The following is a 72,089-nucleotide window of genomic DNA, read 5'->3' on the forward strand; positions in this document are numbered from 1 at the left end:
CTAGAGCCATCAGTCTCTCTGTGGATGTGCACATGAGCAGTGCCAGCGCTCCTTTTACGTATTTTCTCATTAGAGAATCAATCCTTTCTCTTTCCAACACTTTCATATCGAGATATGGCATTGCATAGCTCGCCCGGCTGAATATGTACGCCTGTATTAGTTTAATCAAATTTTTCTCCTTTAACCCTCCGTCTTTGCTGGCTACCCGCCTAATTAGGCTCAGGGTTTGTATTGCGCGATTCTTCAGCCTCTTGACGGTCTCGCCATTGTGGCCGTGTGACTGAAGAGTCAGGGCCAAGATTCTAATTTGCTCGACTATTGGTACCTCCTTACCCGACACTTTAATTGGGATCTCCGACGGGGCCTTGCACATTAAGTGTTTCGGATTGTATATAAATAATTCTGATTTCTGCGACGAGCATGCTAGGCCTCTCTCGGCCGCGTAGTCGACTATGATGTCGGTGGCGGCCTGGAGCAGGCTTTTGACAACTGAATCACTTCCCCGGTTGACCCAGAGGGTGATATCATCCGTATATATACTAAATTGTAATCGCTCGAGCTTTGCCAATAGCTCAGGGAGTTCCCTCATAGCCACGATGAAGAGTAGCGGAGACAGTACTGATCCTTGGGGCGTACCCTTATTCCCTAGCTCAATTGTGGGGCATTCCAGCGTTTGAAACCTCATGCAGGCAGTTCTTCCCGTCAGAAAATCCCTGATGTCTCGATATGTCCTGGTACCTACATTAATCTTGTTCATCCCTTACAGGATCGCCTCCTGTTTTACGTTGTCAAAAGCCTTCTAGAGGTCCAGGCCCAGAATTGCTTTTGCAACTTTAGACCTTGAATCTATTATATCATGTTTGATTTTGAGCAAGACGTCCTGTGTACACAAGTGAGGTCGGAACCCGACCATCTCATGTAGCCACAGAGCGCCCTCCTCCCTGAAGCCCATCAGTATGGTCTGGACGACGTGCTCCATCAATTTCCCCACGTATGAAGTTAAGAAAATTGGCCGTAAGTTTTCCAATTGCGGAGGCTTCCCGGGCTTCGCCATTAAAATAATGCTTGCCGTCTTCCAGTGTTGTGGGAGCTCGCCTTTATCCCAACATTCCTACATGTACTTCGTTAGATAACTCATGGAATCATCGTCTAAGTTCCTGAGCATCTTGTTCTTTACCCCTTCAGGGCCCAGAGCCGACTTCGTTCTGAGTCTTACAATCTCTGCCCTGACTTCGGCTTCTGTGATGAAGGCGTTCAGCGCCTCGTTAGGCGCTCCACCATAGTCGGAAAGTGGAGTTCGCAATGTTTGCCCCACGAACGTCTCAATTAATTTCTTCATGAAATAATCCTCGTTCCCTACGAACGCCTGCCTAGCTTTCGCCAATCTTATACCGGATTGAGTCTTCGAGCTCGCGGGTTCCAACAAGGGGACGTGTGGGCCCTCACAATAGATGACCACCGCCGTGGACTGTCCAAGCATGCGGGCGTTGAGGACTGTATAGCGTGCTGGCACTCGAATTCCATCCATTACTTCCACACTGCAAGTCCTAGGCGTGATACCGTAGATAACACCTTCGCTTACATCTAGGGGTACACGCGAGTTGGCTTTTACGTTGTAAATGTTGCCTCCAAGCTGTATGTTAGTGACCTTGGCTAAGTTTTGTTAGCTGTATTTGTAATGATGAGGTTTTCTTTTTGCATTTGTACTCGCACGTTGTCGCGGAATTCTTTTTGCAATATTCCGCTGGATTTTCCGACTGCGTGAGTGACTGCGACGAGTGACCATTTGGCGAGTTCAAGGCCAGCTTGTGGGCCTCCTTGGTGGGCTTTCATTCACGAGTAATTTCCACAGATGTAAGCTCAAAATTTAATGGTCTAAATAGACCTTAGCTCCTGGCAAACCATCAGCTGGTGTTTTTTTCAATACAGATGCCTACACATTATACATTATATATGTTGGCAGCAGCGCTGGTGAACTGCATTATACTTGTTGCCACAACCAAAGTAAAGCTTGGTAAGAGTGAGTGAAATAAACAAACAGCATTCCACAATACTGATTCAAGTGATACGGAAAAATTGCTGAAGTTAATGTACAACCCCACCCACTATACACACAGTTATACAGCACACTGACCCTAATTGTGTAATCATGCTATTATAACACCAAGTATCAATTGAGGAGAATTAGGGGATAAGATGGCACAACTATTTTTTGTTAGAACATCATATGTGCTTTACAATAATGCTGCATTCCAACTAACACAGGAACAGCCGATTTGTGAGATAGTGGCCAATGCTTACGAAGGCTCATGAAATTGCCGATGCCGATGAGGCGTTATGTGCACAAGTGCACTCTTTCACACAAAACTACATCGTGCAGTCAAACCTTGTGCAACATTAGAGCTTTAAAAACACCCCGGGTGAAGGCAAAGAGTGCTAAATTTCTTGAAAATTACTAAAAGGCATTCGATTATTCATTATGCTTCTGTTCGTTAAAGATTCACAGACAGTTCTCTACGGGGGCTGTGAACAGGCACCCTCCTTTAGAACGATCGGTGGCACAGACAAGGAAAAATGCTTATAAAGTTTATGCGAGGGTATAGCCTACAAATTACACCCCATTTCACATTCAAATCTGGTAGAAGATGAAGAGAAAGAAAAAAACTATTTTCTGGTAGAGGATGTATACTCCAAAGTAGAAGAGACTAGTGTACCCTAACAATTGGTGTTGCCAATGCCTGTGCACTAGCAGTTACATATAATGTGGCAGTTACAATTGTTTTTCCACAAGCACTGCAAGCTGCTGCCTGTTTACCAGTACACAGCTGTAATATATTTAGGGCAAGTTAAAGCTCTCTAATGAATTTATCTCATATGACAGAATTGGAATGCAATATTCTAAAAGTTAAGGGCTATGTGCCATTCCATACAATTAAACAACCTTGAAGAAACTGAATCGCCTGTGCCGTGACGAGGTAAAAGAGAGTGTTCTGTGTAAAATAGTTCACCTGTATAGCCTAAAGCTGTGGAGAATGCATTTAGTATCAGTTGCGAAGGTTTCTACTTTAAATTGCACACAGTAAAAACCACCATGCAGTTTTGCAAAATGCCAACCCCCTACCTTTTTGTTGTTTAGAGGTAATGGCACTTAGGGACATAACATGTACCCAATGGGCTTCATTCCCAAACAATCAAAGTGAATAGCATTAGCCTAAGTGTTATCTGTCTTCTATCTCACATTTGCTGTCAAAAATTGTTAGTGTCGGATGCTGCGATCGGCAGAGAAACTGACTTCTGGAGCAATATAAAGTATTAGGTACTGTAATCTCAGTTCTCCCACTGCTGTCTAGGCATTATTAGGTCTTAGGTAAAAAAATGAGGAACAAGTACAACGGGTATATTTAACGTCGCAACCCTCATGAAGTATTTCGTAGTCTCAATTATAAACGATTCCAGATTTACAATGTAAGACAGATTTTATTCCACTGAAAGAATGGCATCATGCCATTGGTTCTTGCATTTGGTGCTAATTTATTTGTAGTTATTTCAGTAGGAATGTGTGTGCATTGTCAGTAATATCGCTTGACATGTTTTACACTGACTGTTTTCCACATTTAGGAAAATTGGTATTCACAAACAACCTTGTATATGACACGAAAAACTTGCTTAGAAGGAGTATTTCAGCATTTGCAAGACACGATGCTCCTGAATGCATATCTAAGCCTGGGGTGCATGTCACCCTCTAATCTCATAAGCAAGTTTCTGGAAATCATCTACAAGGTTTCTTATGATAAATGTAAGTGTACTTGTGCAGGAGAAACAGGGAATTTAAACAGGTGAATTATGCAGCATAAGAATGAGGTCAGCAAGAAGCAAACATCAAGCAGCACTGTCGCTCGATGCGCATAGACTATAACGCACAAGAATTATTTGGGTTGATTTAAAATTCTGGCAGTGGAATGAAATAAGTATTTTAATCTATATATACACTCTTTAATTCTTCAATCTACTACCACCACCTTCACCAGAAATGATCATAATCATTATCATATCTATGCCAAATTATCGTGGCCAATATTCAAGCCTTCATAAGCTCCTTTTTTGACTGCTAATGCTCTGCGGGAAAGAGGTATCTTATCTGTATGAAGACCATACCATGTACTTATTTCCAGTTTTTCGATAAATGCTAAAGGAAATATTTCGCACCCAAAATGCATTGAGCTTAATTAAGTTCTATGTTTGAAGCTGTTGATTCTTTCTCCCTTTGCCATCTTTGACCAACCTGGTTAGCTAAGCTGACAGAAAATCTGAACCCGTATACGATAGTGCTTTCCTACATCAAGTGTTTTCTCATTTACCAGTGTTTCCATTGCGCGCCACCTTCTGTTAGCGACACTGTGGACACTCCAATGGAAATATTCTGGACACCTCGAAACTTTCCTCTGGCATGCTTGGGTAGTTCATGGCACATGAGGCAGGCATTTTAGGGTAAGAAATGTCACAAACTCTCGCAGACGAAGTGCTGCTGCAAAGTTGTGAATCACCGACTTCCGGGACAAGGTTGGCTTCAGTCGAGGGCGCTCGATGTGCTGTCCATCGCCTGTAGTAGGGATCAGAGGTGTGCACCCTTTTATACTGGCTGTCCATTCTGGTCGGAACCTTGGCAACAGCTTATACCTTACTTTTTTGAACCTGCAAGATATGCAGAGAAAGTCACATCATTGTGCGTTGATTCGATGGCTTTTTTTCTGCACATTCTATCAAATCATTTAAAAAATACAATTCGCACATTTTACCACTGTAAAGGCAGGCTAGTTACTAGACATATGAAACGTCACAATCCCTCTGACAGAATGGAATAGAAGCATACACTGGAAAGCTACACTACAATTTAAATTTACGTGAGACCGTATGAGCACACGGTATGCTTAGTCTGTGCTCTAGCCCTGTGTCGAATAAAAGTTGATTGTCAATCGTTAATGGTGTATTTCTACTTATTCTGAGTCGTCAAATTGTACAACCAATGTTCCAAGTTAACACATTGTTGGCTTTTGATTGCCTATGTGATCCGTTTTCTGTTTACATATGCAGTAATACCACTGCAATAAGGAAAGAAAGAAAAAAATGCCGTGATAATCTTCCACATTTGCTGAGGGCAGGAGCAATGGCCAATAGCATGTGGCTGAAGTTACACACCTATTCAGATTTCGCACAGCTTAATTGTTCAGCAAGTGATAAAGAGGTACGCTGTGCACCTCTGTATGACCAATAAAATATGTTTACTTGAGACTGCACTAAGGCTGCTGCTTGGTACTGTTCAGCACTTCGGCTTTGGTTTTCTACTAGACAGAACTGTTTAGGTATCAGTAGTTTACATTGCGATAAAATGGAACTCGGAGCACTGGTAATTTGCACATAAATAATGCGAGAGCAAATATCACACAAGGATAAGAATACGGGTCTCTTAAAAAAAAGAACATATACATTACGATTATAACATGATGTGATGCCACAATGAAACAAAAAGTAACTCACAGAAGTGGATGGCGCTTCCATGCCACCAAGGTTATTGGACAGACTTCAGAAGTGCCCACAACCGAGTAAAACAAGGCAAAGCCGCGTTTCCTTGTGTTTGTTTGAAGACAGCTCTGCACGCGGTAGCGATTCCAGTATTGCTGCCCAGTGGTTTAGCTCGTCGCAGTTTGAATTGCCACAATAATATAACAATATCATCGAGCGATGCTCAAGAAACGAGCCGCCGCGAGAACGACGACGAAGTGTCTGTGCCCTTGGCGTGAGCGAGTGTCGGCCTGGCCGTCTGTCTCCAGTGTAAATAGCCTGTATATAGCCTCGTTCATCTGTGTCTTTCCACACGTAACATTCTGGTGGAGGTCAGCAATCCCCATCCTCACCATTGAACTCCGGAGTAGTCGATACATCGAGCTTGTCACCATGCCTCCCGGTGGCGATACCGCCTCTGTAACGGCTTCAGCTTGTCCGACTGCTCCAATCATCACGGTTGCCCAACATCGCGACCCTGGTATGTTCTCTGGCCTGGAGGGAGAGGACGTTGACCAATGGATCAAGCTCTATGAACACGCCAGTGCTAATAACAGGTGGGACCCAACGATCATGCTCGCCAATGTCATGATTTATGTCATGTCATCACCAAACGCATGACGACGAGATCACCAGTTGCGACAGTTTCAAAGAAAAGCTCAGGTAACTGTTCGGCGACCCCATTGGGTGCAAGGCTGCCGCGAGAAAGGCTCTTGCGTCTCGTGTTAGACATCTACAGAGCCGTACGTTTCATACATCATCGACGTCTTGGCTGTATGCCGCAAAGCTGACGATACTGTGGCTGAAGCAGCTAAAGTGTCGCATGTGCTAAAAGGCATCGCCGACGAGGCTTTCAGTTTGCTTTTTTTTGGCCACGTCTCGACTATCGACGCCATCTTCAAAGAATGCCGTCACCTCGAACAGGTTAAGAGCCGCCGTATCACACATCACATCACGCGGCTACCCAACACTGGTGCTACGTCGACATTTGAGGGTCGACCGCGTCAGACCACCCCCTTAGACGAAGTAACCCGTACTGTTCGCAGCGAGTTCGAGGCCGCCTGTTCGCCAGCTTTCACCGCGATGCCTCCCGATCCACCTGGAACCCCGATTGCGATGATTCAGGCCATCGTCAGACAGGAATTTGAGAACATTGGTCTCAACTCCGTGTGTTCATCGTCTCCACCCACGGTTCCCCAGTTCTCTAGCAGCACTCCTCGTTCCCGGCAGTCCTTTTCTGCCACATCTCGCCGCAACCCATCCGAATGGCGTACCCCAGATGACAGGGCGATCTGCTTCCACTGCTGTCGCATCGGCCACGTCGCTCGTCACTGCCGTAACCGATGGCCACCACCTCCTCAGACATACACTGCCGCTGATTCCCACCCCTTTGGACCTTCTGTTCGCTATGGCACCATCCATGAACCCACTGCCGCTGATCCTCCTGCCCCGAACCTTCGCTACAGCCACACGCCCCCATCTCGACGCCATCAGTCTCGTTCGCCCCAAGGCCGTCGCTTCTCTGCGTCGCCTATCGCCTCCAGGATCCAGCCGGAAAACTAGGCACTGCAGCTTCCGGAGGTGAAGATGCGTCGTCCACCCTGCCCTCAAATCCTCTGCTCACGTTACATACGAACCAAAACCTTCTTGACGTGGACGTTGATGCCTATCCTGTCCCGGCACTCATCGATACAGGGGCACATCTTTCTATTATGAGTGCTGCCTCCCGACGACGACTGAACAAGCTCCTCACCCCAGCGTCGGCATGCGTCGTCCGCGTTGCGGATGGCGGTACTGTGCCTATCATCGGCATGTGTACGGCACGTGTTAGCATCGTTGGCCGCCACACTCCTGTCCTCTTCACCGTGAGTGCTCATTGCCTCCACGGCCTCATTCTCGGCCTCGATTGTCTATCTGTGCATTCTGCTCTTATTGACTGCTCTGCCAGTACCCTTCGCCTTGAGTTGCCGATTCTCGCAGAACCTTCTGACGCACCCCAGTGCCGCCTACGCCCCACCGGCTTTATTCGCCTGCCGCCAAAATCAATAGCCTGTATTGAACTCTTGTCTTGCCCACCAGTCTCTGATGGTGAGTACCTCGTCACTCCTCTGCCCGACATTCCACTACAGTATGACGTTACCGTGCCTCACAGTACACTTACTATTACTTCGAACCGCACTTTCATGCCTATCTTTAACTTTGGAATGGCAAAAAAATTTCTACCGCAAGGTATTTGCCTTGCGAACGTTAATTGTCTTGGCGACCATCACGTTGCAACTTTATCGACCCATGCTTCTTGCGAGCTTAACAGGCCCATCGTGCCAGCCTCGGCCACAGATACCAAGATACAGCAAATGGTTGCGACGGACCTGTCTTCTGCACAGGCTGAAGACCTTTGCCTAGTATTATCGTCGTACAGAGATATTTTCGACTTCCACGATCGTCCTTTAGGCCATACGCTCGCGGTCAAGCATCAGATTCTTACTGGCAATGCCACTCCTATTCACCGACGACCGTATCGAGTTTCTGCGTCGGACCGCCGAGTAATTCAACGTGAAGTAAACAAAATGCTAGATAAGAACATCATTGAGCCTTCTTGAAGCCCCTGGGCGCCACATGTAGTGTTGGTTAAGAAGAAGGATGGCACGTGGCGTTTCTGTGTATAATACCGTCATCTGAACAACATTACTAAGAAAGACGTCTACCCGCTCCCAGGTATAGACGTCGCCCTTGACTGCCTCCACGGTTCTAGCTATTTCTCGCATATTGATCTTCGTTCTGGATACTAGCAGATTGCTGTTGACGACATAGAGAAAAAACCGCGTTGATCACACCTGATGGCCTATACGAATTTAAAGTAATGCCGTTTGGATTATGCAACGTCCCTGCCACCTTCGAGCGTATGATGGACTCCTTGCTCCGAGTTTTCAAATGGTCCACATGTCTCTCCTACCTCGACGACGTCATGGTCTTTTCGCCAACGTTCAACACTCACCTTGAGCATCTAACAGCTTTACTTGATGTATTTCTATTTCCTATTTCTAACTCGTCCAAATGTCGTTTCGACCGCCGCCAAATTACTGTTCTGGGCGACCTCGTTGATGCTTCCGGAGTACAGCCTTATCGCGACAAAACTTGCGCTGTCCGAGACCTTCCGCTTCCGAAGATAGTCGCAGACGTTCGAAATTTTATAGGGCTATGCTCGTACTTTTGTTGTTTTGTTCAAGATTTTGCGTCAATTGCTAGACCCCCCACTAATCTTTTGAAGAAAGGCGTACAATTCTCGTGGGGTACTGCAGAAGCCGCCGCCTTCTCTCTTCTCGTCACTCTTCTCACCTCACCACCCATTCTCACCCACTTTAACCCTGATGCCCCTACAGAATCGCGGACAGATGCCAGCGGTTATGGCGTAGGTGCCGTCTTAGCCCAGCGTCAGCGTGGCCAGGATCGCGTGATTGCTTTTGCGAGCCGCCTCTCACCATCGGAGCGCAACTATTCCATTACGGAACGAGAATGCCTTGCTGTAGTCTGGGCGGTTGCGAAGTTCCGTCCTTACCTTTACGGTCACCCTTTTTCCGTAGTCACTGACCATCATGCTCTCTGCTGGCTCTCATCGCTAAAGGATCCTACAGGTCGGCTTGGTCGATGGGCTTTGAGGCTACAAGAATTTTCATATTCCGTGGTCTACAAGTCTGGCCGCCTGCACCAAGACGCTGACACCTTGTCGCGTCAACCTTTTGACGACCCTGACTCCTCCAATATTACCAGTGCTGCTTGCCCTTTCTATGTATCGCAGCTGCTTCATTTCGCCGACGAGCAACGTCGTGACGCCTACATCAGAGCACTCATCCACCGTTTTGAACACTCTCCGGCCGATGCCACTCTACGCCTCTTCGTCCTCCGCGACGGTACTCTGTACCGTCACAATCATCATCCGGACGGCTCTGAGTTCCTACTTGTCATACATAAACACCTCCGCACAACCGTTCTAGTAGAGCTTCACGACGCACGAACGGCAGGACACCTCGGCGTACCTCGAACCTATGGCCGTGTACGTCGCCGTTTTTTCTGGCCGGGCCTTGCCCATTCCGTACGACGTTACGTCGCCGCTTGTGAACTTTGCCAATGACGCAAAAAGCCTTCCCAGCTCTCCGCTGGTTACCTGCAGCCGCTCGACATCCCCGCCGAGCCCTTCCATCGTGCCGGCTTATACCTTCTCGGCTCATTTCCGGAATCTACATGAGGAAACAAGTGGGTTGCAGTCATGGCAGACTACGCGACCTGCTACGCCACAACCTGCGCTCTTCCGACCAGTTGCGCAACTGATGTTTCTGACTTCTTCCTGCATGATATCATTTTGATTCATGGTGCTTCGCGTCAATTGCTAATAGACCTTGGCCATACGTTCCTACCCAAGTCATTGACGATATCATGCGTGCCTGTTCAATACAGCCTAAAGTTACCACCTCTTACCACCCTCAAACGAACGGCCTCACTGAGCGTTTGAACGGCACCCTTACAGACATGTTATCCAAATACGTTTCAGACGATTACTGTGACTGCGACAAGGCTCGACCTTACATTACCTTTGCGCAAAACTCTTCCCGTCTCGAAACTGCTGGCTTTTCGCCTTCTTGCCTTTTGTATGGCCATGAACCGACGCCACCACTGGACACTGTGCTCCCGTCCACCACAGCTTCAAGTAGCGCTTATGCCCGTGATGCTATCGCCCATGCTGACCATGCTCGCCAGCTCTCGCGCGCTCGTCTACAAGTCTCTCAAGGCAAACAAAAGCAACGGTACAACCTCCATCACCGTGATGTCAATTTTGTGCCCGGCACCCTCATGTTGCTTTGGTCACCATCGGGTAAAGTTGGCCTTTGTGAAAAACTGCTTTCCTGCTACACAGGCCCATATCGCGTGATCCGCAAGTGACTGATGTCACCTATGAAATCGTTCTAGCCACGCCCACTACGTCCTCCGCTGTGACAACCAGTGACATTGTCCTCGTCGCCCGACTCAAACCCTACAACTCTCCACGCGCCCTGGATATTTAACAGTACCGTGACGGCTTATTGCGATATCATCGAGCAATGCTCAAGGGAGAAGCCACCGCGACAACGACGACGAATTGGGTCTATGCCCTTGGCGCGAGCGAGTGTTGGCCTGGCGGTCTGGCTCTAGTGTAAATAGCCTGTATATAGGCTCTTTCATCTGTGTCTTTCCACACGTAACAGCACACATAGAGACAAAACTGCAATACAGTCTCGTTACAAACAGTTATATAATGTAAAGTGCGTTCCGTGGCCAGAAACTATCAAAAAGAAATATTGCATTATATTGTCACGTGGCGGTGACGTTAAGAACACAGTAGCAATACTGTGAAAGGCAAAACTCGATTTTATTGGGCGAACCTGTGCCCACAAAACAGGCTACACTTATAGCACAACGAAAGCGGCGAACACAGTCGGCGATCGTCGAGAATCTGATCAGCGGGTCAAGCGCGTCGGCTTTTATACAGCAGTCATCGAATGTTCCAGACTAATCGTTGGGACCCGCATGCCTTCTACAAAGTTCTACACCATTCGTGTCAAGCGATGAAATCAGATAACACAAGGTTCGGCGACAACAGACAGTGGATAGAAGCATCGATAACTTTCCAGAAACTTCGGATACAGGCAGGCGCGTCCCGCGCTGTGCGATAACATTTGTTAGGCGGCCAAACGTGGTCGCCCGATAAAGATAAGTACACGTGTCATTACCCCCCTCTTAAAAAGCATCGACCCGATGCTGCAAACAAACGAAAGTAAAAAAAAAAAAAAAAAAAAAAAGAAGCACTCGTAGCAAAAAAACAACAAAGTAAGGAAGTTCGTCAGCGTCCATAAAAGGGTTTGAGGCGCACCACGTGGACGACTTCAGATCGTGCGCGGCGCCGCTGTGAATGCGAAATGCCGTCTGGCACGACCTCATAGTCCAGTGCGCCAATACGTCGGATGACCTTGTAGGGTCCGAAATAGCGTCGCAGTAGTTTCTCACTGAGTCCTCGCCGGCGTATCGGGGTCCATACCCAAACACGGTCGCCGGGCTGGTACTCGACGAAGCGTCGTCGGAGGTTGTAGTGTCGGCTGTCGGTACGCTGCTGGGTCTTGATCCGTAGGCGGGCGAGCTGTCGGGCTTCTTCGGCGCGCTGGAGATAGGTAGCGACGTCAAGATTCTCCTCGTCAGTGACGTGCGGCAGCATGGCGTCGAGCGTCGTCGTCGGGGTCCTGCCGTAAACCAACTTGAATGGCGTGATCTGTGTTGTTTCTTGCACCGCCGTGTTGTAGGCGAAGGTGACATACGGCAGGACGGCATCCCAGGTCTTGTGTTCGACGTCGACGTACATCGCTAGCATGTCGGCGAGGGTCTTATTCAGGCGCTCCGTAAGACCATTCGTCTGTGGGTGGTAGGCCGTTGTCCTCCTGTGCCTTGTCTGACTGTATTTCAGAATGGCTTGTGTGAGCTCCGCTGTAAAGGCTGTTCCTCTGTCAGTGATAAGGACTTCTGGGGCGCCATGTCGCAGCAGGATGTTTTCGACAAAGAATTTCGCAACTTCGGCTGCGCTACCTTTCGGCAATGCTTTAGTTTCAGCGAAGCGGGTGAGGTAGTCCGTAGCCACGACGATCCATTTATTTCCAGTTGTTGACGTCGGAAAGGGTCCCAGCAAGTCCATCCCGATCTGCTGGAATGGTCGGCAAGGAGGCTCGATTGGCTGTAGTAATCCGGCTGGCCTTGTCGGCGGTGTCTTGCGTCGCTGACAATCTCGACATGTTCTGACATAACGGGCGACGTCGCCGGTCAGGTGCGGCCAATAATACTTTTCTTGTATCCTCGATAGTGTCCGGGAAAATCCGAGGTGTCCAGCGGTCGGATCGTCATGTAGGGCGTGCAATACTTCTGGACGAAGTCCTGACGGGACAACAAGAAGGTAGTTGGCGCGGACTGGTGAGAAGTTCTTCTTCACGAGTAGATTGTTTTGAAGCGTGAAGGAAGATAATCCGCGCCTAAATGCCCTGGGGACAACGTCGGTGTGCCCTTCCAAATATTCGACGAGGCCTTTTAGCTCCGGGTCTGCCCGTTGCTGTTCAGCGAAGTCTTCCGCGCTTATCATCCCAAGGAAGGCGTCGTCATTGTCGTCGTCTTGCGGCGGCGGGTCAATGGGGGCGCGTGATAGGCAATCGGCATCGGAGTGTTTTCGCCCGGACTTGTAGGTTACAGTGATGTCGTATTCTTGTAGTCTGAGGCTCCATCGCGCCAGTCGTCCTGAAGGATCCTTTATATTCGCTAGCCAACACAACGCGTGATGGTCACTGACGACTTTGAATGGCCTGCCATAAAGGTAAGGGCGAAATTTAGCTGTAGCCCAAACGATGGCGAGGCATTCCTTTTCGGTCGTAGAATAGTTGCCTTCCGCTTTTGACAGCGACCGGCTAGCGTAAGCTATCACCTGTTCGACTCCGTTTCTCCTCTGGACTAGAACGGCACCGAGGCCTAGGCTACTGGCGTCAGTATGGATTTCTGTATCGGCGTACTCGTCGAAGTGCGCAAGTACCGGCGGTGACTGCATGCGTCGTTTGAGTTCTTCAAATGCATCGGCCTGCGGCGTTTCCCACTTGAACTCAACATCACATTTAGTTAGACGGGTCAACGGCTCGGCGATGCGTGAAAAGTCCTTGACAAAGCGCCTGTAGTACGCACACATGCCAAGGAATCTACGCACTGCCTTCTTGTTGATGGGTTGCGGGAACTGTGCGATTGCAGCTGTCTTTTGCGGGTCTGGACGGACACCAGATTTGCTGATTACGTGGCCTAGGAAGAGAAGCTCGTCGTAAGCGAAGCGGCATTTTTCCGGCTTCAGAGTAAGCCCTGACGACTTGATGGCCTCTAGTACTGTCGCAAGCCGCTTGAGGTGATCGTCGAAATTTCCGGCGAAGACGACGACGTCATCCAAGTAAACGAGACAGGTCTGCCACTTCAATCCTGCTAATACCGTGTCCATGACGCGCTGGAACGTTGCAGGCGCCGAGCACAGTCCGAATGGCATAACCTTGAACTCGTAGAGGCCGTCTGGGGTGATGAAGGCGGTCTTTTCGCGATCCCTTTCGTCGACTTCTATTTGCCAGTAGCCAGACTTGAGGTCCATCGATGAGAAGTACTTAGCATTGCAGAGCCGATCCAATGCGTCGTCTATCCGTGGGAGGGGGTATACGTCTTTCTTCGTGATTTTGTTCAATCGACGATAATCGACGCAGAAACGTAGCGTTCCGTCCTTTTTCTTCACTAAAACAACTGGAGACGCCCACGGGCTTTTCGACGGCTGGATGATGTCGTCGCGCAGCATTTCGTCGACTTGGTGTCTTATAGCTTCGCGTTCTCGCGTCGAAACTCTGTAAGGGCTCTGGCGGAGTGGTCGAGCGCACTCGTCGGTTATTATGCGATGCTTTGCGACTGGTGTTTGTCGAATCCTCGATGACGTCGAAAAGCAGTCTTTGTATCGTCGAAGCAGACTTCTGAGCTGTTGCTGCTTAATCGCGGGGAGACTTGGATTTATGTCGAAGTCTGGCTCGGGAACGACGGTCATCGGGGTAGATGCGACAGAATCCGAGAGGACAAACGCATCGCTGGTTTCCTGAATTTCCTCGATGTATGCGATCGTCGTGCCCTTGCTGATGTGCTTGAACTCCTGGCTGAAGTTTGTCAGCAACACCTTTGTGTTTCCTCCGTTCAGTCGAGCGATCCCTCTTGCGACGCAAATTTCACGGTCGAGCAGTAGACGTCTGTCGCCTTCGATGACGCCTTCTACGTCAGCGGGTGTTTCGGTGCCGACCAAAATGACAATGCTGGAGCGAGGCGGGATGCTCACATGATCTTCGAGCACACTCAAGGCGTGGTGACTACGAGGGCCAGGTCCTGGCGGCGTCTTCCAGTGCGAAATAGACATGCCGCAGCTTGTCGTCACTGTCCCAACTGTTAAACGTAGCGACCCTCTCATACGTCTCGAGCCAGGTTTCCGGGTCCTCGAATGTTGATCCGCGGAAGGTCGGAGGTTCCCTGGGCTGCTGCAGCACGATGGGGGACGCTGGGGCTGCCATTGGGGTTGCCTTGTCCACAATCTTCTTGGTCTTCTCAGGTAGAAGTCCGTGCTCCGGGGGCAGCTGTTGAAGACGGCGGCTTGCTCGAGGCTCCGGGACTACGTTTGTGTTCACTTTGCGGTCCGGGCTTGGATCACGGCTTGTCGGGGGCGTCCGGTACATGAACGAAAGCACCTCCACCAGATGTCACGTGGCGGTGACGTTAAGAACACAGTAGCAATACTGTGAAAGGCAAAACTCGATTTTATTGGGCGAACCTGTGCCCACAAAACAGGCTACACTTATAGCACAACGAAAGCGGCGAACACAGTCGGCGATCGTCGAGAATCTGATCAGCGGGTCAAGCGCGTCGGCTTTTATACAGCAGTCATCGAATGTTCCAGACTAATCGTTGGGACCCGCATGCCTTCTACAAAGTTCTACACCATTCGTGTCAAGCGATGAAATCAGATAACACAAGGTTCGGCGACAACAGACAGTGGATAGAAGCATCGATAACTTTCCAGAAACTTCGGATACAGGCAGGCGCGTCCCGCGCTGTGCGATAACATTTGTTAGGCGGCCAAACGTGGTCGCCCGATAAAGATAAGTACACGTGTCAATATTGATGCAAATTGGTAAGCTGCATGACAAGTCTAACAGGATAAATTTCCATGATTCACCAGTGTGCAGAGTTTTATAGGCAAAGTCAAATACATTTAGTGCAAATATCACACTATGGTAGTGCACAATGGTGGTAATCTCTAATAATATAAAAAGAGTTGCCTTAATGTTACAACAAAAGTTTTCATTGCTTAAAATTAGCCCTGTCAATTTTAGCATGCAGGGACACCACAAGTTTAAACAACAGTGATGTAATGTGTTTGTGTACAAGTATTACACATGCATTTCTGCCATTGTACAAATGGCAGAAATGAATGTGTAATACTTGTATACATGGACATTACATCACTATTGCTTAACCAAGTCATTAAACTATGCCTGCATTATACAAGATTAGAACTAAAGCATAAAAATTTTTATAGTCACCCTAAAAGTAACACCTTATTTGAACTTCACAGTAAGTAGACGTCTGTTGATGCCAGCCTCCGACAATAATAAACCGTGCTGCATGCTTTACAGAGAGATCATAGTGGTGTCACTTTGGCGCTATTCAGGAGCGCAGCATTGAAGAAGACATCTACAAATGTCCCATTTCATGCGTAACAGGCTGACTTGCTTGCACATCTGGCCAAGTGAAAAATAAAATTCTCCATGTTTAGCATTTTTCTCTGCCAGACCACAATGAATGACATCTATATATTGACATATTAACTCAGAGAAGCCAATTTGGCTTATATGTTGACACCTTCGCATACTGACACAGCGGCACTCTCTCATAAGTTTTGCAATAATGAAGGAGTGCTTGTCCACCCGCACTCCAATGTCACTAACAGTGCTCACCTACACAGCTAAGTATATGATCATAATTCAGGTAGGAAATAACTAGGCGAAAAAAAATCCACTCACTTTGAGAGCTACATTACTGCGATAACTTGAGAGAGATGAGCCCATGGCAGGCAGCAGACCTCTTCTCAGCTCCAGCAGAACAACAGCAACTTGCATTTCAGTAAAAGAAAAGGATTAACTAGTAATGATAAGTTACCTTGTTCCTGCTAAGTATCAACACAATCTGATTTTCATGCATATCCACTCTCCGCTTTAGTAATACAACTGAATTATTCGTAAAACAGAGTCTATGATGATGCTGATGATGCCTTGACTGCCCAGTCTTCATTCAAAGCAACACGTCTCGCTGCACCTCAAGCAATTGCGCCAAGGAAACACACAGCAGAGCAGTCAGAGCGACGAACTTTTTCGGTCGCTACCATTAAAACGTGCATCCAAACAAGAAAGTAACGATCACACCTAGTGAGCCAGTGCTATTACTTCGAACGTTTATTTCCGTATTCTAACAGTTGTTGCATCGGATAGAGTATGCTGTCAAGGCGATACAAGCGTCAATACAAGTGCGCAACGGAATGTAGTTTTATTCTACGCTTTTAACGCAAGTGAGCAAGTGGTAAGAAGTGTCATACGGAAATTGCGATCGATCCGATCGCGCTACCACTGAATCCGATCTGAAAAGATAGGGTGATCCTTTTTCCCATTCATTTATGACGGAAATCCTCCGTATAATGAGATAAATTTTTTACAGTGTAGTATGGCCAGAAGTCTGGACGATTTCAGCAAATGCAGGAGTGAGCATGGTACTGCAGTGCATCTATTCAACTGTTTCGGATGCGCTCTAGAACTACCTTTACCGGCTGCACCAACTGTGAGCGCTCTACTGGGGTGTGTGGTGCTTGGTGAATAAGTGCTTACTTGCCCGTGGCTTTGCATTGAAGGGACCGCTGCTTCCAGTGTTGTCTCTTTGCCGTAAGAACAACGTTATCTACAGTAGAGTTACCATAATACCCTGAAACATCCTTTGTTGAGATCCCGTGATAGCGCAGCACGTCATGCCACATACCTACCTTGCTGACTACCTGCGCATGATCCATGTGACGACACACACACAGGTATATATATATATATATATATATATATATATATATATGCGTGTGTGTGTGTGTGTGTGTGTACACGGGCACTGAATAAACGGATTTCTATTCCCGGTTCGGCTGACTGAGTAGATTATAACTGGTGACGGGGGTCTTACGTGCTGGCCTAAGCGGCAGCCTTGGTGGTGGGCGGGTGGACAGGCACGAACGGAAGCAAGCGAGCCGAGCTTTTATCCAGCTTCAAGACGCTATACGTGCTCAATGAGTACAGCCCCTCCCACCGAAAACACCCTTGCTCAGGCGCTCGGCCCCGAAGAGCGACAGCGGGACGCAACAGCCATTGCATACCGAGCACTCCCGGCGATCTGGATCTGGCAGCATGTCCAAGAAAGTAAGCACATAACGAATGAGTAGCGAATGTTTGTACTCCTGTCGAGATGCCGCCAATTGAAAAGATATGAGTTCGGCCCAAAATCGCAAAACTCCGAGTTGTGTTTAGAGCGCATTGAACATTTCTTGACAGCTAATGACATCGCCGATCTAAAACGCCCTGCCGTCTTTTTGACAATAACAGGCCGAAAGGATTACAAAGTACTGAGAAGATCCCCGGGAGGAAAGTCGTACTAACAAGTTTAACGCCTCCTGAAAGAGCACTACAGCCCGAGGAGTTCCTTCATGGCGGAACAATGGAAGTTCAACGGGCACGCACAGCAGTAGGGCGAAAGCGGGTAAGGGTTCATCGTAGAATGAACAATTACCCCCATTTTTAAAAGCGCACCTCGACTCGACCCTCCACTCGAAGTGCTCCTCGAGTGAGGTATTTCGTTTCACAAGTCGCGCTCCACTCGAAACGTGCCTTTAGTGAAAGAAAGCGGGAGTGTTTTACTCGATAATGTCAAGGTAGCCTCGCCGCTACTTTTATTCGCTCCTCAAGTGAAGTTAAGGCGTAAGCATGGCGGCCTTGTTATCTGTTGCTTGCCTCGTCAGCTTTTTAGGATGGATGCCAGTTGCCTCCGTAGCTTTTCTTTAGGTAACGATGCTCCGCACTTTCAAAGGCTTTGTTTTTGGGAATGGTGCAATCCTATGGAGCGCTTCAGCAACAGAACGATTCCACTGCGGCACCGTGACAGATCGGCCGTCCTGTCAAAAAGACTGCGAGCTAGTGCAGTGACTGTCGTATTACTCCTGGCATGAGCCAGTTGTTTACCTGCGTACAGGTATTCTTCGCGCGAGTGCTTCAAAATTACTATTGGCGCCAGATCATTTACGTGTTTCTCGCGGCTGATCGTAGAAGGCCGCATCAGTTCAAGCACGGCGCGATACATAACAGCGGCGTACTTCGAACCTATGAAAACAACCACGAAGATTCCTGCAATTAGTGCGTGAATTGCTTATGCAAGCGCCGGCAGTCACCACGTTCGCGCGGCTTGCACTAGGGTAGATCGCCACTGGCTACTCTAATACAAGGACGGTGAAACACACCGCAGCAAGGCGATCATCTCTATAAACTAGCTGGTACGTTAACTTTAATTTTTTCAATTTTCTTTAATTCCATGCAGTTAGTTGCGCTAGGGAAAACGAAATAACGTACTCTAATTTTGCGTAGACCTTGTGCAGTTGGTGGAGTTTAAAGTCGTAACCAATAATTACGTGAGTCTTGCTTCAAAATATTCGGTTATCTTATCATGCCTATGAACAACCGAGCCCAATGAGGAAGTGGGCAGTTATGAAACGGCATCCACAATTATACCAGCTTGCATACACAGGTGAATTCAAAGTTTTATTTGAGTAAAAAACACAAGAACAATACAACAGAGTATACTTTTGCACATCACATCATTTCGGATTGTAATAAAAGAAGCTGTAGCAGTGAAATGACAGGTCCTAGTACAGACATTGGTAGCAAGGGGTAGCAGATATATTTCGCATATCTTTGTTGCGAACATTCCAGCTAGGACCAGCTGAATATGTTTCATTGCAAATATAAATAAAAGAGTATGAGCTTACTATAGCAAAAAAAATCGCGTCTTAGAACATAAAAGACTTAAACGGATTTAATTAGTACGAAAATTAAACTAAAGAAAACGAGTACACTACCTAAGCTTCTTTTCATGCGCCGTAACATCGATGTGCATTTATCACCAACCCCTTGTCTTGTGCAGGTACGAGGCTGCCAACACAAGCACGCAGACCTACTGCCTTTCCAAGTGTGCTGTGTGAGATGCGCTTGGATTGTTGCGCAAGGGACCCGCCGTGGTTGCTTAGTAGCTATGGTGTTGGGCTGCTGAGCACGAGGTCGCGGGATCGAATCCCGGCCACAGCGGCCGCTTTTCGATGGGGCGAAATGCGAAAACACCCGTGTACTTAGATTTAGGTGCACGTTAAAAAACCTCAGGTGTTCGAAATTTCCGGAGTCCTCCACTACGGCGCGCCTCATAATCAGAAAGTGGTTTTGGCACGTAAAAGACTATAATTTATTTTAATTTGACTCCAATCCTATCATCTCAAACATCACCACTAAAAGCAGTTTGACTGCATGCATTTGCCTTTATAGACACGTTGTAGCTGAAGTGGTTGTATATTTAGCCAGCTTTTTTTTCAGCCATATTCAATAATATAGTCTGTACCCCTTAAGATCTGGTCGATCCAAGTGGCATTCTGTTTTCTAAAAAAAACTCGACATTATGCTCGTCTTTTTGTACTTTGGTAGTATGCAAATAAAGCGTGAACTCTGACTTTGCAAACAGAAACAGTAATATTGCTTACAAATATATTCTATAAGAAAACTGCACCTGTATTCCGCCTGTCGGGTGTAGGCACCCGACGGCGCGCAATGGTAAACCCCCGCAGAAGGTATATTCGGTTTCGGCTCTGGGTCTAGCTTCAGCGTACGATGAATTATGATGGTCGCAACAATTAATTTTTTCCATTGCCTAGGGATGACAGCTGGCGTCCATGGGGCTTGTAGAACTTCACCAATAGACCGAGCAACAAAATGCAGGGTAACAGCACTTCTTCTGGGATCCCAAATCAGGCCAAGTGATGATGCAGACTGTCACAATGACGATCCCGAAAAATACAGTACAGAGTGCATCACTACCGTTACTTCAGACAAGTTGTGATTAACCATAAAATTATGGAATATTTCTTAATCTACACTAGCTCGTGCTAAAGTAGCTTCAGCATACTAAAGTGCTGGCTATAAGTGCTACGAAACTGCTGCATCCCAAATTGTGGGCAGTAAAAACTTCACATCGTAATCGTAACGCATCATGGGTAACTGCTGACTTCGTACATCATAATGACGAATGTATGGTACCCAAAACAAGTTTGTATGACAGTTGAACATGAATAAATTATGTACTCCATTTCATTATGGTATAGCTGTTTCATGTTTGTGGTTCGAAATACCACAGTGTCCATTTCGTCATTTCGTCAATGTAGGGAGACGTAACATTAATATTATTACAATGTTGGTGAAAATTAGCGCAGAATAATTACCGGGTAGGTTAGTCAACTACTTGAGCACCTAGATTCTTTCAGGGAAGTGGACTGGTGCTATTCCAACAGGGCAGGCACCGTATCTATTGATGCTTCAAGGGGCGCTATAACGTAAAACTATTCCAAACTTTTCTATTCCAATTCTGCTATCAGCCCTCTACGATTGGTCAAAAACCTTTTTCGACCACCCCTACTTCACCTGTCTGTCACGCGACGTCACGAAAACCGCGATACCTCCCCATCTGATATGATGTGTACACACTGATTATGCATGATTTGAGAAAAAAAGCAAAACAGTTATTTCTGATTCGACCCCTTTTCGCCATTAGCCCTCGACTATTGGTAAAAAATTTTCGGGCTGCACCCACTTCACCTGCCTGTCACGCGACGTCACAAAACCGCAAGAACTCACCGCGTCAAAGTGACGTGTACGCGATAAAGATGCATTAATATGCCGAAAAAACCTGAAGTTTCTTTGGAATAGCCGCAGGCTGCCCCGTTCCGAAAGGAATAAAAGATGGCTGCCGCCAATCCCTCAGACGCTGGTTACTTGCACCTGCCGGAGAGCATGGGTGTATTTGCGTATAATAAGACTTCTTGCGTGGCCGTGTAACGTTTTCGAGCACTTTCGTCACGCTTACGCCCTCATTCTTCCAACTCTTCTTTGCTGAGGGTCCGTTTTAGCATCATTCTTGAGCTTCCGTTGCATGCCGCCGCGATTTTCGACCAGCCACCGCAAGCTAAGTAAGGGAAAGCCGACCAATCGTAGACGCCTGCACCACCCTCTTCATCCGGTTATCGACTTTCAGTGCAGTGGCTTGGCCCAATCGAATCCCTCTCCACTTGGGCGTTCTCCTCGCCTCTTGTCAGCCAATTAGACACGACAAGCCGCTAAGCGTAGGCAATGTTATTCGTTTTTCAAGCAACGAAAGGTGACCTCCTATGATCGAGGAGAGCGTTTGATTGGTCTGTTCAGACAACCCTGCGGGTGACCGCCCGATGCTTGCGTTGGTGGTTACGCAAATTTGACGTCAGGAGATTGGAATAGAAACATATTGGAATAGTTTTACGTTATTGGGCCCAATGTCTTCCACAAGCCTTGCTGCGCAGCACAGACATTGATTGTTTGATCAACTGGTCCTTCCAAAGCCCAATTTTTTTTTTCAAATTTTATGTACACTGGGCGTCCTAGAGCTAAGTATAATCAGTGTACCTAAGCAACGGAAATGAAAGACATAGCACAACTAAAAAAGTGTGGCCACAGCATGAACTTAGAGTGCAGTTTATGGGACATGCATTAGATGCTACCACATAGCACATTGAAAAAGGTAAGGAGAAAAAACAATAATACTGGTGATGAACTACTGACAAGTGAATTTTCAGAAGATTAAAACATTGCGTAGCGTGTGCGTGAGGTGAGGAAGCACTGGAAATTCAGGCACCAGTGCTGGTTCATTGATTAGGTGTGCTACAATTTGAACAAACCGACTAACCACCCCGGTTTCTAAAACAAAGTACAGGACTAAAAAACGCTTTTCTTCTGTCTGCCGCTGTTACGCACACAACCATATGCATTCTGCCACGTGTATACTATAACGGCCTCTCCACAATACTGAAACATTTCATACGCGATACTGGAATGATGGTTGGACATAGGCCCCGATAGATACATTCTGCATTTTTGTTTATAAAAGCGGAACCAATAACACGGTATTGCTGAATCTCTCACAAGCTCCAATTAGTAAAAAAAAAAAAAAACAATTGCGCAAGCTTATGTTGCCTCAAATATTTTACAGGTGCTAATGTCCGTAACATGAACAACAGCCATGCTTGAAGACATTGGAACCGTTTTATAGACAGCGCCGCAGCACCCTGGTGAAAACTGCATCAACATAATGAGATGATATGCAAAAATGGTTCACTAATCCATATGCTCTGTCCTCTTGTTGCTTTCAGCAAACTTTCGGCACCAATCGGTCTTGAATGTTGAAGGTAAACAAAGCTGCACGTCGGCCGTTCTATCTGTGGCCTCCTACAAAGACCATCCGGCTCGGTCAACATACACACACGGATAAAATCGCAAATAAAAACAGCGATGAACAACCGCAACGTGAACCACCAATGAAGCACTAGGAAACAAAGAGGAGCAGACAAATGCCGGCGCAAATTTTCTTAGCTTTCAGCTATGCCCATGCTCTCAGTTGTTGGGGTGCGATTGTTGCAAGACCTCAAACACAGCTCCCAATTGATCCATCAATCGAAACTCACTGTGACAGCGTCACCGAGCTAAAGTTGTGCATTGCGCCATGTAGTCTTTTGATTTGGAAGACGAATTAACGCAAACACATATTTGTCTGAAATATTTGTAGTTTTGATAAGCACGTTTAGGAATAGCCACGATATCAGACGCTTTTTTCAATCGGTGCACTTCGGTCAAGTTGAGGGCGCATTTGCAAGGCGTTTCTTGGCGGAGAAACGGCGGAGTAGTGTTCATGAAACGCAACGGCGCCTTGACTGAAAGAAGCCCCGTCGCATCGAGTTGGCGCAGTCGAGAAGAAGCGTTGAATGAAGGCGTGTTTCAGAAAACGGGGGTTAGTCAGAAAGTGTAAATACGGTGACTTTCTGCAAGACGCTATCCGTGATAGGCTGGTTGCTGGCATACGGAACGAAGTGGCCAGCGTGCTATTTGTTGAAAGTTGACGTTTGATAGCGCTTGCAATATTTCCTTGGGCAGAGAACCAGCGGCGCAAGGCACTGGAGAAATGTTATCATGAGGACGACGCACTTGTACTTGTAGTGGACAGCCGACCGCGCCAATACCAGAGGCTAGCTAGTCTCGGGCATGTGCGTGCCCACAAGAGTCAAAGATGCAGTAGATGCGCCAGGGGGCGCTCGTCGGAAGACTTGCTAAAAACCTTATCTCGCACGGGTTCGGCTCTAGGCATCCACCTAGTTGCTCAAAAGCATGGACCCAGTTGCTAGAACGCGACCAAAAAGAACCCATGCGCTTGAGTGTTCTGCTAAAGACTTGGAGCAGGGACTCTACCATATCATTACCACAAACCAATTATGTTGTGAAGGGAGTGTAGAAATTGAAGGGCGTACACTGAATATATCAAGTGACACGGGAGCGGCTGCCGCAAGTGTCCTTTTTGTATCTTTTTGTCTCTGCCGCAAGTGTATCTTTTTGAATTTTCACACCTAAATTCTGAACCACGCAAAATGTCGCTTCACACTCATCATCATCAGCAGCAGCAGCCGCAGTTGCAGCAGCAGCAGAAGAAGAACGAGAAGAAGAAGCAGCAGAAGCAGTAGCCTGGTTACACCCACTGCCGGGCAAAGGCCTCTCCCATATTTCTCCAACTACCCCGGTCATGTACTAATTGTAGCCATGTTGTCCCTGCAAACTTCTTAATGTCACCCGCCGACCTAACTTTCTGCCGCCCCCTGCTAGACTTCCCCAGACTTGGCATCAAGACCGTAACCCTTAATGACCATCGATTATCTTCCCTCCTCATTAAATGTCCTGCCCATGCCCTTTTATTTTTCTTGATTTCAACGAAGATGTCATTAACTCGCGTTTGTTCCCTCACCCAATCGGCCTTTTTCTTCGCCCTTAACGTTACACCTATCATTCTTTATTCCATAGCTCGTTGCGTCGTCCTCAATTTAAGTAGAACCCTTTTCGTAAGCCTCCACGTTTCTGCCGCGTACGTGAGTACTGGTAAGACAGAGCTGTTCTAAACTTTTCTTTTGAGGGATAATGGCCACCTGCTGTTCATGATCTGAGAATGCCTGTCAAACCCACCCCTGCCCATTCTTATTCTTCTGATTATTTTAGTCTCATGATTTGGATCCGCAGTCACTACCTGTCCTAAGTAGATGTATTCCCTTCCCACTTCCAGTGCATCGCTACCTATAGTAAACTGCTGTTCACTTCCGAGACTGTTAAATATTATTTGTTTTACTGCAGATTAATTTTTAAAGCCACCCTTCTGCTTTGCCGCCCCATGTCAGTTAGCATGCATTGCAGTTGGTCCCCTGAGTTATTAAGCAAGGCAATATTACCAGTGAATCGCAAGTTAATAAGGTATTCTACATTAACTCTTATCTCCAATTCTTGCCAACCCAGCTCTCTGAATACTTCCTTCAAACACGCTGTGAATAGCATTGGAGACATCGTATCTCCCTGCCTGACGCCTTTCTTTATTGGGATTTTGTTGCTTGCTTTATGGAGGACTACAGTGGCTGTGGACCCGCTATAGATATCTTTCAGTATATTTACATATGGCTCGTCTACAACCTAATTCTGTAATGCCTCCATTACTGCTGAGGTTTCGACTGAATCAAACGCTTTCCTATAATCAATGAAAACTATATGTAAGGGTTGGCTATATTCCGCACATTTCTCTATCACCTGATTGACAGTGTGAATATGGTCTATTGTTGAGTAGCCTTTACGGAATGCTGCCTGGTCCTTTGGTTTACAGAATTCTAAGGTGTTCCTGATTCTATTTGAAATTACCTTCGTAAATACTTTGTAGGCAACGTACAGTAAGGTGACCGGTCTATCATTTTTCAAATGGTTGGCGTCCCCTTTCTTATGAATTAGGATTATGTTAGCGCTCTTCCAAGATTCCGGTACGCTCGAAGTCATGAGGCATTGCGTTTACAGGGTGGCCAGTTTTCGTAGAACAATCTGCCCACAATCCTTCAACAAATCGGGTGCTACCTGATCCTCCCCAGCTGCCTTCCCCCTTTGCATAGCTCCCAACGCTTTCTTTACTTCTTCCGGCGTTACTTGTGCGATTTCAAATTCCTCTAGACTATTCTCTCTTCCATTATCGTCGTGGGCGCCACTAGTACTGTATAAATCTTGAACGATCTCATCCATTCTAGTAATGATATTGCTGGCTTTTTCTGTTAAGACATAGATCTGATTCTTCCCTATACCTAGTTGCTTCTTCACTGCTTTTAGGCTTCCTCTGTTCCTGAGAGCATATTCAATTCTATCTATATTATATTTCCTTATGTCAGCTGTCTTACGCTTGTTGATTAACTTGCAAAGTTCTGCCATTTCTATTCAAACTGTAGGGTTAGAGGCTTTCATACATTGGCGTTTCTTGATCAGATCTTTCGTCTCCTGCGATAGCTCACTGGCATCCTGTCTACCGGAGTTACCACCGACTTCTATTGTGAATTCCTTAATGATGATCATAAGATTGTCGTTCATTGCTTCAACACTAAGGTCCTGTTCCTGTGTTAAAGCCGAATACCTGTTCTGTAGCTTGATCCGGAATTCCTCTATTTTGCCTCTTACCGGTAACTTATCGGCTTCTCATTTACCAGTTTCTTCTTTTCCCTCCGCATGACTAGGCTAATTCGAGTTCTTACCATTCTATGGTCACTGCAGCGCACCTTGCCGAGCACGTCCACATCCTATATGGTGCCGGGGTTAGCGCAGAGTATAAAGTATGGGCAGGACATGTAATGAGGAGGGAAGATAACGATGGTCAATTAGGGTTACGGACTGCATTCCAAAGAAAGGGAAGCGCAGCAGGGGGTGGCAGAAAGTTGGGGGTATGAGATTAAGAAGTTTGTAGGGACAACATGGCCACAATTAGTACATGACCAGGGTAATTGGAGAAGTATGGGAGAGGCCTTTGCCCTGCAGTGGGCGTAACCAGGCTGATGATGATCATGATAATTATTTTGCGACATTTTAAGGATTTAGATCCTGTGCGTGTTGGTATTCGCTAGAAGGCACGTGCTCTGCTATAATGTAGTATAACAGTATTGTAGTATTTGCATTAGAAAATATCCGCGCAGCACATGGCAAGAAAGCCGGAAAGGTGCGCAGTGTGCGGGTGGTCTCTCAAGGTGGATGAGGGGATGGATGAGAATGCAGAGAGAATCGAGTCAATCGGCACACACTGTGACGTCGATGCTAGCCTGAAGAAAGTTGAGGCTTTCCAGGAAGAGCTTGTCAAACTGGCTGAAGTGCTCAAAAATGAGCTAAATGGGGAGCCTGATGCACGGAAGTTAGTGGAAGAAAGACTTCAAGCAGCTGAGGGAAAGCTGAACAGGGCCGCAATTGTGAACGAGAATGGTCATGACAATGGAACGTCGTTCCCCGCCGTGACAGGAGGGGGACTGTAAGCAAAGCACGTCGAATGCATGCAACTTGGGGAGGAGGTAGCTGGAATGAGCGGCACCTACCTTGAGGCAGCCACAGAAAAACAAGAGTGCAGGGGTCAGTGCCCCTTTTCGAGTTCGAATCACGCCGAAAAGGGCAAATGGAAGCAGGGAGTGGTAAAAGAGGTAAATTATGATTATCGCCGGCTACTGAAACCTGGCTAAGTGCTCAGAAGCAATAGTGGAGAGGGGGAGAGGCGATAACAGAGTGGAGGTAGGGACATTTCAAGCGCGGACACTGGGTTCTGTCATGGAGCGAGCAAAAGCAAAGCTCGCAGAAAATGCCCACATGCAAGACATTGTAATAGTAGCAGAGGGCTAAATGACGTCCTAAACATGAAAAGGAGAGGACTAGCCTAGCGCTTGGCAAAGGGGGCGGCCGACTTGCGCGAACTATCCCCTCATGTGCAGATCGTGGTGTGCCCGGTACCTGAAGTGCCTGTACGTGACAGTCACGTACAAAGATACATAGTGGCTGCTAATGAGGCGATATGGAAAATGAGCCGGAAGAAATGTTTCAAGGTTGTCGAAGTAAACAGGAAAGTAAGAAGGTTTAGTCGTTTTGAACGAGATGGAATCCACTTACGCCGTTGCATTTTTAGGGGGCCCACGGGTGCTCAGAAGGCCAGAGTAGGTCCCCTAAGCAAAAGAAGAAGGTCCCCTCAGGGAACTTCTGAATAGCATTGTCGTCAATAACGGAAAAAGGAGGAAAGCAAGAAAGAGAGCTCGCCATGATATAGGCTACATAAACATGAACGGCGGCAGAAGAAAGGAAAAGTGGGAACAGATTGAGGAGAAATAAATGTAGAACAAATAGCGGTGTATGCGGTTACAGAAACACTCCTAAGAGACTCAGAAGAGCCGCCAGTAATTCAGAATTGTGCTTGGGAAGGGTGAACAGAACTAAGTCGGAAAGAGAGGGAGGGGGAGTCGGAATGTTCATCCATCAGGGAGCCAAATGGAAAGGAGTAACTTCAAAATGTCAAGAGCATCATTGGCTATTTGGTACAACGAGTGGAAAAAACTTGGCTGGGCGTTACGTATCTGCAGAACGGAAATAATTGCACGGACAAGAATAAAGAGTTAGTGAAATGCATAAGTGTTGATCATAAAGGTTTCGGGAATGATGCCAAAATTATGCTATTAGGTGACATGAATGCCAACATACAGGATTTAGACGGGTATACCGACGACATCGGGATGTCAATGCTAGACTTTTGTAGCGACATAACCTCGTTGTCATGAATACATAGCCTAAGTGCGAAGGGCAGATCACATGTGAAGTGGGGAAGCTGACCATCGACTATTGAGTATTGTCTGATGACTGAAGGAATTCATGATAAGTTGAGAGAAATGCTCAATGACGAGGAAGGGTATAGCACCATAGGGAGTGCCCATAATCACCTCATTATAAAAATGGCATATGTAGTTTGGAAAGAGAGCAAGGAATGCAAAATGGCCAGTCCAAATTTGAACGCTGAATAAATAACAAATATGGTCAGTATAGTGGAGGAAGAACTTGGGAAATAGCCAAATAAAGAGTGAGATAATAGTAAGTGCAATAACGACAGAAATACGAAAAGAGAAACATATTCGTTGGAAAGGAAAAAAATCGGAAAAGCAGGTGGAAGAGGGAGGTACAGGCGCCCAAATCTTTAGCTGGCGTGCGCGAGCGGCGACTTTTCCGTGCGTCAGCGCCGCATGACGGGGCGAGGCTCGAAACAGTCTGAGGCTAAGCTCATGCGGACAAAGCGCGCTCAGCTGGGCCCATCGTCTGCTAGGCTGTTTCCATCCTCGCCCCGTCATACGGCGCTGACGCCCGGAAAAGTCGCCGCTCGCGCACGCCAGTTAAAGATTTGGGCGCCTGTACGAGGAGCAATCGCTGAAAGACAGAAATCATCCAGAGATTACAGGCAGGCAAGGAAGGCGCAATTTCCACAGGATGAAGTAGCCAGTAAATGAGAATTATACCGGGAGAAAAAGTCTATGGTTCAAACATACTCGTGCAAGAAAAGATAAACGGTGAAAGCGAACGTTGGTTGTCATAAAATGCGTGCGAAGAAGATGGCCGCACCTAGAATATTTTGAAACCACATAAAATTATTAGGCAGGAAGTCAATAAATATACAACAATATATTGACACGTGTACTTATCTTTATTGGGCGACCACGTTTGGCCGCCTAACAAATGTTATCGCACAGCGCGGGACGCGCCTGCATGTATCCGAAGTTTCTGGAAACTTATCGATGCTTCTATCCGCTGTCTGTTGCCGCCGAACCTTGTGTTATCTGATTTCATCGCTTGACACGAATAGTGTAGAACTTTCTAGAAGGCATGCGGGTCCCAACGATTAGTCTGGAACATTCGATGACTGCTGTATAAAAGCCGACGCGCTTGACCCGCTGGTCAGATTTTCGACGATCGCTGACTGTGTTCGCCGCTATCGTTGTACTATAAGTGTAGCCTGTTTTTGTGGGCACAGGTTCGCCCAATAAAAGCTAGTTTTGTACTCCACCGTATTGCTTCTTTCTTCACCGTCACTACCACGTGACATCTGGTGGAGGTGCTGGGTATCCCATATCCGGTAGCCCATATCCGGAAAACTAAAAGCAGCAACCGATGGAGGTGCGGTTGCTGTTCGTCGAACTGACGAAGATCCTCCGCCGCCGACAAAGACGACGAAGAAACCATCTCGACGACCTAATGACGACACGCCGCCGTCTCGACGAAGTCAGGAAGCCAAAACTACACCGGCGAAAGACGGCTTGACGACCCGACGTTCCAGCTTCAGTTCAACGCGACGCAGCCGTGATCCGACGCCAAGACCCAACTGCAACGCCAGACAAAGAACCACCGACCTCGACGTACTTCTCGACGGCCACGCAGTCACTGCCTTAGTCGACACAGGGGCCGATTACTCCGTCATGAGTGGACCCATCGCCGCGCATTTGAGGAAAGTTAAGACTGCATGGGAGGGCCCTCAAATTCGAACTGCTGGAGGTACATCATTACGCCAACTGGAATCTGCACGGCAAGAATTACCGTTCATGACCGGACTTACCCTGCCACCTTCGTTATCCTCCAACAGTGTTCACGAGACGTCATTCTCGGCATGGACTTCCTGAATCAACATGGCGCAGTCATCGACCTGAAGTCGAAATCGATAACACTGTCGGAAGATCAAGTGATACCGCCGGAGAGCCCTCATAGTCACCACGCCTTGAGTGTGCTCGCAGATCATGTGAGCATCCCGCCTCGCTCCAGCATTGTCATTTCAGTCGGCACCGAAACAGCCGCTGACGTAGAAGGCGTCATCGAAGGCGACAGACGTCTACTGCTCGACCGTGAAATTTGCGTCACAAGAGGGATCGCTCGACTGCACGGAGGAAACACAAAGGTGTTGCTGACAAACTTCAGCCAGGAGTTCAAGCACATCAACAAGGGCACGACGATCGCATAAATCGAGGAAATTCAGGAAACCAGCGACGCGTTTGTCCTCTCGGATTCTGTCGCATCTACCCCGACGACCGTCGTTCCCGAGCCAGACTTCGACATAAATCCAAGTCTCCCCGCGATTAAGCAGCAACAGCTCAGAAGTCTGCTTCGACGATACAAAGACTGCTTTTCGACGTCATCGAGGATTCGACAAACACCAGTCGCAAAGCATCGCATAATAACCGACGAGTGCGCTCGACCACTCCGTCAGAGCCCTTACAGAGTTTCGACGCGAGAACGCGAAGCTATAAGACACCAAGTCGACGAAATGCTGCGCGACGACATCATCCAGCCGTGGAAAAGCCCGTGGGCGTTTCCAGTTGTTTTAGTCAAGAAAAAGGACGGAACCCTACGTTTCTGCGTCGATTATCGTCGATTGAACAAAATCACGAAGAAAGACGTATACCCCCTCCCACGGATAGACGATGCATTGGATCGGCTATGCAATGCTAAATACTTCTCATGGATGGACCTCAAGTCTGGCTACTCGCAAATAGAAGTCGACGAAAGGGATCGCGAAAAGACCGCCTTCATCACCCCAGACGGCCTCTACGAGTTCAAGGTTATGCCATTCGGACTGTGCTCGGCGCCTGCAACGTTCCAGCGCGTCATGGACACGTTATTAGCAGGATTGAAGTGGCAGACCTGTCTCGTTTACTTGGATGACGTCGTCGTCTTCGCCGGAAATTTCGACGATCACCTCAAGCGGCCTGCGACAGTACTAGAGGCCATCAAGTCGTCAGGGCTTACTCTGAAGCCGGAAAAATACCGCTTCGCTTACGATGAGCTTCTGTTCGTAGGCCACGTAATCAGCAAATCTGGTGTCCGTCCAGACCCGCAAAAGACAGCTGCAATCGCACAGTTCCCGCAACCCATCAACAAGAAGGCAGTGTGTAGATTCCTTGGCATGTGTGCCTACTACAGGCGCTTTGTCAATGACTTTTCACGCATCGCCGAGCCGTTGACCCGTCTAACTAAATGTGATGTTGAGTTCAAGTGGCAAACGCCGCAGGCCGATGCATTTGAAGAACTCAAACGACGCATGCAGTCACCGCCGGTACTTGCGCACTTCGACGAGTACGCCAATACAGAAATCCATACTGACGCCAGTAGCCTAGGCCTCGGTGCCATTCTAGTCCAGAGGAGAAACGAAGTCGAACAGGTGATAGCTTACGCTAGCTGGTCGCTGTCAAAAGCGGAAGGCAACTATTCTACGACAGAAAAGGAATGCCTCGCCATCGCTTGGGCTACAGCTTAATTTCGCCCTTATCTTTATGGCAGGCCATTCAAAGTCGTCAGTGACCATCACGCGTTGTGTTGGCTAGCGAATATAAAGGATCCTTCAGGACGACTGGCGCGGTGGAGCCTCAGACTACAAGAATACGACATCACTGTAACCTACAAGTCCGGGCGAAAACACTCCGATGCCGATTGCCTATCACGCACCCCCATTGACCCGCCGCCGCAAGACGACGAGAATGACGACGCCTTCCTTGGAATGATAAGCGCGGAAGACTTCGCTGAACAGCAACGGGCAGACCCGGAGCTAAAAGGCCTCGTCGAATATTTGGAAGGGCACACCGACGTTGTCCCCAGGGCATTTAGGCGCGGATTATCTTCCTTCACGCTTCAAAACAATCTACTCGTGAAGAAGAACTTCTCACCAGTCCGCGCCAACTACCTTCTTGTTGTCCCGTCAGGACTTTGTCCAGAAGTATTGCACGCCCTACATGACGATCCGACCGCTGGACACCTCGGATTTTCCCGGACACTATCGAGGATACAAGAAAAGTATTATTGGCCGCACCTGACCGCCGACGTCGCCCGTTATGTCAGAACATGTCGAGATTGTCAGCGACGCAAGACACCGCCGACAAGGCCAGCCGGATTACTACAGCCAATCGAGCCTCCTTGCCGACCATTCCAGCAGATCGGGATGGACTTGCTGGGACCCTTTCCGACGTCAACAACCGGAAATAAGTGGATCGTCGTGGCGACGGACTACCTCACCCGCTTCGCTGAAACTAAAGCATTGCCGAAAGGTAGCGCAGCCGAAGTGGCGAAATTGTTTGTCGAAAACATCCTGCTGCGACATGGCGCCCCAAAAGTCCTCATCACCGACAGAGGAACGGCCTTTACAGCGGAGCTCACTCAAGCCATTCTGAAATACAGTCAGACAAGGCACAGGAGGACAACGGCCTACTACCCACAGACGAATGGTCTTACGGAGCGGCTGAATAACACCCTCGCCGACATGCTAGCGATGTACGTCGACGTCGAACACAAGACCTGGGATGCCGTCCTGCCGTACGTAACATTCGCTTACAACACGGCGGTGCGAGAAACAACACAGATCACGCCTTTCAAGCTGGTCCACGGCAGGAACCCGACGACGACACTCGACGCCATGCTGCCGCACGTCACTGACGAGGAGAACCTTGCTGTCGCTACCTTTCTCCAGCGCGCCGAAGAAGCCCGACAGCTCGCCCGCCTGCGGATCAAGAACCAGCAGAGGACCGACAGCCGACACTACAACCTCCGACGACGCTTCGTCGAGTACCAGCCCGGCGACCGTGTTTGGGTATGGACCCCGATACGCCGACGAGGACTCAGTGAGAAACTACTGCGACGCTATTTCGGACCCTACAAGGTCATCCGACGTATTGGCGCACTGGACTATGAGGTCGTGCTAGACGGCATTTCGCATTCACAGCGGCGCCGCGCACGATCTGATGTGGTCCACGTGGTGCGCCTCAAACCCTTTTATGGACGCTGACGAACTTCCTTACTTTGTTGTTTTCTTTGCTACGAGTGCTCCTTTTTCATTACTTTCGTTTGTTTGCAGCATCGGGTCGATGCTTTTTAAGAGGGGGGTAATGACACGTGTACTTATCTTTATTGGGCGACCACGTTTGGCCGCCTAACAAATGTTATCGCACAGCGCGGGACGCGCCTGCATGTATCCGAAGTTTCTGGAAAGTTATCGATGCTTCTATCCGCTGTCTGTTGTCGCCGAACCTTGTGTTATCTGATTTCATCGCTTGACACGAATGGTGTAGAACTTTGTAGAAGGCATGCGGGTCCCAACGATTAGTCTGGAACATTCGATGACTGCTGTATAAAAGCCGACGCGCTTGACCCGCTGATCAGATTTTCGACGATCGCTGACTGTGTTCGCCGCTATCTTTGTGCTATAACTGTAGCCTGTTTTTGTGGGCACAGGTTCGCCCAATAAAAGCTAGTTTTGTATTCCACCGTATTGCTTCTTTCTTCACCGTCACTACCACGTGACAATATGCTAGATGGAGATGAACACGAACTGGAAGGGGAAATGGCAATAAATTACATCTCAAAAATACCAGCTGAATCATTCCAATGCAATGACGACGTTGTATTTAAATAAAAAAAGAGCATGAAAGAGAACAAGATGGAAAAGGGGCTGACAAATTTCAACTGGGAGAAAGCCCAAGAGAAACTCCCTAAGCGCACAGCCACAGGGCTAGAAGAGGTTCCCGTTAGGCTGATTAATGAACTAGGGCCAAAATGTAAGGAAGCTCTGGTGAAAGCAGGGGCAAAAGCTTAAAAGATAGACGAATACCAGACAGTTGCCGATAAAGTAGAATCAATTTAATTTATAAAGTTAAGGGGGAAAAAGATAGAATTCACACGTATGTACGGTTGACCATTACATCGGTAAAATACAGGCTAGCGATGTAGGCAAACAAATTGAAGCCGCAAGCGTGGACATAGAATAATGGCATTTTAGGAGAACTTTAGAATGGCTTCAGAATAAGTAAGTCGATCAGCAAAACGAGAACAAGGTGAAAGCAGGAGCCAAGGTTTCGACAAGTGGATTGTCTTCTTCAAGGCAACATATGCTTTCCTCGCCACAGTATATATAGGGGGGGGGGGGGGTTCTCGTAAAGAGGAGAGGGCGTAAGGCGGGTGGGCGCGGCAACGAGCGAAGGTGTGTTAGCGTGTCGAATTGAGAATAAAGGAATGACGTGAACGAGGCAAGGGACACGGCCGTCTCTCCATCATGTGCCAGCGCCCGTGTGTCTGCCGGCGTGTCAACTGCGTGCACAGCAGCCCTCTATTACCTGTTTCACTGGTGATCGTAGGCTATCCGTATATCACTTATATCGTATCGTATAGTATCGTACATTCACTTATATGTTGATAAGATTGTTTTCTTCTCATTTGTACGCCTGTGCTATTGTAAACTAGTTATTATCTTGTTATGTATAATTGATTCTATTGTTTATTGATAAATAAACTTGTCACCTTCGCTGTTCCTTGTAAAAGGGGGCCCGAACCCCCGTCAAGTGGACTAGCTTCCACTTTTTCTTCGGGCCTCCTTCCAAAGTTCTTTCGAAAAATAAACATGATTTTTATTTTTTCATTTTGATTTTATCGTGTCTCTGAAAGAGATAATACAAGGAGCGGCAGAAACCAGTGCTAGTAAAAAAAAAAAAGAGAAGGAAAGAGTGAAATGGTATAAATAAATAAATAAAGTAGAAAAAAAACGCAAAGAAGAAGAACGAAAAAAGGAGAAAAGGAAAAAGAAACGTATAGGTAGGTGTTTGGATGATAACTTATTCGTTCTTACTTAGTGTATTGAAATATCAGCAGTAGAAAGCACAACGTTATATGTGGCCTTTTTAGACATTACACGAGCATATATAACAACGTAAACCGCTAAATTTTGTGGTATATTCTTGAAGGTGAAGGCTTAGGTAACGATTGTATACAGTTCTTGAGAGACATTTACCTAGAAAATACCGTTTGCGGTAAATGGGAAGGGAAGAGGAGTGTGCAGAAAGTCGCTATCAACAAGGGACTGAGGCAGGGATGCCCTTTATCCCCACTGCTATTTATGATGCACATGGTGAGGATAGAGAGGGCGCTAGAAGGAAATAATATCGGGTTTATTATTTCATAGAAACAGGCGGGTACAGTAGTAGAAAAGCAGCCTCGAAGTTTATTTTATGCAGACGACATTGGGTTGCTAGCTATCAAGCAAAGTTATTTGCAACGTCCGGCTAATATCTGTTGACAGGAAGGCGAGAATTTAGGTTTGTGTTTTAGTGGTTGAAAATCATGTGTTATGGTATTTAACAGAAACAGTGTAAACAGGCATTGACAATACAAGGCCAGGAATTACCCCGGTTAAGGGAATATAAATACCTTGGTATATGGATAAACGACGGCAATAGATATATGCATACACAGGAAAAAACTATACCAGTAAAGGGGAAGAGAAAATCAGCTATAATGAAGCGCAGAGCGCAATGGGGATATAATAAATACGAGGTGCTCCGGGGTACGTGGAAAGGTGTAGTGGTTCTAGGACTTACTTTCTGAAATGCAGTTGTTTGCTTGAAATCAAGCGTACAATCAAGACTCCCTGGGAACCAAAGGTCAGATGGACGCCTCGCATTGGGCGCTCACGGGAATACAACAAATGAAGCAGTGCTGGATGATGTGGGCTGGACCAGTTTTGAAGTGAGGGAAACTCGAAGTAAAATTAATTATGAAAAACGACTAAGGAATATGGAAGATGGTAAATGGGCTGGGAGAGGGTTGAGGTATCTCTACAGAAAAAAAAAATTCAGAATGTAGGAAAAAAACTAGAAAGCTTACCAGCAAGTATGCGGCCTGTAGGGTCAGCAACACAGCAACAAAGAACGTCAACCGGAAAGTCAGAGAAGCTGAACGGATCTCATGGTTGGTGGCAATGAAAAAAAAACCTGCCATGAGTAACTACTTAAGAGGAAAAGCTCATTACATTTCGAAGCGAGATCAGGATGCCTTAAACCACGCACCTATAAAGCGAGATATAAGAAAGAAGAAGAACCATGTGCTTGCTGCGGTAAAGCTAAGGAAACAATGGAGCATGTTTTATTAGAATGTGAAGAGATCTGCCCAGTGGTCGATTTAGACACCACTGGCATCTTTGAAGCCCTTCGATTAAGCGAGAGCAAGGATAAATTTAAACGTTACCAAACTTTACTAGCGTTAGCTAACGAAGGTATTTAATTGAGTGGAAGGACTTGTGATAGCGCAGCACGTCATGCTGCACGTGTACCTTCCTGAATATGTGTCTGCGCATGATCCGTATATACGCATATATATACGCAGGCGCATGATCCGCGTGACTTCATATGTATATACATACATACTGTTACGTGCTCAAATACACAGACGAAAGAGGCTATTTACATGCTATTTACACTGGAGCCAGGCTGACACTCGCTCGTGCCAACGGCACCGACAAACTTAGTTGTTCGCGCGGCGGCTCGTCTCTTGAGCATCGCTCGATGATATCGTAATACTACTCCGCGGCGGCAAAAGCACCGTCACGGTGCTGTTAAATATCCAAGATGCATGGCGAGTTTTAATGCCTCAGTTGGGCAACGTGGACGATGTCACTGGTTGTCACAGCAGAGGACGTAGTGGGCATGGCTAGGACGATTTCATAGATGACATCGGTAACTTTGCGGAGCACGCGATATGGGCCTGCGTAACTGGAAAGCAGTTTTTCACAAAGGCCGACTTTACGCGATGGTGACAAAAGCAACACGAGGGCGCCGAAGATCAGGCTGTACTCCGGAAGCGTCAACGAGATGGCCCAGAAGAGTAATTTGACCGTGGCCAAAACGACATTTGGACGAGTTAAGTTGCAGCTTCGCCTTTCGAAATACATCAAGTATAGTTGTGAGACGCTCAAGGTGAGTGTCGAACGTTGGCGAGAAGATGATGACGTCGTCGAGGTAGCAGAGGCATGTGGACCATTTGAAACCTTGGAGCGAGGGGTCCAAAATACGCTCAAAGGTGGCAGGGGTGTTGCATAATCCAAACAGCATCACTTTAAATTAGTATAGGCCATCAGGTGTGATGAACGCGGTTTTTTGTCTGACCATTTCGTCAACAGCAATGTACCAGTATCCCGAACGAAGATCAATAGACGAGAAATAGCTGGAACTGTGCAGGCAGTAATGGGCATCGTCTATACGTGGGAGCGGGTAGACGTCCTTCTTTGTAATATTGTTCAGATGACGGTAGTCTACAGAGAAGCGCCACGTGCCGTCCTTCTTAAACCACATCGCAGGTGACGCCCAGGGACAGCATGAGGGCTCAATGATGTTTTACCGAACATTTTGTTCACTTCATCTTGAATTACTCGGCGTTCCGACGTAGAAACTCGATACGGTTGTCGGTGAATAGGCGCAGCAACGCAAGTAAGAATCCGGTACTTGACTGCGAGCGTCTGGCCTAAAGTGCGATCGTCGAAGTCAAAAATATGGCGGTAGGACGATAATACTTCGCAAAGGTCCTTAGCCTGCGTAGAGGACAGGTCCGTCGCAACCATTTTCTTTATGTTGGGATCGAAGCTGGAGGCTGGCGCGAGGGGCATGCTAAGCTCGCAAGAACCATCAGTCGATAACGCTGCCACGTATTGGTCGCCGAGACAATCAACGGTGGCAAGGCAAATACCTTGATGCAGAATTTGCTTTGCCAATCCGAAGTTGCAGACAGGCATGCGAGTGCGGTTCGCAGTAATAGTAAGTATACTCTGAGGCACGGTGACGTCATACATTATTGGGATGTCGGGCAGAGGAGTGACGAGGTAGTCGCCATCAGGAACTGGTGGGAAAGACAACAGCTCAATGTAGGCTATGGACTTTGGCGGCAGGCGAAGATAGCCGGTGGGGCGTAAGCGGCAGTGGGGTGCGTCAGAAGGTTGTGCGAGCATCGGCAACACAAGGCGAAGGATACTGGAAGAGCAGTCAATAACAGCAGAATGGGCGAGTAGAAAATCGAGGCCGAGAATGAGGTCGTGGGCGCAATGAGCAATTACAGTGAAGAGGACAGGAGTGTGGCGGCCGGCAATGCTGACACGTGCCGTACACATGCCGATGATAGGCACAGTACCGCCGTCCGCAACGCGGACGACGCATGCCGACGCTGGGGTGAGGAGCTTGCTCAGTCGTCGTCGGAAGGCAGCACTCATAATAGAAAGATGTGCCCCTGTATCGGTGAGTGCCGTGGCAGGATAGCCGTCAACGTCAACGTCAAGAACGACAACGCAGCTTCATCTCCAGAAGCTGCAGTGCCTAGTTTTCCGGCTGGGACTGGGAGGCGATAGGCGACAAAGAGAAGCGGCGGGGTTCGGGCGAACGATGCTGGTGGCATCGAGGTGAGGGCGAGAGGATGTAGCGAAGGTTCAGAGCAGGGGCATTAGCGGTAGTGGGTTCATGGTGGGTGGCATAGGGTACAGAAGGTCCAAAGGTGCGGATATAAGTGACGGCGTAAGTCCGAGGAGGTGGCGGCCATCGGTTGCGACAGTGACGGGCGACATGGCCGATGCGACAACAGTGGAAGCAGATCAGCCTGTCATCAGGGTTACGCCATTCGGATGGGTTTTCGGCGAAATGTGGGAGAAAAGGACTGCCGGGGACGAGGAGGGCCGCTAGATAACTGGGGAACGCTGGGTCGAGAGGTGGAACACATGGTGTTCAGACCTATGTTTTCAAATTCCTGTCTGACAACGGCCTGAGTCATCGCTATGGTGGTTGCTGGCTGATCGGGAGGCATCGTGGAGAAAGCTGGCGAACAGGCGGGCTCGAGTTCACGGCGAACATCATGGGTGACGTCGTCAAAGGTGGTGGTCTGATGTGGTCGACCCACACATGTCGACGTAGCAGAAGTGTTGGGTAGCAGCGCAATGTGGGGTGAGATACGGCAGCTTTTAGCTTGTTCAATGCGACGGCATTCTTTTATAATGGCGTCGACAGTCGAGACGTTGCCGAAAACAAGCGAATTGAAAGCGTCGTCGGCGACGCCTTTTAGCAAATGTGCCACTTTATATGCTTCGGACATATTGTCAGCTTTGCGGCATAGAGCCAAGACGTCGAGGATGTAGGAAACGTATGGGTCTGTAGATGACTGAACACGAGATGCAAGAGCCTTTCTCGCGGCAGCCTTGCGCCCAATGGGGTTGCCGAACAGTTCCCGTAGCTTCTCTTTGAAACTGTCCCAACTGGTTACCTTGTCGTGATGCGTTTGGTGCCACACGCGTGGGGTGCCGCCGAGATCAAAGATGGCATTGGCGAGCATATTCGTTGGGTCCCACCTGTTATTAGCACTGGCGTGTTCATAGAGCTTGATCCAGGCGTCGACATGCTGTCCCGCTAGGCCAGAGAACACACCTGGATCATAATGTGGGGCAACCGTGACGATTGGAGCAGTCGGACAAGCCGAAGCCGTTGCACAGGCGGGCTCGTCACCGGGAGGCATGGTGACAAGCTCGGTGTGGCGACCACTTTGGAGTTCCGTGGTGAGGACGAGGATCGCTGACCTCCACCAGAATGTTACGTGTGGAAATACGCAGACGAAAGGGGCTCTTTACACGCTATTTACACTGGAGCCAGGCAGCTAGGCTGACACTCCCTCGTGCCAAGGACCAACTTCTTCGTCCTTCTCGCGGCGGCTCGTCTCTTGAGCATCGCTCGATGATATCGTAACAGTATATATAGATATATATAATATATATATGTATATATATATATATATATATATGTATATATATATATATATATATATATATATATATATATATATGTGTGTGTGTGTGTGTGTGTGTGTGTGTGTGTGTGTGAGTGTGACAGAGGACAACGTCGTATTTTTGAACAAGACGAAGAAATAATGGCACGTGCATTCGCCACACGCACTCGCATCGTAGGTGACCGTTATCGGGTATTACAAGAAGAAAAATTGGTGAAGCTACGCTCGAGAGGAGAGAAAAGAGATGAGGGCATTCTGAACAGCAGACAATGCCGAAACGACGTCGCAGACCGCCTCAAACCACATCGTCTTTGATCAGCAGCAGACGCACGAGCCTTTCCACGGCGACACTTTCGAAGACACCGAGGACGGGTTAGAAGGCTTTGAGTGCGTCGCGGGCTACAGTGAATGGGACGAAAAGCGGAAGCTCCGCGACGTTTACTTCGCGTTGCAAGACTGTGCGTGAACGTGGTTCGACAACCTTGAAGCTGCGTGTTACGTTCTACCGGCCAAAGGCCGGCAGCTACGCGATGAAATCCAGGCCGATTCGCTGAGCAAAAAGACGACCTTTATATCCAGCTCAGAAATATATATAAAAGAGAGAAAGAAGGAAAGAGGGCGCACATGGCTCCGAATAGGTTATCTGCAGCATCCCTTTCCCCTAGTAGCCGTAGCGCTCCACTGGCTTTCTGGTTCTTGTGGAACGACGAAGGTCAGGAACAGGCCCTTCGGGAGGGTCTTGAGCCTCGTTTTTCGGTGCCCCTAAGGTCGTCGGAGGCGATTCCTGGGGACTTGATATTTCTATGCTTCTGTCTGTGTCTGATGAATTTTTCCGGATCTGGTTGACATGGCGTCAAACGACACCGTCCTTGGCAGCCACAGTGAATAAACGGACATCACTCATCGATTTTACTCTGCCTGGTGTCCACTTTTCTCCTATTCCGTAGTTGCGCACATAGACGGCATCTCCAGAGGCGAAGTACCAACTGGTGGTATCAGCCGCTGGATTCTTGGGCATTTCGTGGCTCCTGGGAGGAAGACACATATCAAGTCTTGTACGCAAACTGTACCCAAGAAGAAGTTCAGACGGTGAAAATCCTGAGGCCTGTTGCGAATTTCGGTAGTTACAAAGAATTCTAGCCAAAGCAGTTTCCAACTCCACACCAGGCATTCTCTTCAAGCCCTCCTTAATAGTTCTCACGGCCCGTTCGGCGAGACCATTGCTTTGAGCGTGATAAGGCGGGGTGCGAATATGCTTGATTCCATTTTTCTGCACAAATACAGCAAACTCTGAACCGGTAAAGGGCGTACCGTTATCCGTAACTATGGTGCGGGGCAATCCAAACCTGCTAAACAAGGTTCGCATGCAATCGGCAGTTGCATTAGCGGTTGCTCGAGATACTGGAATGGCTTCTATCCAATGGCTGTGTGCGTCGACGATTACCAACAACATCTTCTTTGCAATGGGCCCTGCGTAGTCGGCATGCAGCCGTGACCACCTCTCTCGCGAAATCGATCAGCTAACGGGGTTCCGTGCAGGTGGCATGGGCAGAGCCTGCACGCAGCTTCGACAGTCTGAGACCATTCTACAAATGTCTCGATCTAGACCTGGCCACCAAAATCTAGCCCTCGCCCTTGTCTTCATGGTAGACGCCCCCTAATGAGACTCATGCAGCATCTTCAACAGTTTCTCACGCGCCTCACTTGGTGTCACCACACGATGGCCCCAGTATAACAGCCCCTTCTCTACAGACAACTCGTGTCGTCTTTTCCAGAATTCCGCCATATCTCTGGTGTCATCTTCTACGACGGAGGGCCACCCTTCAGTCACGTACCTGCATATCGTTTGCAAAAAACCGTCAGCTGCGGCGAGTGCTTGAATCTCCTGGTGGGAAACCGCATACTGGTCCCATTCGTCTATGCTAAGCACCATTTCCGACAGATCTTCGGTTTCCGCTAGCGGCTCCTGCGGCGATTGAGGCAAACGGCTTAGAGCGTCAGAAATTAGCATCTGTTTGCCAGGTTTACAGATGAGCTTGTACTGGTATGCCCCGAGCAAAAGCGCCCAGCGCTGAATTCGGGCGGCAGCCATGACAGAAGTTTGACGATCCTGTCTGAGAAGGCCCAACAAGGGGCGGTGGTCCTTTACAAGCGTGAACTCCCGTCCCAACAGGTAATCGCGGAACCGTGTCACGCCAACTACCAGGGCTAAAGCCTCGCGCTCAATTTGGGAGTATTTTCTCACTGCTGAGGTAAGCGTTCGTGATCGGAAACCGATTGACCTGTCTTCACCATTTATTCGATGGAAGAGGGCAGCACCGACAGCGTAAGGTGACGCGTCGCATTCCAACATCAACTCCAGCTGCGGATTAAAGTACGTTAGCACTGGGGCTGAACACAAAGCATCGTTGGCCTTCTGAAATGCCGCGTCTTCTTTTTCGTGCCAAACCCATTTTGCACCTTTTTCAAGAAGGCTGTACAAGGGTGAAAGTATAGTGGAAAGATTTGGCAAAAACTTTTTGTAAAATGTAACCATTCCCACAAAGGATCGCAGCTCAGCAACATTTCGCGGTGACGGGGCTAGCCTGATTGCATCCACGTGCTTCTCCAGTGGGTGTAGCCCTTCAGCATCAATACGATGGCCAAGATATGTCACTGATTGTTCACCAAACTTGCACTTGTCGGAACGAACCTTGATACCGTTCTCGCGGAAACGCTGTAGCACAGCTTGCAGGTTTACATTTTCAGCATCGCTGCTCTCCGCTATCAGGACGTCGTCTAGATAAGCCTGGGTCCCTTTTAGTCCTTGCAGCACAGAATTTTCCGTTGGAATATCGCTAGAGCTGATGCGATGCCAAACGGTAACCTGTTGTAGCAAAAGAGCCCCTTTTGTGTGTTTATCACTGCTACTTTCCGCGAGTCTTCATCTAGCTCGACCTGATTGTAAGCATCGCGAAGGTCTAAAATACTGAATTTTTTCCCTCCAGACAGGTTTGCAAAGATATCGTCTATGACAGGCAAGGGGTACTGCTCAACATCGCACAGAGGGTTTAGTGTAACCTTGAAGTCCCCGCAAATGTGCACTGTTCCGTCCTTCTTTAAAACTGGCACAATGGCCGTTGCCCATTTGGAATGAGGGACTGGAGATATTATACCACCTGAGACTAATCTGTCAAGCTCCTTAGACCCTTTATCACGAAGTGCAAAAGGAATTTTCCTTGCCTTGAAGAACTTGGGGTTTGCTCCGGTCTTGATGTGCAGTCGGGCTGGCGGGCCTTTCATGAGATCAGCGCCTTCAGTGAAAAGGTCATAGTGTTGCTGGAGCAGCGTCGGCACGTCCTCCAAGGCTTGTTTTGGCGCAGGAGCCGTCGAATACACGCTCAGCACCTGAATGCGTTCGTCTGTTAATTTTTTTCAGCAGGTCCCGACCACATAGACTGAGGCCATTGCAGTCTAAAACTGTCAGACTACACTGCACTGTTGTACTTTCATAAGAAACTGGCATTGTCAGTGCACCCAGAAGCGGTAACTTTCCGAGATAGCATGAAAGCAGCACTTCCGCCTTTTGTAGCTGCGGCCATCGGCGAGAGTGCAATTTGTAAATGCTCTTGGGAATGACACAAACAAGGGAACCAGTGTCGATGCCCATCATTATTTCGATGCCATTCCACGCAAACGATTTCCTGATGGGCGGTATGAGAGAGCGCGTGGTGGTCAAGGACCAGATTTGTGACGTGCTGCTATCACTCTCTTCGCTTTCCGTCGCCTGAGCAGTTACTGCTAGCATTTTGCTTGTTTCATTTGCCGCACACATTCTCGCTAAATTCCGGTGGCCTGTGTGCCATGGTTGGTGGTGGGTTCCTTCTGCCTGGCTTCCTTGCTGCTGCAGAATTCTCGTCGCCACTGTTACGTTCTACCGGCCAAAGGCCGGCAGCTAGGCGATGAAATCCAGGCTTATTCTCAGAGCAAAAAGACGACCTTTATTTCCAGCTCGGAAATATATCTAGAAGAGAAAAGAGAGAAAGAAGGAAAGAGGGACCATCGACGCATGCGCGGAGAGGCGCACGTGGCTCCGAATAGGTTATCTGAAGCACTGCCCTCCGGTCGCGGGATGACTTCCGACGGGAGCTGTTTGCCTCGTATCCGAGCACAGATCACTGGGATAGAGCTGAAGCCGCATTGAAAGCGAGAAGCCAACGAAACAACGAAAGGGTGGCAATGTATGTCAAAGATATGTCCCGCTTATTCCGCCAGGCCGATCGAAGCATGAGCGAGGACAAGAAGCTTCGACATCTCATGCGCGGTGTGAAGCAGTATCTTTTTGGCAGTTCATTTCCGAGCCCTCCACGCACCGTCGCTGAATTCCGATCCGAGGCGACAACTCTGGAAAGGAAACAACCACTATATGAATGTCGTACTTGTGGATGCAATGTGGGCAATGTTCGGGAAAAGCGTCGAGGTCTCACGAGAACTCGTAAGATCTGTGGTTCGAGAAGAGCTCTAGACGCAATACCTGAACAACGGCCCTACAGCGGTCTCTTCATCAGCAGAAGTGTTTCGCGAAGAAATGAGACACGCAGTGCGCGAACAGCATCCGCACGCACAGCCACAAGCGTTGTCACTGGTACGGCTGATGGTTTCGTACGCCGAGGTACTCATAGGATACCCAGGACATACTTTCGTGACAGGAACTATCCATGTACACGAACCTCGATTCATGGCACTTCCGCCTGAGACGAGATTTCGGAAGGCTGACATACGGCACACTCCTGATAGAATCCCACTGTGCTACCACTGCGGCGAAGCTGTTCATGTCTACAGGATGTGCGAATACCGCAGAGTGGGATTAGGGGGTTTTGAGTATACGCTCCTTGCCCAAGAAATGGGGGACGCCCTTTTGAAATCCAGGAATATTTGTCAACGCACCAAAGCACGCACACTTCACAGCAACATCAACCTTTGGCCAACAGTGCCACTGAGGTGTCGATCAACGAGCCCGCATCTATGCTCAAGCTCCTCAAGGCGACGCTCCCAAAGCCTACGTCGGGAAAACTAATACAGGCTACCTGTCGAGGTAAAGCCGCTGTCGACGCTAGAACAGAGCCTCTAGCAATGGTCTGAAATATAACGACCGACGCGAGAGCAGTTGCGAAAAGAGTTGCGTTGCTTCTGATTTATGTGTGTTTACAGACGGCTGTGAAATTACTGCTTCAGTAGACACAGGCGCAGTTCGTTCCTGTATAAATAATGTACTTGCCAGAAGACTGAAGAAAGTGCTGACTCCTTGAAGAGGACAGGAAATTTGAACCGCCGGACACCTTGTCGATACGGTGGGCAGGTGTACCTCTAGAATTGGAATAAGCGTCTTTACATACATCGTTAGTTTCATAGCCCTGTCAGAATGCTCAAGGAATTTAATTATTTTAATGGAGTTTTTGCAGGCGAACGGTGCAATAAGCAATTTGCAGGAATCTTGTTTGTAGTTCTCAGCGAAACACGCCATCGTGACGTTCGAGTGTTAAGAACAGTTTGATGCTCTTCAGATTATACATGACGAAGTTACGACACCCCCAAGATTCTGCATAGCGGTATCTTGGGGGTGTCAGCATAACTGCCGCCGTAAGAATCACCGTATTCAGCGATTATGAAGTAATAGCATACAGCGATACTTGGCTCTTACTTGAAAAAGGGATCTGGGTGACAAGGGGACCTGTTCGGCTGCGTGACGGGTGTTCGAATGTCTTTCTAACCTATTTTGGAAATGAAGTCCAGCATGTCGCAAAGGAACCGTCATTGGCCGCCCTATCTATAGATTACGGATTTGAGCCCGTCCGATGCTGCATTACTCAATTCTGACAACGTAGACTCAATACTTGCATCCAACAACATCGAAGCAGTGCTATCACCTAACCAGAAGCAGGAAATAGAGAATGTTGTACAAGAATTCGCCGCGTGTTTCTCGACGACATCAACAGCCCAGAAAACATCATCATCATCATCATCATCATCATCAGCCTGATTACGCCCACTGCAGGGCAAAGGCCTCTCCCATACTTCTCCAACTACCCCGGTCATGTACTAATTGTGGCCATGTTGACCCTCCAAACTTCCTAATCTCATCTGCCCACCTAACTTTCTGTCGCCCCCTGCTACGCTTCCCTTCCCTCGGAATCCAGTCCGTAACCCGTAACCCGTAACCCGTAACCCTAATGGTCATTAAGGGTTACGGAGCCCAGAAAACATCCATCGCCAAACACGGTATCATTGTCGACGAAGCTGTGAGGCCTATTTGCCAGCATCTTTACCGAGTGTCACCGAAGGAGAGCGATCATCAGGAAACACCCCGAAGAAATGCTTAGAGACGACGCAATTCAACCATCGACCAGCCCGTGAGCTTGACCTGTGGTACTGGTAAAGAAAAAGTATCAGAGCTTGCGCTTCTGTGTTGATTATCGAAAGCTAAACCTCTTCAAAAAGCGGCCTGTCTATAAACTTCTGAAGATCGATGATAGCCTAGACAGACTACGGGATGGGAAATTCTTTTCCTCTCTCGACCTCAAAACCGGAAACTGGCAAATTGAAGTAGATGAAAAAGATCATGAGAACACACCATTCGTCACGCCAGACGGGGCTATACGAGCTCTAGGCACTTCCGTTCAGCCTCTGTTCCGCACCTGCCATCTTTCAGCGGATGATGGACACTGTGCTTTCCGGGTTAAAGTGGCACTCCTGTCTTGTTTATCTTGACGATGTGGTGATTTTTTCTACCACTTTTGATACGGATATGGAACGACTACGGACTGTGCTTATTGCTATTAGTTTAGCAGGGCTGAACATAAAGCCACATCAATGCCAATTCGCCTTCCATGTGCTCCTTTTACTCGGCCATGTCATTAAATCTGAAGGCATCCGTCCTGACCCTGAGAAGACCGCAGCAGTAGAAAAGTTCCTAGACCAACCGATAGAAAGGTAGAAAGGTCGTTGGGCGATTCTTAGGAATTTGTGCCTATTACTGACGTATCGTCAAAAATTATTTGTAGAGCGCCGAGCCGTTGACGCGATTGATGGAAGAGGATGTACCCTTTGTCTGGCTAAGTGAAGGAGAAGATGCATTCAATGAGGCGTGACGGCAACTTCAAAACCACCTGGTTCTTGCGCACTTTCAAGATGAATTGGAAATAGGCATCCACACAGACGCCAGCAATTTAGCACTTGGTGTCGTCCTCGTTAAATGGCAAAACGGAGAGAAAAGAGCCCTCAACACAAAGGCCTCATCGCCTCAATAGGTGCACTGGGGCGTCACATTGGGGTGCCCCATGGAAGCAGCCCAAATATCCCTTTGGCTGGGGGGGGGGGGGGGAGGGGGGAGTTGATGTGCTCACAATGGCTTCAACGAGAATTTAGGGCACTGGCTCCCGTCTCAAGTGTATGAACCCTGAAGAAAGCCGAGCGCTAGACCGGGGTACACTTGAGCTCATTTGAAAGAGTTGGTGCAAGGCGACAGTGGAAATTCAACCCACAACTTTCCGCAGCCGAGGCGGGCGCTCTACAACTTGACCATGGCTCGCTGCAGAGCTGTAACAAGCCTCGACCTCGTAAGGAAGGCCTTCGAGAATGGCAACTATGTCCATTTCTTCAGCTGTATTTTTCTCATATCAAAGGCGTCCCCACCGCAGTAGGTGTATTTGGGGCGCCACATGTGAAATCGTCGCCATGGGAGCAGCCAAAAGATAACTTTTCCTTTGCGTTTTAGTTTAGGCTCGCGAGGGTTACGACGGAAAACTTACGGCGCAGGATCATTTCCCAAGCGTGTCACCCCTGAAGAAAGCCAAAGCAGAACGCCAGACCGAGGTACACTGGCAGTGCTGGCAATGGTCTTCAGTGTTTAGGAGCGGCAATCTACTTTTCCAAAATCTACTTTTGGAGAAGCTGTGTCTGCGTTTGGAGCAGGTGTAGGGTTTCCACGAAAGAACACACCCCCCAAATGCACGAAATTTAGTTAAATATTAAGAGTACATTATAAATAGTCATAAGAACCATGAACAATAAAAGTACAAGAATACCTTATTTTCATAGGAAAGCCACGGGCAAGCCTCTGGCTTCAATAAAATTGTTAGCACAGTTTGTAACCGAAACAATGAAAGATCGTCATTTACTATAAATATCACAGCACACTTTCAACAAAAGCATGATTCAGTATTATCCCAAAGAATACGCAGAACACATTATAACGCGTACATTTAAACCACTTAGTTCAACACAAACTGTCACAGGGTCAATGTATATTAGGAAATTAACAGAAATGCTGTTACGATATTGTAAATAAAATATTATGGGGTTTTACGTGACAAAACCACTTTCCGATTATGAGGCATGCCGTAGTGGAGGACTCCACAAATTTCGACCGCCTGGGGTTCTTTAACGTGCACCTAAATCTAAGTACACGGGTGTTTTCGCATTTCTCCCCTATCAAAATGCGGCCGCCGTGGTCCGTATTCAATCCCGCGACCTCGTGCTCAGCAGCCTAACACCATAGCACCTAAGCAACCACGGCTTTTTTTTTTCGTTATTGCCGGAACTCTTACCTAGCAAACACAAAGGGCGTCATTTTTAAAAAAAAATAAAGTAAGCGATACATAATTATACACAATCACACTTTCAAGCTTGTGCGCATGCATATTGTGCGGTCAGTCACACTGTGGCTGGCCATGTCAGGTTTAAAATTCCTTTAATGTCGCGAGGGGCTCGATCTTCGGTAGCCAATCCGGAGGACATTCTTCGTATTTAATTACATCAATGAACTTGGAGATACCTTCCCGAAAGGGCAGCCGCGTAGGCCGGCTGTCAGGCTCACAGGAGAAACCGGCCATTCGAGCCCGCCATTAACAATGGAGGCCCATTAGCATAGTTAGGTCCTAAGGCATCCGGTCCTCATTTTCTACCGTCAAAAATCTAATACCTAATGGACTTAAAGGCAATTCCTTCTGTATTGTTCTTTGAAGAACGTCCCCAAAAAGAACCCCTGCCCAGCAATGCAAAAAAACATGGTCAATTGCTTCGAGCTGTTTACATATAAGGCACTTTGCTCCCCAAGGTAAATAAAAACCTTTCTCTTGTACAAAGGCCCGTACCGGTAAAGTTCCGGTATGCAACTTAAAGAAAAAGGATTTAGTGTTTGGTTGCACCTGCATTTTCTTAACACGCTTTAACACGTCGTTTCCCTGTCCTCCACTGTTTATGGCTCTGTACATCGGAACCGGCATAATCATGTCAACTATATCACTGTACAATTTCTTCCGCGACGCCGAAAAAAGGTAATCATTAGAGAATCGCACGGACAGAAAACGCACACTGTCAACGACTTCCCTTAGGTACCCTCGAAGAGCACCAGGCATACTTAACTTGCACACCATGTACATCGGCAGATGCTTGCTCAGTCGTAACTGGCACATTGTGCGCAGAAAGGGGTCATGCACGTCTAGAAAGAAAAAACAAACGGTTTACCAGCTGTTTCAGAAAAAGATGTGAGAGGCCTAAGCCCCCGTCCTTGACTCTCCTAAATACGTTCGTACTGCTGCACCTCTCCCATTCTGATGCCCAAATGAATACAGCAAAAACTCTGTGGAACCTTAGCACATTTAAATGAGAGCAACAAAAAACTTGCATAACGTACCATATTTTGCTTATTAAAAACAAGTTACATACAGTAGCTCTCGCAAACATCAATAGATGAGCACCTTTCCAATTTGTTGTTTTTTCCTTGAGTCGCTTGGTCTCTTCTAGCCAGTAGTCCTCATTACGCCGGTAATGTTCGAGCGGAACGCCCAAGCATTTAGCTGGCGCTTTAATCCGTCTAATGTTGGGGAATGTTTCCGGTGTTGACTGCCATTCACCATGCGAAAAACCGAGACACTTACTCCAGTTTGCAACGCTCCCTGTGGTGTTTCCAAAATGTTTAACAATGGTTGTTACTTCTCTAATACTTTCTTTAGTTGTACAGTACACCGCTACATCGTCTGCATATGCCAGGAGTTTCACTTCGGCTTCCATGACTTTGAAGCCTTTTATGGTGCTGTTTTGAATGATTGCCAAACAAAAGGTTTCTAGATAGATGGAAAAACAAAAGCGGGCTGAGAGGACACCCCTGGCGCACGGACCGCTCTAGTTTAATGGGGGCCTCCAGTGTCCGAATAATAATCAACCGTGTTGAGCAGTTCCGGTACGCCAGAGCTACCCCATCAGCGATGATTGATCCTACATTCACGTGGTCAAGAGCTAATAACAAAATTTCATGAGACAAAATCAAAGGCCTCTTCTAAATCTATCTCCAGCATGGCAACAGCATATTGAAAATCATCACAGCATTCCATGACGCCTCTCATCGTGTGTAAATTTGTCGCGATAGTGCATCCCTTAATACCGAAAGTTTGATGTTGGTCTACAAGATCCGTAATGATTGACTGTAATCGGCTTGCAAGAACTTTCATTAAGACTTTGTAATGCGTGTTGGTCGATGTAATGGCTCTGTATGCCGTGACTAGTCCAACATTTCTTTTTGATTCGTCTTAGGAATAAGGACAGTATGGACTTCAGAGACTGACGGTGGTAATGTGTTGGTAGCAAAAACTTCGTCAAACAGCGCTTTCAAAAAAGGCACCAGCTCGTTCTTGAACGTTTTATAAAAGGCCGCGCCAAGATTATCCGGACCTGGTGACTTATTAGGGCTCAGATTATCTATAGCACTTTCTATTTCGGCACGCGTAATGGGAGCTTCTACAAGTGACTTTCTTTCAGCTGATAGTTGCGGCATACGAGAAAGATAGTTTGCTCTGTACGCTTCGATATCGACCGGCTGGTATGCAAAGAGGCGCTCGTAATGCCGGTGAAAAGCACGTGCGATGCTCTCCAGGTCATTCAGTTCTTGGCCATCCTTTTCAATGGCTTCTATGTTGTTTTGCCGCGCATGCGTCTTCTCGATACCTAGCGCCCTTTTCGTAGGCGTTTCCCCACGGCCCATGCTTCTGCTGTGGCTCGAACGAGCGCCCCGCGATAGCGGTTCTCCTCGAATTGCTCCAGCTGTTGTTTTATCTTAAGTAGGTCTTCTTTAAAAAGACCTGGCACTTTGCTTTCCCGCGCAGTTACTTTCCGCAATGTTCCTTTCAGCCCGTTCTCTCTCATCTTTTCTCAGTATTTGAAGACGCTGCTTCCTTCGATTGCCTTTATTTTAAAGCTTTGTTTTAGTAATTCCCAATCTACACCAATATGCTTTTATCGTCCAGTTTACCATCGTTTATTGCTTCTGACACAAAACGGATAAAGTGCTCGTCACGTAGCAGCGTTGAATTAGGTTTCCACAGATCCCAGTTAAAACTATTACATCTTTTTTTCACCCACATTGCATTTCACTGAGCAATGGTACGGGAAAGAAACGGGTACTACAGTGTAAATGTTACATGCAGGTATGGTTTAAAGGGACACGTAAATCCTGTCTAGCCGAGCATGGCTAGAACCCTGAAAATGCGTGTACTGCACCTCGCGTTCCCCTTCTAAACATTCGCCAACGTCGGCAATATCATGCTCAACTATCAATTCTTTCAACAATATGGTGCTCTTGTCGTTCGGTCTCTGTTTTGTTGCTGTATCCCTCCCACTCAGTACGCAATTGAAATCCTCTAGTACAACCAGTTGTTTCGTGACATTTAGATGCTTCCTAATCTCCGAAAAGAAATTGGTTTGGTCTTTATCCGCGTTTGGTGCATAAATACAGATAACCCGCCAGTCACGGTCGCCCAACGAAAAATCGCACCACACAATCTTACCCGATATACGTGAAAAATAATTTTGAATAACAAGGCCTTGCAAATTTTAAAAAAGAGGATGCAGCCAGCGGATGTCCCAACGGCATGGCTAACAACCCCGAAATATTTAGACGTAAAACGAAGCACCATGCTTCCGGTTTCCGCCACCCCTTCCACTTTTGTTTCTTGTACTGCCAACACGTCAAGGTCCTGGTCCACTAAGAGTCGATAGACCTGACTCTGCTTTTTCTTAGCAGCCAGTCCTCGTACATTAAGCGTGGCGAAGCTCAAAGGCTGGTTGGAAGTCATCATTCACCAATAGTGTTAGAGGAGAAACCGAAGCATGGTGCTTACCTTTACCGTCTAGCACACCGCTAGACGTCACCGTGCTTGTCCGGTTGCCCGGTGTCGCTTTGTTGCGCCGCCGGTTTGTCCCCGACCCACCTCCCTGCCCAACATTGGGCATTGGCTTGTATCCGGAACGTCTCCCCAGAGGCGCATTTGCGGGCGGTCCCTCCGTCTTGCTTGCCTCATGGCTGCCCTTGAGGTCTTATTTTTCCTGCGGTCGCTTGAAGGCCGCGCCAGCAACCGATGTACTGGTGGCCCCGCCAGCTGTCTGGTCTTTGCAGTTGGTCAGTGCGCCCACCACAGCAACTTGAGGAACATACTCCCCTTCGTCAACGTCTTTCTCTGCCGTTGCCGGTGTTCTCGAAGAGTTACTCGCGGTTTCAGGGGGCCCGTGTGCATCCTCCGCAGCAGGTATTACTGTAGTGGTCGTCTCTGCAGATTGGCCACGTTTCCGGTGCCTCTAGCAGCGTCCTCAGCTTCAGCCACGTCCATGGCTTCCTCTGCTGTCTTATCGCCCTCAGGCTGACCTACCGCCGCGGCGTAAGAGCACTCACACTTGGCGTCAACATGCGCGAAACGTCGTCATAGAGAAGATCGGGGCATTTTACAGTCCCGTCATACGTGACCGTTTCCTTTGCAGCGCAAACACTGCATCGGCCCACCAGGGGCGATGACGAGGGCCACCTCACCGGCAACCCGGATCTGATGGGGCAGGTTATCCACGGTAACGCCGCTCTTGAAGTTCAACAGCACGGCCCTCGTTGTGAAGCCTTTGTCACTGACGCCTTCGACACGCCAGCGCTCCCGGCTGACCTCCAGCACCTCCCGAAGGCCGCAAATGCCGTCTTCACATCCTCGTCGTCAATGCCGTGAAGTACCCAGTGCAGCCGCAACTTCACCGTCCAGTCCTGCGGATCGATGATGAGGCAGTGCCGCCCCTTCACCTCAAGCTCCTTGAAGGCCTGCAGCCTCTTTGTTGCATCAGCGCCATACATGGCGACCGCCCAGACATGGTTTATCTGGTACGCTCCCAGCGCAATGACTTCAGGCAGCAGTCAGGTAGGGCGCAGGGCGTCACGAAAATCTTAAACCTTAAAGGGCCTCACCCGGATGTCACCGTGTAGAAATACGGTGTACAACGCGACACGACCCGTAGGCAGTTGCGGCAAAACAATCTGATAGTCACTATCCTCGAGCCTGTTTCCGCGGGACACGCCCGCCTGAGCCGCTCCATAGGAGCACATGATTGCATGTCCCTTCGCTGTGGTGGCCGGAAGTGGAATGTGAGGAACCACGGCGGGTGATATTGTAAATATGAACAAGCTCCTTGCAGCATGAGCATGTTCGTGAGAACTTTCTTTTACAAAAAATGATAGGCCAGAATATATCACTGTTTTTCTCTTTTTGTACGAGTACAAAAATAACCTCAAGAAGCACTAACAAAGCACAAGATCTAGCAAAATGAAATCGTAATATGCTTGAATTTGAACACAAGCATATTCGTACACGTACACTTTAGTGTGCACTTCCCTGCTTTTTGTTTGATTCACTAAACACCTCTAGCTGTTTCACACTAGCCGCCATTTTCTCCCTCGCTTGCATCAACACAGCTTGCCCACTCTGAATGTCACTGAAGTTTTTCATCTTCATCCCCCGCTTAATTAGCATTTCACCATTTTTAAGCATACGCTCTGCATCCACAGCTTTGTTTCGTGCCTGTACTTCAGATTTCATTGATGTTGAAGATTATTCATGACAAGGGCACAGTCGTTTAAGAGCCTGCTGTTATATTGCAGTGCATTGTGAATGGTGTTTTAAAGCATTTCGCACAGCTCTGAGAGCGTGTGTGTCAATGGCAAATTTGCAAGAAGCACTGTTGTATCTTTGTGCAAGTGCTAGCGTATGGCGGATACCATTTATACCCTGAAGAGACAGACTAGACCGAATGGGCAGGACGTTGTTGTTCTGGCTGAAGCCACGTACATCTGCATTACCATGTGTAAAGCAGAGTAAAGCCTTCATCAGCTTTGTTAGCAAGGGGTATTTTGTTTGAATATTGGCATTATTACGCTGAAACACATTTTTCCCGTACATATCTAACCGTCCATTCAAAAGCTCAAGTAGTGGATCCAAGTTCGAATATGTCACTTCATCCCAGGGTGATGCCATATCACTGGAAGAGATGACTTGAGGTGTATATCTAGCAAGCTGCCTGAAGGTCTCTCTCGAATATTCAGAAACTGAGGCAGAAGCCTCCAAACACGACAGGTGCATAAGAAGGGGGAGTCACTTGAGAGGGTACTTGGCACACTTTACGGAAAATGTTCTTGCTCAAATAGGAAGGCTGTTTTCGCTTCTGTGCTCCATCACGCCGTGGCCGCCTCAGGGTCAGCACCAAGTTCAACACCTGCGTTCTAGTTCTGAGAACACTCCACGCCTGCGGCTTTTGGTCTGATAAATCGCCCCAGAATTTCTTTACCAGTGTCACAGAATCTGAGTAAATGATGTGACTAAGGGGCTCACTTTTCGAAAATAATGTCCTGAGTATTGTAAAAACCTCCGCCACGCTTTGTTTATAAACACAGCCTTCGTAGACACGGGAGCAGTACGTTGGCATGGCTCTCAGCCACTATGTTTTCATTTCGCAAGCACTACTTGTCTCCTGGCTTGATTGGTTATCAAGCTTAACACAAGCAATCATTGCCTCCGATGGTTAGAATTTCCAGCCGGTCTTGCCCGTTTGCACCTTGGATGCTGCGCCCTTCATAGACACGACTGTATCTGCTCAAATCACGACTGGCTTCCCCTTACGCTTATCGGTGACATCGTCTGCTGTCAGCTATATAAAAAGCCCGCTTGTCCCTTCCGCGTTCAGTGAAAACGGGAGCAGTACCGTTGGCATGGCTCTCAACCACGATGTTTTCAATTCGCAGGTTTCTGCTTCCTTTTCCTTGTGCGCAAAAAAGCGATGACCCATGTTTGCTTCTGCTCCCATGCCCAATAGTTTTCTGTGAAACCGCTTGTGAGTGTTTTTCTGTGGCACTTTTTTGTTGCGCTCGAGGGACGTTGAACTAAACCCTGACCCTAACACCTGCTCTCAATCTGCGCTTGACATTGAGTCCTTGCCCGATGACCCCTCTGAGCAGATTAGCATAGCCTTGAAGCTCATAAAGGACATCCATACGCGTTCCTTACAAACCTCATAGTTCCAGGCCGCGATTACTGCCGATGTTAAATCCTTAGGAATTGGACAAAAATCACTTGAATCAAAAGCTTCTGGCATTAAGAAAAGACTAGACACAGTAGAGCAAAAGCCTCAAAACATTATTAATGTCAGCCTGAAAGTTTCCAGCTTAACAAAAACAACTAACGAAGTTAGCACTCGGAATAATCTTCTTGAATGTCCTTTAAACGAATTGGAAGATCCGTCGCGCCGCGACAATTTTCCGTGGTTTCCCTGATAATAATGAGACATGGCAACAGAGTAGAGTATAACTACAATATTTAGTTGCATTACCGACTCACCTCCTGCAGACGCGATTCAACGTGCGCATTGCCTAGGTTCCTATGCGCCTTATGAATCCCGTCCTGTCATTGTGAAGTCTGCAAACTTCAAAGTCAAAGAAAAACGACTGTCTCCGCGCAGCCAATTCAAGCATGAGAACATTAATCTGAGTGACGATATTTTGTTGCTACTGGAAACGCGCGAAAAAAAATGATTGCATTTGGTAAGAGCCAAGCCTCTTCTGAACCTTTTAAATTCCGATATGATAAGTTAATCCTCAACGAAAAATCATACATGTCCAACGCCTATTCAGAGCAAACTCAAGAACTCAAGCAATCTAGTGATAATATTGCGCGTGCATATCATGTTCCGCTACGTCCGCCGATCTCCGCCACGTCAGCCGCCTACCTTGTTGTCCCGTGACGCCGTCTATCGTCCGTTGTTTTATTTGGCGCCTTCGTTGGAACCTCCGATTTGGGAAAGCGCGACGGGCCGTTGTTTATTTTCTTCATTTATGCAAGTTTCAGTTTGAAATTCTAACGTCAGAAACGCCTCCAACAAATGCGATTCTTTATCTTTTGCAATTGACACATGTTCTGAGAAAATCATTACGCATACTGAAACATGGTTACCTGCGCATGTCACTGACACAGAAGTGTTTCACGGTGCTGTGCAATTTCGTGTTTATCGCTGCGATCGCACATTTGGCAATTTAAAATGACATTCCGCCTTCTCGTACCTGCACGGGCGGCAGTCTAGAGGCTGTCTCGGTTTCCATAACTCTTGCTATCAAAAAGTTGATCACAGGCGTGCGCTATCCCTCACCTTCTGCACAACCTACATTTTTCATGACCTACACAACAATATAAACCTTGTGCTTACGCGATTTCCTTCATCTCCCATCTTACTTCTGGGCGATTTAAATCTTACAAACATAACCTGAAAAGGCGAACCTTCTTCACTCTCTCCCTTTTAGGCACATGCTAACGAGATTTCAGAATTGTGTGCGGTTTTTCATTGCCACAACTAGTAACACAACTGCACGTGTAGCTTCTAATGCTGCAAGCACCCTGGACCTGGTTTTGACATCCCACCCTGATACAATTGCGGAGATTACACACCTACCTGGTATGCGATCACTGCCTACTTGCATTTTCAGTTAATGCTTTAACCCGCAAACAAAATAAAAGCAGAAAAACTATACATATTTACAAAAAGCTGACTTTACCGCCATACATAACGAATTTCATGTATTTCTTGACACTTTCCTACCGAATATTGAAAGTCGTTCGCTTCAGCACAATGGGGACATGTTCGCCGCTAAAGTTCAAGAACTAACTGAAAAGTACATTCCGTCCCACATCATTACCTTCAATTCTGATGCTGCTTGGTACAATGCCTATCTTAAGGGCCTATGTAACTGCAAAAAACACCTATATCGCACCGCGAAACACTCGCCAACGGCCACATGGTGGTCTGCTTATAAGTCCGCATTCGACACGTACGTCACAGCAGTAAAGAATGCTAAATCTAACGTTCTCTCAAACGTATTTCCATCAATGGTAAAGATTAAGGTTAAAACATTGTGGGGTGTAATCAAACGCTTACATGATGACCATCTAACCCTGGGAGAATAATTGGGTATCTTTATACCAAAGGAACAATGCGTTGCCACCCTTAATGACGCATTTTTGCAAACTATTTCTGTTCCCTAGAATGACCGCCCAACTTTCCTACTCGCCAATATGATTACGTAGTTATGCCTCCAGTGATCGTAGATACGGCTGGCGTTGCGAAACCAATTGATTACCTGAAGCAGCACTCATACCATGCTTACGAGTCTATGAACTCAAAATATTTAAAAACTACCAACGCCGTTAATTCAATTATACTTACAAAACTTTTTCAGCAATCATTGGATACATCTATTTCATCGAGCCAATGCAAAATGGGGAAGGTCGTTCCAGTGCATTAGTCAGGTAACACAAATTTAACAGGTAATTATCGCCCCATCTCACTTTCAAGCACTTGCTGTAAATTGCTCGAAGATATAATTTTCAAACATCTTGTTAAATTTCCGGAATCCAATGCTTCTTTCACACCTGCCCAACATGGATTTAAAAAGTATTTTCACGTGAAACTCAGCTTGCAATTTTTCCGCACAAATTACATCGCATTCGCGTTCGTTCGTAATTTGCAGATTGCATTTTTTAGACTTCGCTAAAGCATTTGATAAGGTCTATCATAAACTTGTACTTTACAAACTAAGTCGCCTGAACCTTGAAACTAAGATCCTGAAGTGGATTGAATGCTTCCTATTCAATCACCCTCAATTGGTAGCTACAAACGGCCATAACTCCCCACTTCGAAGCGTAACTTCCGGTGTACCTCAAGGTTGAGCGCTCGGGCCTCTTTTGTTTCTCATTTATATAAACGACCTCCCATCATCACTACCATCTAATATTCACTTATTTCCTTAATATTGTGGTATATTTCGTGAAATAACTAATGCAGAGGATGCTAACCACCTTCAGGCACATCTAGATAGCGTAGCAAACTGGTGCAAACATTGGCTAATGGAACTAAACGTTGGTAAATGTAAGGTGATGCAGGTATCCCGCATAACTACCAGCATGCCGACACATTACCTAAATAATCTTCCCTTTGGATTAGTTCCCTCTTATAAGTGCCTAGGTGTGTATATCTCTGATAATTTTTCTTGCAATTTTCATACCGACTACGTAATTCGCAAATAAAACGGCATCTTTGGCTACCTACGCCGTAACTTTTCATCTGCCCCTTCATTCTTAAAAACGGTTCTTTATACTATTTTTATACGTTCGAAACCTGAATATGCATGCGCTCTTTGGGCTCCTGCCATTCACATACTAATTTATTCATTAGAAATGAAACAAAATAATCAAGTTCGTTTCATCTTACGTAATTACAATAGGACTGCAAGTGTGTCTGCCATGAAAACCAACCTTGCACTTACCCCGCTTTCTTCTCATCGTAAAGTCGCAGGTTCAGTCCTTTTTCACATGCCACAACGATTTAATTTTTCAATCAGAATACGTATCGCCTCGAATCGACCACCGTAACAAAGTTTGTCGTGAAAGTTGCTCTCTACAGCAAAGTTGATGCACATATGACTGAGCAAGACAGGCATTCTCACATATTAAAAGGTATCGGCGATGACGTCTTGAACTTGCTCGTCGTCAACAACTTTACTGCGGTGGGAGCACTTATCAAAGAATGCCACCGCCTGCAACTCGCTAAAAGCCAACGAATCGACCACGAGTATCTCCGTCCGCCGAACACCACGGCAACAACTTGTTGTGCCGATCCTCTCTTTCCCAACTCTACTCGCGATGCTGCCAGAATCGTCTAGCGAGAGATTCAAGCCGCGTATACGGCTCTCTTCGCATCTAGTTGGACGAACACGGCTGGCGTAACGGTTTCCCCGATTCAGACAGTTTTTTGCCAAGAGTTTGCCAGCATAGGTTTTCACTCCATCTGCTCGGCCCATCGCCCTAACGTTCACCAGAATTCTTCCTTCATCCTACTTCTGATTACCTAGCCCGCTTCCGTGATTCGTCTAAATACCTCACTGCTGAAGACAAGCACATTTGTTTTCACTGCCATCAAATAGGACCCGTTGCTCACCACTCTCACCGTCGCTGGAGCACCCCGGCCCAGATCACCTATACTGACTACTGTCGCACAAGCGGGCCCTTCTCGTCCCTATTGTGTAAGGAACGATATGGCCGCCACTGAATCTACTGAACTGAACCACCCCTATTCGTGGTCGCCTTCGCCCCAAAGGCGCCAATCTCGCTCTTTCCAGCCCTGTCGCTAAGTGCCCCAAGTCCCTACAGGCGTTGTTATGCGGAAAACTAAACTATATATCACCTTGAGGTGACGCCGCATTGTTCCAGACGCCGGCAAATACTATGCTGATGCTGTCCATTGATGAACTTTCTTGAAAAGCTCGTCGACGATGTTCCTGCGCCTGCTCTTATTGACAATGGGTCGCATTTATATCGTGAGCACCGACCTTCGTAACCACCTGAAGAAATTAGCGCCCGCCAGTCCGCTGAACACAAGACGTTCTGAAGACGTCTTGGACCAGCCGAAATGATCTAAAACAACTACAACTATTTAAGACCACTACATGACGTCTTGATAGGCAAGTCCAGAAGACGTTCTGCAAAAGACGGCTAGAAGACGTCTTGTTAAAATGTCTTCTGCTTACATGTTTGCTAAATGGTCTGTAAAACGTCATCAGAAGACGGCTTGAGAACGTTTTGGCTAACCCTATTGAAGATATGTGTGCTAATCTGTTATTGGATATGTCTAAAATAAGGCCTTTCGGTGCTCTTCTCGGATTACACGGTTGTTACATATCCAGCACCCCAAAATGATTATAACTAGTATAAGTACTTGGTGCTCTGTCATAGGGTCTACAGGTACAGCACGGGAAAAAAGCGTGGACCAAGCATAAAACTAATAGTGCTAAGCTAGAATTACAACGCGCGCGTGCATATGCCAATACTAATCAAAACTTTAGTGAATAAGCCATTTGGTTCAGCCGAAAGAGGAGGACATGCGTAAACGCACGTGAGCCAAACGCATAGGCACAAGTAATGTTCGACGCATAGCTTTCGAAGCGTTTCAATGTTTTTTAAGGATACCTATAAGTGGCTGGTTATATTGTTTGTTTTTTGTTATAAGAACGATAAACAATTCTATATTCATGCTATACGGCTATTTGTCGAAACTACAGCTCTTGCTGCTCAAAGCGAGGAATACACACTTACCAGGGTATATATCGCAAGTTTTTACTGTTACCCAAAGTGGCGACTGCGTAACAGTCGTGCCAACTCATAAGGTCGAGATGTGCAAACTTTTCGTAGCGACAATATGTGATTTGCCCTTGCGCATCCCTTTTTCAGTGGCAGCCGGCAATACGGAAGTTGGCCGGAGTGGGACGAACGCGCAGTTTAATCGCTTTACATGCCACCAAACAATTGAATAAACACAAAAGTTTTTAAATCATTCAATAAATGTGCTGCTATTTCTGGGATATGGAACACGTTGCATTTATTTGCAAACGTAAAAAATACATATGATCGTATAAAGCAGCCCGCTTCACTTTCTAAAAAGGTTACCTTTGTGTGGAGCAGGAAAGTCCTGCTTGATTGTGATTCGTGACATCAAAACTACAACCGATCGCGTAAAAATGCAGAATGAAATATGCAATAAATTCAGAAAAGGTCTTCCTAAATACTTTACAAACACATCACATTAAATGCATCGTAACATCGATGAAAAATAGATTTGAATATATTTGTCGAAGGAACAGAACAGGGTTCAAAGAAGCGATAAGGCAACGGTACGATTGACCGCTAAAGCCTATAGATCAGCCAATAAAAATCAGTATAAGTGATAAGCACATACACAAGCTTTGCCTAAGTCGCACTAACACAGCGCATGTTTCATTTAGTCGCTTATTTTATAGACGCACTGTCATATGTAAGAGGCATACGGCGCAGAAAGAAAGGAAGAGGACAATGTACACTTATGGGTCCGAACAGTACGAGACCTCGAGGCGTGTGACCGGAGCTGTGATCAAGAGAGAAGCGGCGCTGAGCTGACGTTATCGACGTGGCTCTGGGTCAAGAAGGTCGTAGCGTTAGCATCGCACTGGCGAAGGGAGCTATGGAGGTTCGGTTAAGTCCGTGACGCTGGGGGAGCAGGGTGTGGCCGTCGAACTCAGCGACGTTCGAGCAAGGCCGCTTGACCCTGCTGCAGTTCCTCATAGTAGTGCCGGGCACTCCAGGAAGCATGCCTCTTCAGGGGCAGACCAGCGCGTGTGATAATCCCCGGGACGTCTCGTCGGCACTCGAAGAAATAGCGGCGGAAACCGGAGTTAGGCCTAACGTATGAGGCCGGAATATGAACCTGGCAACGTTTAACGCTAGAACGTTATCTAGTGAGGCGAGTCTAGCAGTGCTATTGGAGGAATTAGAGGGCAGTATATGGGATATAATAGGGCTCAGTGAAGTTATGAGGCCAAAAGAAGCATATACAGTGCTAAAAAGCGGGCATGTCCTGTGCTGCCGGGGCTTAGCGGAGAGAAGAGAACTAGGAGTCGGATTCCTGATTAATAAGAATATAGCTTGTAACATACAGGAATTATATAGCATTAACGAGAGGGTGGCAGGTCTTGTTGTGAAACTTAATAAGAGGTACAAAATGAAGATTGCACAGGTCTACGCCCCTACATTCAGTCATGATGACCACGAAGTCGAAAGCTTCTATGAAGACGTGGAATAGGCGATGGGCCGGGTGAAAACTAAATACACTATGCTAATGGGCCACTTTAATGCCAAGGTAGGCAAGAAGCAGGCTGGAGACAAGGCAGGGGGGGGGGAATATGGCATAGGCACTAGGAATAGCGGGGGAGAGTTATTAGTAGAGTTTGCAGAACAGAATAATATGCGGATAATGAATACCTTTTTCCGCAAGCGGGTTAGCCGAAAGTGGACGTGGATGAGCCCGAATGGTGAGACTAGAAATGAAATCAACTTCATACTCTGCGCGAACCCTGGCATCATACAAGATGTAGACGTGCTCAGCAAGGTGCGCTGCAGTGACCATATGATGGTAAGAACTCGAATTAGCTTTGACTTGAGGAGGCAACAGAAGAAACTGGTACATAAGAAGCCAATCAATGAGTTAACGGTAAAAGGGAAACTAGAGGAATTCCTGATCAAGCTACAGAACAGGTATTGGGCTTTAACTCAGGAAGAGGACCTTAGTGTTGAAGCAATGAACGACAATCTTGTGGGCATCATTAAGCAGTGTGCAATGGAAGTCGGTGGTAACTCCATTAGGCAGGATACTAGCAAACTATCGCAGGAGACGAAAGATCTGATCAAGAAACGCCAATGTATGAAAGCCTCTAACCCTACAACTAGAATAGAACTGGCAGAACTTTCGAAGTTATTCAACAAGCATAAGACAGCTGACATAAGGAAGTATAATATGGATAGAATTGAACATGCTCTCAGGAACGGAGGAAGCCTAAAAACAGTGAAGAAGAAACTAGGAATTGGCAAGAATCAGATGTATGCGTTAAGACACAAAGCCTGCAATATCATTACTAATATGGGTGAGATAGTTCAAGTGGCTGAGGAGTTCTATAGAGATTTATACAGTACCAGTGGCACCCACGACGATAATGGAAGAGAAAATAGTCTAGAGGAATTCGAAATCCCAAAGGTAACGCCGGAAGAAGTAAAGAAAGCCTTGGGAGATATGCAAAGGGAGAATGCAGCTGGGGAGGATCAGGTAACAGCAGATTTGTTGAAGGATGGTGGACAGGTTGTTCTAGAGAAACTGGCCACCCTGTATACGCAATGCCTCATGACCTCGAGCGTACCGGAATCTTGGAAGAACGCTAACATACTCCTAATTCATAAGAAAGGAGACGCCAAAGAATTGAAAAATCATAGACCGATCAGCTTACTGTCCGTTGCCTACAAAGTATTTACTAAGGTAATCGCAAATAGAATCAGGAATACCTTAGATTTCTGTCAACCAAAGGACCAAAGGACCAGGCAGGATTCCGTAAAGGCTACTCAACAATAGACCATATTCACACTATCAATCAGGTGATAGAGAAATGTGCGGAATATAACCAACCCTTATATATAGCTTGCATTGATTACGAGAAAGCGTTTGATTTTGTCGAAACCTCAACAGTCATGGAGGCATTACGGAATCAGGGAGTAGACGAGCCCTATGTAAAAATACTGAAAGACATGTATAGCGGCTCCACAGCCACCGTAGTCCTCCATAAAGCAAGCAAAAAAATCCCAATAAAGAAAGCGTCAGACAAGGAGATACGATCTCACCAATGCTATTCACAGCGTGTTTACAGGAGGTATTCAGAGACCTGGATTGGGAAGAATTGGGGATAAAAGTTAATGGAGAATACTTTAGTAACTTGCGATTCGCTGATGATATTGCCTTGCTTAGTAACTCAGGGGACCAATTGCAATGCATGCTCACTGACCTGGAGAGGCAAAGCAGAAGAGTGGGTGTAAAAATTATTCTGCAGAAAACTAAAGTAACGTTTAACAGTCTCGGAAGAGAACAGCAATTTACAATAGGCAGCGAGGCACTGGAAGTCGTAAGGGAATGCACCTACTTAGGGCAGGTAGTGACGGCGGATCCGGATCATGATACGGAAACAATCAGAAGAATAAGATTAGGCGGGGGGTGGGGGGGCGTTTGGCAGGCATTCTAAGATCATGAACAGCAGGTTGCCATTATCCCTGAAGAGAAATGTATATAATAGCTGTGTCTTACCAGTACTCACCTACGGGGCAGAAACCTGGACGCTTACGAAAAGAGTTCTACTCAAATTGAGAACGACGCAACGATCTATGGAAAGAATGATAGGTGTAACGTTAAGGGATAAGAAAAGAGCAGATTGGGTGAGGGAACAAACGCGAAGATGTCATTAACTCGCGTTTGTTCCCTCACCCAATCTGCTCTTTTCTTATCCCTTAACGTTACACCTATCATTCTTCTTTCCATAGATCGTTGCGTCGTCCTCAATTTGAGTTGAACTCTTTTCGTAAGCGTCCAGGTTCCTGCCCCGTAGGTGAGTACTGGTAAGACACAGCTATTATATACTTTTCTCTTCAGGGATAATGGCAACCTGCTGTTCATGATCTGAGAATGCCTGCCAAACGCCCCCCCCCCCCCCCGCCTAATCTTATTCTTCTGATTATTTCCGTATCATGATCCGGATCCGCCGTCACTACCTGCCCTAAGTAGGTGCATTCCCTTACGACTTCCAGTGCCTCGCTGCCTATTGTAAATTGCTGTTCTCGTCCGAGACTGTTAAACGTTACTTTAGTTTTCTGCAGAATAATTTTTACACGCACTCTTCTGCTTTGCCTCTCCAGGTCAGTGAGCATGCATTGCAATTGGTCCCCTGAGTTACTAAGCAAGGCAATATCATCAGCGAATCGCAAGTTACTAAAGTATTCTCCATTAACTTTTATCCCCAATTCTTCCCAATCCAGGTCTCTGAATACCTCCTGTAAACACGCTGTGAATAGCATTGGAGAGATCGTATCTCCTTGTCTGACGCTTTCTTTATTGGGATTTTTTTGCTTGCTTTATGGAGGACTACGGTGGCTGTGGAGCCGCTATACATGTCTTTCAGTATTTTTACATAGGGCTCGTCTACTCCCTGATTCCGTAATGCCTCCATGACTGTTGAGGTTTCGACAAAATCAAACGCTTTCTCGTAATCAATGAAAGCTATATATAAGGGTTGGTTATATTCCGCCCATTTCTCTATCACCTGATTGATAGTGTGAATATGGTCTATTGTTGAGTAGCCTTTACGGAATCCTGCCTGGTCCTTTGGTCCTTTGGTTGACAGAAATCTAAGGTATTCCTGATTCTTTTTGCGATTACCTTAGTAAATACTTTGTAGGCAACGGACAGTAAGCTGATCGGTCTATGATTTTTCAATTCTTTGGCGTCTCCTTTCTTATGAATTAGGATTATGTTAGCGTTCTTCCAAGATTCCGGTACGCTCGAGGTCATGAGGCATTGCGTATACAGGGTGGCCAGTTTCTCTAGAACAATCTGTCCACCATCCTTCAACGAATCTGCTGTTACCTGATCCTCCCCAGCTGCATTCTCCCTTTGCATATCTCCCAAGGCTTTCTTTACTTCTTCCGGCGTTACCTTTGGGATTTCGAATTCCTCTAGACTATTTTCTCTTCCATTATCGTCGTGGGTGCCACTGGTACTGTATAAATCTCTATAGAACTCCTCAGCCACTTGAACTATCTCACCCATATTAGTAATGATATTGCAGGCTTTGTGTCTTAACGCATACATCTGATTCTTGCCAATTCCTAGTTTCTTCTTCACTGTTTTTAGGCTTCCTCCGTTCCTGAGAGCATGTTCAATTCTATCCATATTATACTTCCTTATGTCAGCTGTCTTATGCTTGTTGAATAACTTCGAAAGTTCTGCCAGTTCTATTCTAGTTGTAGGGTTAGAGGCTTTCATACATTGGCGTTTCTTGATCAGATCTTTCGTCTCCTGCGATAGTTTGCTAGTATCCTGCCCAATGGAGTTACCACCGACTTCCATTGCACACTGCTTAATGATGCCCACAAGATTGTCGTTCATTGCTTCAACACTAAGGTCCTCTTCCTGAGTTAAAGCCCAATACCTGTTCTGTAGCTTGATCAGGAATTCCTCTAGTTTCCCTTTTACCGTTAACTCATTGATTGGCTTCTTATGTACCAGTTTCTTCTGTTGCCTCCTCAAGTCAAAGCTAATTCGAGTTCTTACCATCATATGGTCACTGCAGCGCACCTTGCTGAGCACGTCTACATCTTGTATGATGCCAGGGTTCGCGCAGAGTATGAAGTTGATTTCATTTCTAGTCTCACCATTCGGGCTCATCCACGTCCACTTTCGGCTAACCCGCTTGCGGAAAAAGGTATTCATTATCCGCATATTATTCTGTTCTGCAAACTCTACTAATAACTCTCCCCCGCTATTCCTAGTGCCTATGCCATATTCCCCCCCCCTGCCTTGTCTCCAGCCTGCTTCTTGCCTACCTTGGCATTAAAGTGGCCCATTAGTATAGTGTATTTAGTTTTCACCCGGCCCATCGCCTATTCCACGTCTTCATCGAAGCTTTCGACTTCGTGGTCATCATGACTGAATGTAGGGGCGTAGACCTGTGCAATCTTCATTTTGTACCTCTTATTAAGTTTCACAACAAGACCTGCCACCCTCTCGTTAATGCTATATAATTCCTGTATGTTACAAGCTATATTCTTATTAATCAGGAATCCGACTCCTAGTTCTCTTCTCTCCGCTAAGCCCCGGCAGCACAGGACATGCCCGCTTTTTAGCACTGTATATGCTTCTTTTGGCCTCATAACTTCACTGAGCCCTATTATATCCCATATACTGCCCTCTAATTCCTCCAATAGCACTGCTAGACTCGCCTCACTAGATAACGTTCTAGCGTTAAACGTTGCCAGGTTCATATTCCGGCCTCATACGTTAGGCCTAACTCCGGTTTCCGCCGCTATTTCTTCGAGTGCCGACGAGACGTCCCGGGGATTATCACACGCGCTGGTCTGCCCCTGAAGAGGCATGCTTCCTGGAGTGCCCGGCACTACTATGAGGAACTGCAGCAGGGTCAAGCGGCCTTGCTCGAACGTCGCTGAGTTCGACGGCCACACCCTGCTCCCCCAGCGTCACGGACTTAACCGAACCTCCATAGCTCCCTTCGCCAGTGCGATGCTAACGCTACGACCTTCTTGACCCAGAGCCACGTCGATAACGTCAGCTCAGCGCCGCTTCTCTCTTGATCACAGCTCCGGTCACACGCCTCGAGGTCTCGTACTGTTCGGACCCATAAGTGTACATTGTCCTCTTCCTTTCTTTCTGCGCCGTATGCCTCTTACATATGACAGTGCGTCTATAAAATAAGCGACTAAATGAAACATGCGCTGTGTTAGTGCGACTTAGGCAAAGCTTGTGTATGTGCTTATCACTTATACTGATTTTTATTGGCTGATCTATAGGCTTTAGCGGTCAATCGTACCGTTGCCTTATCGCTTCTTTGAACCCTGTTCTGTTCCTTCGACAAATATATTCAAATCTATTTTTCATCGATGTTACGATGCATTTAATGTGATGTGTTTGTAAAGTATTTAGGAAGACCTTTTCTGAATTTATTGCATATTTCATTCTGCATTTTTACGCGATCGGTTGTAGTTTTGATGTCACGAATCACAATCAAGCAGGACTTTCCTGCTCCACACAAAGGTAACCTTTTTAGAAAGTGAAGCAGGCTGCTTTATACGATCATATGTATTTTTTACGTTTGCAAATAAATGCAACGTGTTCCATATCCCAGAAATAGCAGCACATTTATTGAATGATTTAAAAATTTTGTGTTTATTCAATTGTTTGGTGGCATGTAAAGCGATTAAACTGCGCGTTCGTCCCACTCCGGCCAACTTCCGTATTGCCGGCTGCCACTGAAAAAGGGATGCGCAAGGGCAAATCACATATTGTCGCTACGAAAAGTTTGCACATCTCGACCTTATGAGTTGGCACGACTGTTACGCAGTCGCCACTTTGGGTAACAGTAAAAACTTGCGATATATACCCTGGTAAGTGTGTATTCCTCGCTTTGAGCAGCAAGAGCTGTAGTTTCGACAAATAGCCGTATAGCATGAATATAGAATTGTTTATCGTTCTTATAACAAAAAACAAACAATATAACCAGCCACTTATAGGTATCCTTAAAAAACATTGAAACGCTTCGAAAGCTATGCGTCGAACATTACTTGTGCCTATGCGTTTGGCTCACGTGCGTTTACGCATGTCCTCCTCTTTCGGCTGAACCAAATGGCTTATTCACTAAAGTTTTGATTAGTATTGGCATATGCACGCGCGCGTTGTAATTCTAGCTTAGCACTATTAGTTTTATGCTTGGTCCACGCTTTTTTCCCGTGCTGTACCTGTAGACCCTATGACAGAGCACCAAGTACTTATACTAGTTATAATCATTTTGGGGTGCTGGATATGTAACAACCGTGTAATCCGAGAAGAGCACCGAAAGGCCTTATTTTAGACATATCCAATAACAGATTAGCACACATATCTTCAATAGGGTTAGCCAAAACGTTCTCAAGCCGTCTTCTGATGACGTTTTACAGACCATTTAGCAAACATGTAAGCAGAAGACATTTTAACAAGACGTCTTCTAGCCGTCTTTTGCAGAACGTCTTCTGGACTTGCCTATCAAGACGTCATGTAGTGGTCTTAAATAGTTGTAGTTGTTTTAGATCATTTCGGCTGGTCCAAGACGTCTTCAGAACGTCTTGTGTTCAGCGGACTGGCGGGCGCTAACTTCTTCAGGTGGTTACGAAGGTCGGTGCTCACGATATAAATGCGACCCATTGTCAATAAGAGCAGGCGCAGGAACATCGTCGACGAGCTTTTCAAGAAAGTTCATCAATGGACAGCATCAGTATAGTATTTGCCGGCGTCTGGAACAATGCGGCGTCACCTCAAGGTGATATATAGTTTAGTTTTCCGCATAACAACGCCTGTAGGGACTTGGGGCACTTAGCGACAGGGCTGGAAAGAGCGAGATTGGCGCCTTTGGGGCGAAGGCGACCACGAATAGGGGTGGTTCAGTTCAGTAGATTCAGTGGCGGCCATATCGTTCCTTACACAATAGGGACGAGAAGGGCCCGCTTGTGCGACAGTAGCCAGTATAGGTGATCTGGGCCGGGGTGCTCCAGCGACGGTGAGAGTGGTGAGCAACGGGTCCTATTTGATGGCAGTGAAAACAAATGTGCTTGTCTTCAGCAGTGAGGTATTTAGACGAATCACGGAAGCGGGCTAGGTAATCAGAAGTAGGATGAAGGAAGAATTCTGGTGAACGTTAGGGCGATGGGCCGAGCAGATGGAGTGAAAACCTATGCTGGCAAACTCTTGGCAAAAAACTGTCTGAATCGGGGAAACCGTTACGCCAGCCGTGTTCGTCCAACTAGATGCGAAGAGAGCCGTATACGCGGCTTGAATCTCTCGCTAGACGATTCTGGCAGCATCGCGAGTAGAGTTGGGAAAGAGAGGATCGGCACAACAAGTTGTTGCCGTGGTGTTCGGCGGACGGAGATACTCCTGGTCGATTCGTTGGCTTTTAGCGAGTTGCAGGCGGTGGCATTCTTTGATAAGTGCTCCCACCGCAGTAAAGTTGTTGACGACGAGCAAGTTCAAGACGTCATCGCCGATACCTTTTAATATGTGAGAATGCCTGTCTTGCTCAGTCATATGTGCATCAACTTTGCTGTAGAGAGCAACTTTCACGACCAACTTTGTTACGGTGGTCGATTCGAGGCGATACGTATTCTGATTGAAAAATTAAATCGTTGTGGCATGTGAAAAAGGACTGAACCTGCGACTTTACGATGAGAAGAAAGCGGGGTAAGTGCAAGGTTGGTTTTCATGGCAGACACACTTGCAGTCCTATTGTAATTACGTAAGATGAAACGAACTTGATTATTTTGTTTCATTTCTAATGAATAAATTAGTATGTCAATGGCAGGAGCCCAAAGAGCGCATGCATATTCAGGTTTCGAACGTATAAAAATAGTATAAAGAACCGTTTTTAAGAATGAAGGGGCAGATGAAAAGTTACGGCGTAGGTAGCCAAAGATGCCGTTTTATTTGCGAATTACGTAGTCGGTATGAAAATTGCAAGAAAAATCAGAGATATACACACCTAGGCACTTATAAGAGGGAACTAATCCAAAGGGAAGATTATTTAGGTAATGTGTCTTCATGCTGGTAGTTATGCGGGATACCTGCATCACCTTACATTTACCAACGTTTAGTTCCATTAGCCAATGTTTGCACCAGTTTGCTACGCTATCTAGATGTGCCTGAAGGTGGTTAGCATCCTCTGCATTAGTTATTTCACGAAATATACCACAATATTAAGGAAATAAGTGAATATTAGATGGTAGTGATGATGGGAGGTCGTTTATATAAATGAGAAACAAAAGAGGCCCGAGTGCTCCACCTTGAGGTACACCGGAACTTACGCTTCGAAGTGGGGAGTTATGGCCGTTTGTAGCTACCAATTGAGGGTGATTGAATAGGAAGCATTCAATCCACTTCAGGATCTTAGTTTCAAGGTTCAGGCGACTTAGTTTGTAAAGTACAAGTTTATGATAGACCTTATCAAATGATTTAGCGAAGTCTAAAAAATGCAATCTGCAAATTACGAACGAACGCGAATGCGATGTAATTTGTGCGGAAAAATTGCAAGCTGAGTTTCACGTGAAAATACTTTTTAAATCCATGTTGGGCAGGTGTGAAAGAAGCATTGGATTCCGGAAATTTAACAAGATGTTTGAAAATTATATCTTCGAGCAATTTACAGCAAGTGCTTGAAAGTGAGATGGGGCGATAATTACCTGTTAAATTTGTGTTACCTGACTAATGCACTGGAACGACCTTCCCCATTTTGCATTGGCTCGATGAAATAGATGTATCCAATGATTGCTGAAAAAGTTTTGTAAGTATAATTGAATTAACGGCGTTGGTAGTTTTTAAATATTTTGAGTTCATAGACTCGTAAGCATGGTATGAGTGCTGCTTCAGGTAATCAATTGGTTTCGCAACGCCAGCCGTATCTACGATCACTGGAGGCATAACTACGTAATCATATTGGCGAGTAGGAAAGTTGGGCGGTCATTCTAGGGAACAGAAATAGTTTGCAAAAATGCGTCATTAAGGGTGGCAACGCATTGTTCCTTGGGTATAAAGATACCCAATTATTCTCCCAGGGTTAGATGGTCATCATGTAAGCGTTTGATTACACCCCACAATGTTTTAACCTTAATCTTTACCATTGATGGAAATACGTTAGAGAAAACGTTAGATTTAGCATTCTTTACTGCTGTGACGTACGTGTCGAATGCGGACTTATAAGCAGACCACCATGTGGCCGTTGGCGAGTGTTTCGCGGTGCGATATAGGTGTTTTTTGCAGTTACATAGGCCCTTAAGATAGGCATTGTACCAAGCAGCATCAGAATTGAAGGTAATGATGTGGGACGGAATGTACTTTTCAGTTAGTTCTTGAACTTTAGCGGCGAACATGTCCCCATTGTGCTGAAGCGAACGACTTTCAATATTCGGTAGGAAAGTGTCAAGAAATACATGAAATTCGTTATGTATGGCGGTAAAGTCAGCTTTTTGTAAATAAGTATAGTTTTTCTGCTTTTATTTTGTTTGCGGGTTAAAGCATTAACTGAAAATGCAAGTAGGCAGTGATCGCATACCAGGTAGGTGTGTAATCTCCGCAATTGTATCAGGGTGGGATGTCAAAACCAGGTCCAGGGTGCTTGCAGCATTAGAAGCTACACGTGCAGTTGTGTTACTAGTTGTGGCAATGAAAAACCGCACACAATTCTGAAATCTCGTTAGCATGTGCCTAAAAGGGAGAGAGTGAAGAAGGTTCGCCTTTTCAGGTTATGTTTGTAAGATTTAAATCGCCCAGAAGTAAGATGGGAGATGAAGGAAATCGCGTAAGCACAAGGTTTATATTGTTGTGTAGGTCATGAAAAATGTAGGTTGTGCAGAAGGTGAGGGATAGCGCACGCCTGTGATCAACTTTTTGATAGCAAGAGTTATGGAAACCGAGACAGCCTCTAGACTGCCGCCCGTGCAGGTACGAGAAGGCGGAATGTCATTTTAAATTGCCAAATGTGCGATCGCAGCGATAAACACGAAATTGCACAGCACCGTGAAACACTTCTGTGTCAGTGACATGCGCAGGTAACCATGTTTCAGT

The sequence above is a fragment of the Dermacentor andersoni genome, chromosome 8, assembly GCF_023375885.2.
Source record: "Dermacentor andersoni chromosome 8, qqDerAnde1_hic_scaffold, whole genome shotgun sequence".
Lineage (NCBI taxonomy): Eukaryota > Metazoa > Arthropoda > Arachnida > Ixodida > Ixodidae > Dermacentor > Dermacentor andersoni.